Source organism: Hibiscus syriacus, unplaced genomic scaffold, assembly GCF_006381635.1.
Source record: "Hibiscus syriacus cultivar Baekdansim isolate YM2019G1 unplaced genomic scaffold, ASM638163v2 tig00009023_pilon, whole genome shotgun sequence".
NCBI lineage: Eukaryota > Viridiplantae > Streptophyta > Magnoliopsida > Malvales > Malvaceae > Hibiscus > Hibiscus syriacus.
Window position 1 is genome coordinate 725,412 of NW_024062184.1, and position 72,089 is coordinate 797,500.

Genomic DNA, 72,089 nt, shown 5'->3' on the forward strand with positions numbered 1-72,089 from the left:
AAGATGAAATATCTACAAACTATGGGTTCGAATTTAAATATGCATAAACTAGTTTAGGGACCAAAATGTACAAGGGTTAAGAATAAGAAGTTGACTACAAATAGATATAAGTACAGGGGCCAAGTTGCTAATAACCACATGCATGAAAGGATGAAAATGAAAACTATACAAAACTGCCAGTCATAAATATAAAGCACAAAAAATTATCAACTAACATGGAAAGGGATTAAAATGAGCATGAGGAAAACTTGAAAGCTCAAATTTGAAGGCATAAAAATTTAATTTGGGGACTAAAATGAATGCAAACGAGAAACACGAGGACCACTTCCAAGATTTACTCATTCTTTCTTGAAAAACACACAGATCCTAAGTGTATGGGTCGGGTCATACGAGTCAACTTTAATGAGGTATAAAAGTTAAAAATTATAAACACTATTTCATTTCTTTAAATTTTTTGGATCAAACTGATTTCTCTCAAATCCTTTGTATTGTTCTTCATTTTTCTTCATGTAAAATTTCTAGATTTCGATGAGCGACCACCGCATTAAATGCCACTGATCGGCGTCGATCAATGTTACCAGCAGCGATTTTGATGAGAAAAACTCCTCCTTTTATTCTTCTTTTCATCCTTAAACTGAAAATAGCAACCAAACATGCAAAATATGAACGAAAGAACATATATCTAAAGTTAAAGACTCAAAAATAAAAGTAAGTACCTTTTTCTCAGATCGAAATATTACAAGGGCTTAGGATTACAAAGCTTCACTTGTTTTCTCTCTTCTCACGTTTTCTTTCTTGATTTTAGTGCAAAAAAGCTTCTCATTTTTCTTCGATTTTTACAGATTATATAGCCATTTCGAGGCTTGTTGATGACGATTTTGGTCACATCCAACTCCCCAATAGCTCTGATCGGTCGCATCTCATTAAATGAGATGTTATTATTTTCTTTTTCTCATGATTTCAGGTTAAATCATCTAAAATGTTGATAATTTTAGGTGGTGGAGGTGACTACAAATGTTGGCGGCGTCGTGACTTTCGGTGGGGACGCGAGATGAGACTTTATGGGTTGGATCAAGGCCATTGGATCATCTTAGATCCAATGGTGGGAGATTGACGGTGCATGGTATCCCTAGGGCTAAGAAGCCACATCCAGATCGTTGGATCTGATTAGATCTAACGGTGGACAAAAGTGACGGTTAAAGAAACATGAGAAAACCCTAATTTCATTCTTAGGTTTTTGTTGTTGGGCTTTCCTGAATGAGCTTCTTCATTTTTGGGTTGTAGAATAGGTTGGACTTGAGTCCTCTTGTAATAGAGGGTTGAAATAAAATTAATAAAGTTAGTATTTATTTTACCTTTCATATCTTAAAACTACTACTAATAATAATAACAATTAAAATAACAAAGCATATTTTAATATAATAATTAAAATAACAAAGCATAATTTAATATAATAATAACTAAAATAGCAATGCACATATAAGAAACTAAGAAGAAAATCAGTGTCTACAACTGTCCCTCTTTGCTCGTTATCGTGTAACGAGAATAGGCAAAGATAAAAAGATACATTTTCGTCCGATATACCAATCTGAATATAGAAATTGAATGAGGGTCCTCAATGACTGAGGCTTGGGATTACGCTCGATTTCCTCTATGGATGAGGGTTCGTCTACTAATGATGTGTCCTCTATGACTGAGGTTTTGAGTTGCGTTTAACTTCCTCCATTGCTGAGGGTTCATATACTAATGGGGTGTCTTCCATGACTGAGACTCAGGGTTGCGTTCATCTTCCTCCATAGCTGAGGGTTCTCCTACTAATGAGCTATCCTCTATGGTTGAGGCTCGAGGTTATGTTCAACTTCCTCTATGGTTAAGGGTTCACCTACTAACGAGTTGTCATCTATGACTAAGGCTTGTGATTTTCTTCTTGATTAAATTATGCAATTACATGATGATGTGTCCCTATTTCATGAATCTAGGGATGAATGCATGAATATGAGTGTAATTCTATGTGAATGGTTTGTTGGTAAACAATTTGGCTTCTGATGCAATTATTCGATCTTCCTCTTCAGGCATACCAAACTATCATTTATGCCTTTTGTTACTCGTGAATTTCGCATCAAAAAACTTTAAGTAATATTTTGCATAGGTTTTCCCTGGGGATTATCTGATCATACCATCTTTCGTCTTTTCTAAGTCTTTGACAACGCTTGAAGAATTATAACATTGATTATTTTTAAGATATATCTCAGTTATTTCATTTTGACCCATTTTGATGTGATCCCTGAATATCAATAGTACACGTTTTTTGATTCAGGCCATAATTTGTTCTAAACTTGATTTGTGTTCTTGAATATGTGAGATTCCTTGTGAAACATCAAATCCTCCTAGAGAGATGCCAAATCCATACCTACGCTTCGCCTGATTCGAGCTGGCCTTTTCGGGCTTTCAACACAAAGCCCCCATTTTGATTTCAAAACGTTCTTTTTGAGTTTTCATCTTAAACCCACATTTTTCATTTTTTATATTCTTCTTTTTCTATATATATATTTTTACTTTTTTTCCTTTTTTTCCTTTTTTTCATTCTGAAGAACCATTTTCGGGTTTTCACCTCATTTTTCCTTCTTCCTTCATGCATAATATTTTTTAACTGAATTAGAATTTAGAGTGTTAGGAAGCACATCTCCATCCATTTCAGTCAGAATTAATGCTCCTCCGGAGATTGCCTTTTTCACGACATATGGACATTCCCAATTCGGTATCCATTTCCCTTGAAAATCCTTTTATATAGGTAGGATCTTCTTCAACACCAAATTACCTTTATGAAATTCTCTAGGATGAACTTTCTTATCATGTTCTCGCATCATTCATTTTTGATACATCTGATCATGGCTAATTGCTTTGAGCCTCTTCTCTTCAATTAAATTTAGCTGGTTATATCTGGTTTGTATCCAAACAACTTCTTCCAATTCTATTTCCATCAAGACCCTCAGTGACAGAATCTCAACTTCAAGACATAAGACTGCCTCCATGCCGTAGACTAAGGAATATGGTTTTTCTCCATTCGACATTCGCATTGAAGTTCGATAAGCCAATAGTGCGAAAGGTAATTTATCATGCTAATCCTTATAGGTTTAAATCATTTTCCCCACAATATTCTTGATGTTCTTGTTAGTAGCTTCGACTGCTCCATTCATCTTTGGCCTATAGGTTACCAAATTATGATTCTTCACTGACTACAAACCACGTCTATAATATTTTATTCAAGTTTATAGCATTGTCGAAAATAATCCTTTTTGAAAACCATATCTGCATATGATTTCCTTCTTTAAAAACTTCCAGACTATTAACCTAGTGACATTTGTATATGATACAGCTTCCACCCACTTGGTGAAGTAATCGATGACCACGAAAATAAAGCGATGCCCATTTGATGCCTTCAGGAAGATGGGTCTGATGACATCTATTCCCCACATAAAAAAAGGCCATGGTGACATAATGACATGTAAATGTAATGACAGAGTATCTAATTTGTCTCCATAGATCTGTCATTTATGGCATTTCCTGGCATAATCAATTCAATCACTTTCCATTTTGTCTAGTAATATCCATATCTAATTATTTGCCTGGCCATGGTAAAATCATTGGAATGTGCTCCACATGTGCCCTCGTGCAGCTCTTCAAGGATTTTCTTAGCCAAGTTGGCATGTACACATTTTAAGAGGACTTGATCTCTTCCCTTCTTATATAAAATTTCTCCATCAAGGATATATCCTTATGTTAATCTCCTCATGGTCATTTTGTCATTTTTTGTAGCTTGTTTTGGGTATCTTTGATAGTTTATGTATTGTACTATGTCATAATAACACGGTTTTGCATCTTCTCCTTCCTCAATGGTGTACCAATGAGAAGGCATTTCAAATACATGTATCTTGATTGGGGCCATATCGGTTGATTGATTTAGTTTGAACATAGAGGCCAAAGTTGCCAAAGCATTCGCTATCTATTTATCTTTTCTCAGGAGATAGTGAAATGTGATCTCATCAAATTCACTGATCATTTCCAAGATTAGCTTGCAATACTCGATTAATTTATAGTCTTTCATTTCCCATAATGCATACCTCATATTCAGCCACATTATTAGTGCATTCAAACTCTATCTGACTTGTGAATGGATAATGATCCCCTTTATGAGAGACCAATACCCCAATCCAGTGACCAATAGTATTTGAAGCCCCATCAAAATTCAGCTTCCAAACTTCCTTTTCCATGGTATTCTCTTCACTAGTTGAAATACACATCAAGTCTTCATCAAGAAAGTTAAATGTCAAAGGCTCATAATCATTGGTAGGTCTACTGGCCAAGAGATATGCTACCATGCTTGCTTTTATAGCTCCCTGTCTTACATATTCTATATCAAACTCTGATAATGACATTTTTCATCTAGACATTCTACCGACAATGCTGATGATTCCATTAAATAGTTCAAATGATCTAATTTTGAGATTAGACATGTGGTGTGGTATAACATGTATTGTCTTAATCTTTGTGTGGTCTATATTAAGGCACAACATAACTTTTCCATAATGGAGTATCTCATTTCACAATCTGTGAATTTTTTGCTAAGATAACAAATTACACTTTCTTTTCTTTCTGTTTCATCTCTTTGCCCCAGTACACATCACATGGAATTATCAAACATTGCCAAATACATGATCAAAGGTTTGCCTGGTATTGGTAACATAAGGATTTGAGCATTTGATAAGTACTTCTTTATTTTTTTTCAAGAGTTTCTTGGCATTCATCTTCCTATACTCCTGGGTTGTTCTTCCTTAATAGACAAAAAATTGGATCACATTTCTCAGTTATTTGTGAGATAAATCGAGCAATATAAATTAACCTTCTTAGAAACCCTTGAACTTCCTTTTGCGTACGAGGTGTAGGTAGTTCTTCATAGCCTTAACTTTGTATGGATCAATCTCAATGCCTCTTATACTAACCACAAACCCTAGTAGTTTCCCGATATGGCTCCAAAGGTACACTTATAGGAGTTTAGCTTTAATTGAAACATTTTTAACATTTGAAAGAGTTTCTTTAAATTTTGGATATGCTCTTCTTCAAAGTTAGATTTGGTGATCATATCATCCATGCAAACTTCAATTTTTTTGTGCATCATGTTATGTAACAATGTCACCATGGTTCTTTGATATATTACCCCTACGTTCTTTAGTCCAAACGACATTACCTTATAACAAAACATGCCTCACATAGTCATAAAAGTAGTTTTTCAATATCTTTTGGACACATCTTGATCTGATTATACACAAAAAATCCATCCATGAAGGAGCATAAGAAAAATCCCGCTATTGTATCCATCAAAGTATCAATGTGTGGAAAATGGAAATTATCTTCTCGGCTTGACCTGTTGAGATCTTGATAATCGACACATATTCGAACTTTCCTATCTTTCTTTGGTACTGACACAATGTTTTCTACCCATTCCGGGTATTTAGCTACACATAAGAACCCAACATCAAATTGTTTATTGACTTCTTCTTTGATCTTTAAAAGTCTCAAGCCTCATTCTGCAGAGCTTCTATTGAACCAACTTGCATTCTACTTGAATGGGAAGCTTGTGGACCATGATATCATTACTTAGCCCTGACATGTCTTGATAAGACCATGCAAACACATCTTTAAACTCTGACAGTAGTTCGATAAGATCTCGTATTGTATTAGCAGAAATGAAAGTGTCAATCTTGACCTCTTTTTTCTCTTCTTCACTTCTCAGATTTACTGTTTCCAACGATTCTTTATGCGTGAGTATACATGTCTCTTCACTTTCCACCATTCTTAATAAATCTTTAGGTAAGTCACATTTTTCATCACCTTCATAGTCTTTGAAATCTCCAAAACACAAGTCATGTTCAAAATCAATTTCTAGACCAGAATCGTCATTACTTGCACTATTGATATTCGCGGACTTGTAGATGAACAAAAAGAAGATATATATATATATGTGTACATGTGTATGTGAGTATAATAATGAATATATGTATATGAAGAATAATGTTTGCGTAAAAGGACTTAAAATATGTCTTTTCATTGAAATAAACATGGATAACATGATTACCTTTACAAAACATCTCCATTGCTTTCGGGAAAAAGCAACAAAGTTAGTTGTGTGCATTACTCTGTAGGGATTTTAAAAACAACATGAAGATCTCTAACAGTCCAGTTGCTTAGCACCTCTCTTGGTAGGCATGGACGAATCATCAATAATACTTCGAGCCCCCAGGGTTGTCATCAATAACATTAATACTCAGATCCTTGAAAATATTCTCAGTAAGCATTATCAATCCTTCCTCTTCATCTAGTTCCTTGAATATCACCCATCTAGATACGAAACTCTTAGCTAAAGGTGGGAACGAAATTGGTTCCCAATTGTAATCATTCCCTTGCGTTTTGGCCTTCATTTTTTCTTGATTTTTCAAGAGTTTTATCCTTTTATCCTCCCTGCTTGGCTTATAGCCTAGTCCAAAATATCTCATTTATGTGATATGCTCACAGGTCCAGGTTCCCCTTGCAAACATTTTCCAGATTTTGCCTCGTTTTCTATCAACAATTGCAGTCCCATTTTGGTAGTCTTCGACAGCTTTGGTTTGGAGACCTTTTTTCCTTCTGCAAGGAAGGTAGCGTTCACAAACTCCAATGATCTAAATGAGCATTCTTCTGAATCTCGATCAATATCAATATAAGAAGCTTCAGTGGATACATATGCTATGATATCTTATTTGGCCCTAATGCTAATTAATTGTCCATCAGTGATCAACTTCAGTTTTTGATGAAGAATCGGAGGCACAAGTCCAGCCAAGTGGATCCATGATCTCCCAAGTAAACAACTATATGAAGGTTTAATGTCCATAACCAAGAAATCAACCGCATACGTGTTTGGCCCTATTAGTAGTGAAATTTCAATCTTCCCTAAAGCCTTTCGCCTAGTTCCATCGAAAGCCCTAACCATGTTTTGGCATGTCTTCATATGAGAATTTTCCACCTGTAAATGATTCAATGTGGTTAGTGGCATGACATTAAGAGCTGACCCCCCATCAATCAATACTCTAGGAAGGATATGATCCTTGCAGTGAGTCATGATATGTAAAGCTTTTGTGGACCCATGGTCGTCTTCCAAGATCTCACCGTCATTGAAATGAATAAAATTATCCACAATAATGTTATTGTCCAACCTGTCTTTTTCTTTCCACGGAGACATCATTAGGCATAAATGTTTGATTTAGCAGTTTAAGGAGTGCATTCCTGTGTAGCTCTGAACTCAATAACAGTGTGAGTATCGAAATACGAGCAAGTTGTTTGTGCAATTGCTCAACAGTGTTATACTCACTATGCTTTAAGAACCTCATAAATTCCTAGGCCTCTTTCTTAGTAACTGGTTCGTTGATTACTGGTGAACGATTAGCAAAAAATTTTTGTCACTATTTTGAGATGGAACTTTTTCTTTTCCTTTTCCACGGTTTTGGAATTACTATGAGAATAACATCTTCCACTTCTAGTAAAACTTCCAACCTCGTTTGTGCTAACCTCCTCTTTTGTGGCAACCATCACATGACATGAGTAATTTCATGGAACTCAACTATTATTTTTGTAAGTGAACGGATTTGGAGCATTGATTATTATCTTTGGAATTATTTTCTCTATGCTTTCTTTTTTCTTTGCAATTATAATCAATGATCAATTTGTTCTGTATATGGAAGATGACTCTTCGAAAGCATATACTTCATGCCCTCCGGTTCCTTCTGTCTTCTTAAAAAATTCCATTTCTTTACTGTCCATCTTGGCTTAAATGAGAGCCTTGAATTCAAAACAGTCCTGAATTTTATGCCCTTCTTCCCTGTGAAATTCACAGAAATTCTCTTGACTATCTTCATGATTGTTTGTGTTATGTTCAATAAAGACCTCTTTCACCATTTCTCTCCATATCATTTCAAGGAGATCAGTGCCACGTCTATTTTCACTCCACCTCCTTGATGATGTGGTAATGGATTTGTAGTCACTACTGAGGCTTCGACAACTTTGAAACCTAGGACTCCAGCATTGATCATCTTCTAAATAGTTTTCTTAATGAAAGACATTTCTCTATCGAGTGACCTGGGCGTTGACATGATATTCACATTGTGCATTAACGTCATTCCATTTGGAAAATGGAGGCTGCATTCTTGAAATATAAAATGATGCTACTACTTCATTCATGCGTAGTTCTCGATAGAGATCTGCGTAGGGGACTAGTATTGGCGTGAAGTTCAATATTTCTCTTTAAGGTTTATCTTGCTTAAGTGACATCATCGGACTTGTCGATGTGGGTTTGGCGGGAGAGACTGTCACTGCCTTGTTGTAGTTTTGGTTATAAACCCTTGTCGCGTTTACTTCATTTTCTTTCTTTTTATACATGGGCTTCCTTGAACTTGATCCTTCCCCTCCATCAATCTTGCCACTTTTTATAGCATTCTCAATGAGCTCTGTAATACCTCAAATATCAGGTCGGTGACCATAGTGAAAGGATTTAAAATTTGGTGGGTTAAATTGAGTAAATTGAAAACTATATGGAATGATTTAGGAAATTGTGTTTAAGACTAATTATTAAGAATGGAATATGGAAGGGCATTATGGTCCTTAGAGGGAATGTATTTAATATTTAATTAATTAAGGATATTTATTAAGGGTTGAAAATGTTGAATAAGTTAAGTTGGAAAAACTTGGTTGTCTTCTCCTTCTTCTTCATCCCGTCGTCCTCGTACTCAGGGGTGTAAATGAGCCGAGTCGAGCTTGAGTATTGTTGAGCTCGACTCGAACTCGAATACATTTATAGTAAGCTCAACTCGACTCGAAAACTCGCGAGCTAAAAATTATCAAGCTCGACTCGAACTCGAAATATAATATTAAAACTCGACTCGAACTCGAAAATGCTCGAACTCAAAAAAATTTCAAGAGCTCAATTAAAGCTCAAGACTCAAACTCGATTCAAGCTCGATTTTAAGCTCGAATCAAGCTTGAATCTTAGCCAAAAGGCCGAGAAAAGTATGTTTTGAACTGCACAAGCACGCTTGTTTTATATGTAGCTTATCCTGTCATCTTATAGAATCTCGACTACGTGGGATATGAAACACAAAAGGAAACACTCCCAAATTTCTGCAAAAACCTAAATCAAGCATAAGAACCCTCTCGTCTTTCTTCTCAGCCCCTGCAAAATATGAAACACTTTTAAATTTCTGCAAAAAAGAACCCACATCAGATCAAAAAAAACCTACCTCTTATTATCCACTCAAAATTAATCAAAAAACCCCATATATTATTATACAAGAATTGAAGGTGAAAACCTTCTTTGACTTCTAGTTTTGATCCCACTTCAACTGCCTGCTGAAACAAAACATGCTTTATCATTGTTGTTTTTCTTGGCATTGAAAGTAGTGAAGATAACTAGTGGATTGAAAATTTTTCACGGGGTAGTACTGGGATTGCATTTAGTTCGAGTGCAGTTGAACCTTGTTCAATTTCTAGGTGCAACAATGTCTGGTCTGAGGCAGCCTCTTCTGAATCTGTTGAAATGCTATTAAAATCTATCAGACATGACGAAAGTATTCTCAATCAAACTATCAAGAAGGGAATTTCATAAATGTTAGTCTGTCTGGTCTTAACGACAAGCTTGGGGGGGTAACAATACGAATCAATGAATAATGTCCTGGCTTATGCCCCATGGCTATTTATTCTTTCGACTCCACTAACTTGATTTCCTCTGTGCAAAACATCTGTGCAAGTAGTGTTTTTTTAAGGTGCCAAGATACCACATATTTGAAAAATTATACTGTTGATGAAAATGTTGACAGTTTAGCAGGGAAAATGTTGATTTGAGCCAAGAAATTCACTTTGATGGTGAGAACTTGACTGAAAATGCAGTTGCAAGTGTTACCTCAGATGTGCAGAAGCATTCAGTTTCAAACATGCAATATAGGGAAGATGGACGTTTTGCTGGAAATATTACACCTACTGTGGGGGAGCCTTCTTATAGGACATTGAAAGAGAATTCTAACCTCCAGACGGTGGAAGAGTGCAATGAGGGCTTGCCTGTAGAAAGTCCTCGGCCGACTAAGGGTAGCCCGTGTTTAAGAAATTGAGTATTAGCATTTTAGGACCTGTTATATTTGTAATTTTCTGATTTCGTCATTAATAAAGATTTACGTTTTTATGATTTGGGTTGTTAATTTATTTTTATTTTATGTTTTGATCATCGTTTGTTTTGATAATGGACCTATTGATTGATTTGACCAAGTGTGATTTATTAGTTTATTTACATATAATTTCATTTTGCATAATTTGTATGTTACCTTCATATGCATAACTTAACCCCTATCGCATAATCATATTAAGGGTTTAGGGCTTAGGTCTTTAGTTTTAGGGTTTATAGTTTAAGGTTTAGGATTTAAGGTTTATGGCTTATAGTTTATAATTTAGAGTTTAGGGTTTAGAATTTAGGGTATAATCTAACGTATGTTTAATTAAATGGGCTTTTATTTTTCTTTTAGTACCTTATCATATAATCGGATTAAGGATTTAGGGTTTAATACTTAGGGTTTATGGTATAGGGTTTGGATTTAAGGTTTAGTGTTTAGGGTTTAATCTAACATGTGCTTAATTAAATGGGCTTTTATTTTTCTTTTAGTAATATACAATGTAACAATTGGACTTGGGTTGCTTAATTAAAAAAAATAAAAATTGAGGGTAGTTGTATTATAGAATTTTTAATATATTTTTGAAATTTTATAATTATCAATAATGTATTTTTAATAAATTTTTTAGAATGTAATTTTAAAAAATCTAAAATTATAATATAACATCTTTTCGAGCTGCTCACGAGCTTTTCGAGTCGAATATCGAGTAGCTCGTTTCGGCTCGTTAAGAACTCGAGTCGAGCTCGAGCTTGAGTCGAGACCATTCGATCTGAGTATTTATCGAGCCTTGATCGAGTTGATCTCGAGTAGCTCGCGATCTGTCTCGTCTCATTTACAGCCCTACTCGTACTCCTCATAGCAAAGGTAAGGTTTCTTCAAGTTGGTTTTTCCTTTTGTTTATGGGTTGGTTTTAAAGCCTTAAGTGGTATAGAAGCTTAAGGGATGCTTAAGGGTGAATAAAACTAAGAGATTTGTGATTTATTTGAGATTTAAGAAAAATGGGTTTTAAATGATTTGATGAAATATGGTCAATTATTGAAGTTTAAAAGTATATTTGACTTGCCAAATAAGTAAATAAGAGATTTGGAGCCTTAAAAGTGATTAAAAACATGTTTGAAAAATTAGTGTGATTCATTTTTTGAGTGTTCTTTGGAGATTTTAGATGTTATAAGAAGATTTATGCAGGTAAGTTAGTTGGGTTAAGTGATGATGAGTTTAATGGTATGGTTGGAGATAAAGTAAGAGATTTAAGTGAAAATTGGATAAAAATCGAAGTGAAATAACTAAAATCTAGGTAATGGCATCGGTACTGGAAGAACAGTACCGATACTATAGGGTTAAATTTTACAACAGAGGATGAACATGATGAACAATATCGATACTGATGCAAGTAGTATCGATACTGATGTGGGGGTATCGATACCAAGAGGAAGGTATCGATATTGTAATTGAAAAATGGATTCCATAATGCAAAAATGATATAGATACTGAAGGGAGTATCGGTTCCATAGTGTAGAAGTATCGATACCATACGAAGGGTACCAATACCATTCATTCAAAAATTTTAAGTTAGGATGAAATTTTAATAGAATTCCAAAATAATAGTACTTTTAAGTATTTTTGTTTTGTATAAATGTTAGACATTATACTAACATTTGTAATATATGTGTGACTATGGATGCTTGTGTATATCGTAACCAAACTCCTGAGTCAAGCAAGCAAAAAGGCAAGGATAAAGTAGCTGATTAGTCGGTCTACAATTAAGGTATAATAGTGAGGCATACCAGGTGAATGCATTTATCGTACTTATATGAGATGAGGATGACTTGCGATGAGTCAACCTCAAATGTTTTGATAAAAGTATGTTTTACAGTATTTCGATATGTTTTCATAATGTTTATGGAAATGATATTGAGAATAATTTTAGAGTATGAACTAATCTAAAATGAATAAATGAATTTTTATGTTGTTTTAATGGTTATCGATGTTTCAAAAATAAATGTTTAATCTGCAAATTTGACTTAAAAGCCCTTTGTATGTGCATTAAGAGTCATAGGTGCATTTCGACATAAATTGTATATGATGGTTATCGATCGATTTTGTGTAATGCATAATGTTGCATTTTCGTATCATTACTATGTGTACTTTCGGCACTAGATGTGCAACCATGATATTAATAATGAGTTTATGAATTACCATTTCGAGATACAATTGTAACACCCCCAACCCGTATCCGACCCGGATACGAGTCCGAAGTGTCACATTGACTTTTCAAACCTTGACTCTTAAGAAAAATCCCGGGAAATTTAAAACTTTATTTAAAACAAAATACAGACTTTATCAGAGTGCTCGTACTTAATGACTTATTACATGCCAACACTTTATACATAACCGAAAACATACTTTGTCAAATATTTCTGATCTGATCTTTTGGTAAGGAAAACTGACCTGTCTTGCTCCGCAACACTCCTTACCCTTCTCGAAACCTACGTATGAAACAATCACACGCTAAGTCGAAGACTTAGTGAGGCATAACAACTTAATGCACTTTAAAACCTATATTGATACATGCATGTTCTGTTCTATCATGTTACAGCAACTTCATGCATTTTTCATATCGTATAAAATCATATCAGATTAATTGCAGTAAAGACATGCATACACATAGTTCATCATTAACAGTTTATCATATAATCACATACTATTTCAATCAAACACTATACATACAACATCATATCATTTCTATAGCATTTATCATACCACTAACTTATATTTGTTCATATTTCTGGATTAGCCCATGTACATATGTGAGAACTATCGATATGTGAGTCTATAGAGGTTGTGCACTATGCTGTCACCACAGCTCGTATAAATGCACCGAAGTGCCCCGTAGAATTGCACCGAAGTGCCCGTAGAATTGCACCGTAGTGCCCGTAGAATGATGTCCATAAGGACCACGTAGAATTCCTTAAGAATCATATACATATACTATGGATCAAGTATGTGTCTTTCAAGACTTCACACAGGTTCCAAAGGATATACATATGTCCTAAAGAACCGAATAAACCCTCGACTCTTGGCATGCCAACTATACCCCTAGCTCTCATGACACATAACATGGGCGTTATCATTTATTTCATTTCAAATATACACATAAACTTGTAATTCACTTTCACATATCACGTATCACATAGCTTCTTTTCATATGATCACATAGTCACGTAGTTCACTTACCCGTAGATCATTTCCATATAATTCACATGTCACATATGTCTGTTTTCATATAATTTCTATCATTTCTCACCCAATCACCTTTATTCATATAGACATACTTATCATATCTTGTTCACATAAGATCATATACTTCATATAATATATCGAAACACCTAGAACACTTTCACGTAGCTTATAGTCATAAGTTTTGTCTCGTATCCTATACTTGTTTTCACATATATATTTCCTATCAATTCTTATACCATCACATAATTCCTTTAACATACATAACATATCATGTAACATTATAATAGAAATATTTATAAGTCATATCACTTAAAGCACATATACTTATAGTCACATTGCTTATATCTTAATCGTATGCCTTCTCTTAAACATATATATTCACATGTTCAGGTAATTCACCATTTCATCACATAATTGGGTATTCATATAACTCATTTCATTTCATATCTATCTATATATATATATCCTCAAGATTATCCTAATATAAATCATATAGCACTCTTATATTTCGTATTCATCTAGGGCAGACTTATAAACATATCTCACTTCTATTATTTCTATATATAATCTAATATGTTACTTAATTCAATTTCTTATAGCTCTTATAATCTTCTCATATAACTTCACAAATTTCTATCATTCAACCCATGTGTTATAGTTTTATTTAAACCTATGACTCTTTCCCATCTAGCTTATCTTATACGTTCATCTTATCATTTATGTTCAAATCCCCTAGTTGGTGTACTATTTTCACTTCATCCTATAGATCAATATTATCCAGTTTATTTCACTTATCATATAAAAATATAATTATATTTTACTATGATCACATAGTTTATATCTTATACTTTGCTTTCTCATGTTCACCTATATCATGTCATATGGCTCATATCTTTCTCATGCAGTCACATAGTTCAGTTTCACATATGTATATATATATACCTTATATAGCACATACTTCTCATAACATTACATTCAAAAGCATGTCAACACATATATTCATGCATACATACAATTCATGTCATTCATATACGTATAATCATATATTCATGCATTCTAACATAGGAAATAGACTTGTCGCAAGTCTTGTTTCCATTTAGCACCATCAACTAACTAATATGCACTCACCTGGCCTCACTAGCCAAATCCAATCTCTTATCTTTCCCTTGATCGATCTTACTTGCTAAACATTCCAGAATTGCTTTATGCGTAGAATCTACATAAATGTACATTTCGAGACCATCATTAGATACCTACACCTTGTAATTGGATACTATCAATTTAAACGAACTTATTAAATCCATATCCCCAATTTTCCTTTAGGGGGAATCGGTTCCCCCCCCCCCATGGGGGTATCGGTTCCCCTATGACATACTGGAAATTCTTGTTCGTTTGAAGGGGTATCGGTTCCCCTTGAATGGGTACCGATTCCCCTTGCCCAGAAATCATATTTTCAACCCGAAAATTACTTCATTTCCTCTCAAACACTTCATATATCATCCCCTTTTCATCCTTAACTCTAGTACACATACTTAAACCAATCTATATTCATTTATTTCATCTTAAACCTCAAAATTCTATCTTCCATATAAGATTCAAAAATCATACCAAATTTCCAATGTGTTCTAATTCCAATTCTAACACTTCCTACCTCTTAATTTAATCCTTGACAAGTCAAATTCAACTTCACAATCTATTAACTCCTTCCATATCAAAAATTCACTTAAAAACTCATTTTTCTTAATTTCTCATAACTTGTTAATCTTTGAGGTTTAAGCCCCCTAAAGCTTTCCTTAATCTTTCTTAATATCCCAAGAATCAAAACAAGCTTTAAAACGAAAGAATTAACCAACTAAAGACTCACTTACCTTATCCCAAGCTTCACGGTGGAGAGGAGGAAGAAGAAGACTGAAGAATGCTCTGGACTCTTCTTCATACGTGCTTATTACCCTTAAAAAAAATTATAAAAAATCTTTCTGGTCAAATGACCATAATACCCTTAATTTCCTTTAATAATTACCAAATAACCTTCAATATATATTCAAATAATCATTGAATTCTTTCATTCTTCTACTTTAGTCACCAAATTCTAAAACTTTACAATTTGGTCACTAACCCGATATTGCGGATGTTACAACAATTGTGTATAAAAGTTATCGATCGATTTTGTTTAATGTATATGTTGCATTTTCGTATCAGTACTATATGTACTTTCGGCTCTATGTGTGCATCCATGGAATTCATAATGAATTTGTGAATTTCTATTTCGGCACTTAGGTGCAACGCATGTACCTTGAATTCTTATTTGACATAATTGGGCAAATAAAGGATAAATTGGAAAAATATTGATTGATAGGTATGATGGGCATAGTAAATATAGTTTTGCAAGTTATTTAATGAACCTTGGGTTACCAAGCCAATTTAAGTATTAATATGATTTATACGATTTAAATTTGTAGTTTGATATTTCATGATATACTTATATTTAGGTTACACCTCATTTGTATTATTATGTCTCAATAAGTAAATACTTAGCATGTGTTATTTTCACGCGTAGGTAATAGCAATACTAGCAGAGTAAGGAGTGCAGCGGACATCATCAATAAAAGGTTGCCTCATCAGTAACTATATGAAAAATAGTTTACTTTGATAATTAGATGGCATGTAATAGACTTATGAAAATGCTCTGAAATGTATTTGACTTATGATTACTGTAATATGTTATAACTTTAAGATTATTTTAACTACTGAAAGTTAACAAACGTTTATTTTATATATTAAAATGTTTTATTTTTAGAAACAAAATTGTGTGGGTTTACAAATAAGGAAATGTTTTAAAAGTCATGTGACACTTGTGACTTGTGTACGGAAACGTATACGAGAAATGAGTGTTACATTTATAGGTATCAAAGCTATAGATTTAGTCGATTCTCGACCAAAATCGGGTATATTTTACTTTAAAAATGGTTTACATGCCACTAAGATGTCAAGTTTACTGATATGGTGTAATTAGAATATGATTGATTTCATTTCTTACTAACTTGGGTGTTACAAACTCTCCAGAGATAATCAAATCAGAAAAATTCTTCGTTGCGTTCCCCAGTAAATATCCTAAGTACGTAGCTTTCAAAGTGTTGACAAAAATTATAGTATACTATTTTTCGAGCAACGGGGGTTGGACCTATGCGGCTACATCACACCACCTTTGGGCATACCGTCGAAAAGTCGCATTACTTTTCTTTTCCATATTTTAAAAGTCCAACGATCAGGAACCATATCTGTGACATGGCGATACTGTTTTATAAATGTTTTTTCCAAGTCTCTCAATGATTTGATATGAGCCCTTGTCAAATGGTTGTACCATTTGGCGTCAAGTCTTGTTATGTTGTCATGAATATAATGGATTAATAGTTTTTCATATTTCACATGTCCAGCCATCTTTCTGCAAAACATATTGAGATGGGACAAAGGACAAGTAGTCTAATCATACTTCTCGAATTTTGGGGCTTAAACTTTGGTGGTATAATCAAATTAGGGACCAGACTTAATTCTTTAGCATCAAACTCATTAAATGGTTCGACGACTTTTACGGATTTTACCCTCTCTTCAATTGTTAAGTGATCTCCTCTTTAGGCTTCTCATTATCAACTATTTCATTTAAATCTGGGGCAGTATTATCAGCACCAAATCTCCTGGTTTTACCCTAGATGCAGCAGGATGGTTAACATGAAACGAAGTTCCAGCTTGGTATAGTTGCAGATTTTCAACAGTAAAGAAAACTTAAGGGCGTGCTTCTTGGTGTACTAGAGTACGGATAGGGATGCGAGTGGGTGTGAAACTGGAGGGGATATAACGGTTCCTAATTAGTCCACACGGGGTCCTTGAGAGGGTTTTTCTCCACATGCCTTCTCAATAGCTCTTTCATTTTTTTGACATATCCATTTATGAGTTTATAATATCAGCTTCAATCTTTGTCAATTTGTTTCTAGCTTCTTCTTGAATTTCCTTCTGGTCCTGCTCAATGCGGTTCAACCTTTCTTTCATCTTCTTACTTATTTTCATAGTACCGTAAGGGTGTTTTGTTTCTTTGTCGTTAACGTGGGCTTGCGTAGCTGTGATTGCAAATCGGTCGCATTATATGGGTATCATTATTTAATGAATGAATGTTATGATGTATGAAAAATATGCTTGTGTGAACATATATGACAAATAAATAAATGAATGCAAAAGGCATCATTATTCTGATAACAAAAGTAGAGCTTCATTGATCATGGAGTTCGAGTAACATCACTATTCATCAATTAAAGTTCTAATACAAAAGAGACTAGTACAAATCAGTCTTCAGTTTTCGTAGACTCTATCATCCTCTTATTGTATCCATAGAAAGCTCTCACTTGCTTGTACTGATCTTCAGCTTCCTCAAGGAAAATCAGTAATCGCTGCCTGAATCTTCCTGTTGGGATAAAGTCTCTCCAAAACGCTTTTTCCTCCTCCACCATCTTTCTGGACTTGACGAGTGCCTTGCATACTTGGGTCGCAAGATGCTCAACGTACATCTGCCTTTCGAGACATGTCGTACTATTCAAACTCTGTAAATTGTTCCATTTCCATTTTTCTTCATCCCACTCTCTCAAAATATGGTGGATATGTTCCTTATGTCCCTGAAGTTATACTTTTAAATCGCCTACTTTCTTACAGAGCATCTCTGTTTCCCCTTAGCTCTTTCATTAATCAGCTTGACTTGTAACTCTTCATTCAATTTTCAAGTCTTGAAAAGATTCGAGAATACTTCTGAGCATTTCTCTTTCTAGGCGTGCTTTTCTTCATAAAGTTGAGTTGCATTTTCCTTACGTTTTGTAGCTTATTTGCGCCAATGTTTAATTCTCCTCTCAGTTCTTCTAGATCCCTCTTTCGTTCTGTTAGGGTCTTCGAGATGCTAGCGTACTTTATATTGGCTAACAATCCTTTGTTTTCTTGATGTAACTCTTTGATATCCTTTAAGATGATATCCTTTAAGATGATCTCCCGCTCAGTTTCCATTTTTCTTATTTCTTTCTGGTAGTCTTCCGTCTGATACTTTTCAACGGTGAGTCTTCTCACAGCTTTAAGATTTCCTTATTCATTATACACCTTTTTACCTCGAAGTCTTGCTTTTCTATTTCCATCTTGGGTACCGAGATACCAAGCTTCGAATTGCTTGGTTGACTTGTAGGGACATCAAATTTTAATCCACTGCTCTTACTTGCCATCCATTCCAAATATTCGGGTGTAACATCAACTGAATACATGGTCAACTCCATCTTGAAAGTTTGCTTCCAATCATTGCTAAATTCAAGACTTGTTTCATATATCCAGCTTCTTCAGAATTGATATCATGCTGAAAGAGGTCGTGAGTAACCGAGACAAACTGTCGGGATCTGTATTGACGTTGTACTAGCAATGGCGCGTAAGTGATGGCTCCCCACAAACTAATAAGTGGGATCCAACTCAATTCTCCACACTTATATAGTATATGCATAGGGTACATCCAATGGGCTCTTCAAGTCACATTATTTTTTGTCAGATACTAGAAAAAAATTTCCCATTACTCAGTACTTTCACCTTTTGACCAACCTTTCTTGAAAATTCTTCAATCGGGACCAACATAATTCAAAGAGCTAAATGAATAAATCAATCGTTGCAACATCCATGTGCCTTTAGATTTTTGGGAAAATGATCAATCCATAAACAGAAAGCAAAAAGGTCCAGGGCTCTCAGGTGATCTTTATTCTTTGTAATTTGGGAACGTAGGAAGTCCCATGAAAAACAAGGGTTCTTATTCTTCTGGATGATATATTTGTCAATTTCTTCAGCCTTCCATCCCAAAATATTGGCCAATTTTCCCTTAAATCCCGAATTCTTCTCTTTCCAGCAAACCTTATCCGGATTTGGCAAATCTTGGCTCAACAAAACATATTCCTCGATGGTGGGAGTGAGGTCTTCTTGATTGAAAGTAAAACATCTATAGGCTGAATCTCAATATCTGATGGCAACTTAAATCATGTTCTCATCCACTTCTAGTTGAAAAGAGTAAGGCAAGGTCTCCATATTTCTCAAAAAAACTCGTTCTTTCTTTGACTCCCAAAAAGGCAAGGTCTTCATATTTCTCGAAAAGGCTCGTTCTTTCTTTGACTCCCAAACTCTTCCATATTTCTGCTAACCCCGATATATTGTTCAGATGCAGGTCCAAGTGTACTCGCCCAGGAAGGTCCAACACTGATTCTGACTTTAAAGAATCCCCGATCTCTGACTGAAGCTTTGCTGACTCTTTTCTAACTTCCAGGTTTGTTTGGTGCACTCTACAGCTTGATGAAGCTACTCGATAGTTCATTATCAATGTCCTATTTTTTCTTAGAATATCGACACTCCTGTAAGAATGATGCAGCACATGCAATGTACAAAGAAAACAATGTGTTAATACATAATAAAGTAATACCAACAATATGCATGAACTTATTTATGGGAACATTAAAGGGCGGACAAGAATTGGTATTACTACATGTACGGTTTAGTTCTAGTGCATAGGGTACTCGATTTGTCCTTTTCGATGCCCCTTGGACTACCTGACTCTCAATTCTCTCCCATTGTAGGCTTACAAATCGAGTTCAATTCAAGGGGATGCATTTTCCTATACCCTTACAGAGGTTTACTCATGAAGGTATAGGTACTTTGCACCCCATAAATGGTTTATTAGCCCATACAGAGGTTTACTCACGAAGACATAGCAACTGATCTCCCACTTAATTTGGACGAAGCTCGGTTAGAGAGTTTATGTTACACACGTGCATTATGTATGCCAAAAATAAAATATGCAAAAATTGAATACACATAGATCATAAATAATAAATGATTGCATGAAAAACAAACAAATGCAAATCAATTATCTAAGACGAAAATATTCATGATCAAGTAAAAATCGTTCCCATAAGAAAATATTTAATTTAAAAAAAATCACAGCGGAATCGCCGAGTTGTAAGCACCAGTTTTTACCTGTATGAATAAAAAATAGGTTTATATACTCTTTTTAAAAAAAAAATATTGGGAGTCCACCAATCAGTTTAGGAGTGATTGGGTCACCAAAATATTTTAGGTATGCGAAAACTAAAATTGGGTTCGGGGGCACAGTTACGTGTAAGGAAGGGTTAGCACCCTCACACACCCGTAAAAACGGGGCTTACTTGATCACAAAAAAATTATTTAGAATCATGAATGCAATGAGTGTGTTATTTAGGTTAGAATTTAAAAATTCTTAAATAATCTCAGATTCCCTAACAGCTAAGAGAACCCGAAATTACGACCAAGAACCTAATTTTTTTTGTATTAATCTACACTAAAATCTTGAGGTGAAATCTATTATGGGCATCTCCGAATATTTTTCAACGTCTAAAAAGATATCAAAAGTTCATCTAAATCATGATTATGCCTTGTTTGAAAATATGATAAAGAGATAAAAATATGTACCAAGCTTTTATTTTTAAATACAAGAATGGTAGATAAACTAAACGAGTTCACTAACTATTATAGAGTTCTGAGCCCTAATATTCTTTAATCTTAAAGTTGAATACTAAATTTCCTAACTGAGGCTCCTAGGTGATTGTAAATAAATGAAATAAACAAAAATTAATGAAAAGGATTTTTTTTAAAAAAATATTAATTCAAAAGACTTCAATTTGATCAACATCTAGATCAATAAGGATTCTCATCAAAAAAAATATTTTATTTTAAAAGAGAGAAAAATAAATATTAATGTTAAATGACTTAAAATAAAAAAAATAGAATAAATTTGAAAGATTTCAATTAACCTAATGTCTAAGACAACTGAATTCTCCTCGAAAAAAGAATAAAGTTTGATATTTAATGTAAAACGATGATAAAAATCGAATAAATTCAATTTGCCTAACATCTAAGACAAGAGAAATTTTCCTCGATTTATTTCTATTTCGTATTTAAATATAAATGTGTGTGTACAAAAACAAATATATGGAAAAAAATTGACACATATATATGTGTGTGTAAGCTACATGCGTACAAAAAAATATATGAATATAAAGGAAATGTACAATATATACTTACACCATGAAAGCAAAATGATGTCTAATAAATGGAAATAATCCTTGAAGGTTTCAGTCATTTTCCCCCAAATATTCTTGATGTTCTTGTTAGAAGCTTCGACCGCTCCATTCATCTTTGGCCTATAGGTTACCGAATTATGATGCTTAATTTTAAACTAACTACAAACCTTGCCCATCATCTTCTTATTCAATTTTAGAGCATTGTCGGAAATAATCCTTTCTAGCAAACCATATCTACATATGATTTCCTTCTTTTAAAACATGCATACTATTGACCTAGTGACATTTGCATATGATGTTGCTTCCACCCACTTGGTGAAGTAATCAATGACCACGAAAATAAAGCGATGCCCATTTTATGCTTTCAGAAAGATGGGTCCGATGACATCCATTCCCCATATAAAAAAAGGCCATGGTGACGTCATGACATGTAAAGGTAATAGAAGAGTATGTAATTTGTCTCCATAGATCTGGCATTTATGGCATTTCCTGGCATAATCAATGCAATCCCTTTCCATTTTGTCTAATAATATCCATATCTAATTATTTGTCTGGCCATAGTAAAATCATTGGAATGTGCTCCACATGTGCCCTCGTGCACCTCTTCAAGGATTTTCTTAGCCAAGTAGGCATCTACACATCTTAAGAGGACTTGATCTCCTCCCTTCTTATATAAAATTTCTCCATCAAGGATATATCCTTATGCTAATCTCCTTATGATCCTTTTGTCATTTTTTAGTAACTTGTTTTGGGTATCTTTAATAATTTATGTATTGTACTATGTCATAATAATGCAGTTTTCCATCATATTCTTCCTCAATGTTGTAGCAATGAGAAGGCATTTCAAGCACTTGCATCAAGATTGGGGCCATACCGGCTGATCGATTTGCTTTGAACATAGAGGTCAAGGTTGCCAAAGCATCAACCATCTGGTTATCTTTTCTCGAGATATAATGAAATGTGATCTCATCAAATTTTTTTATCATTTTCAAGATTAGCTTGTGATACTCAATCAATTTAGAGTCTTTCATTTCCCATAACGCATACCTCATATTTAGCCACATTATTAGTGCATTCAAACTCTATCCAACTTGTGAATGGATAATGATCCCCTTTAGGAGAGACCAATATTGCTCTAATCTCGTAACCAGTAGCATTTGAAGCTCCATCGAAATTCAACTTCCAAATTTCCTTTTCTATGGTATTCTCTTCACAAGTTGAAATAAACATCAAGTATTCATTAGGAAAGTCAAATGTCAAAGGCTCATAATCATCGGTAGCTCTACAAGCCAAGAGATCAACTACCACACTTCTTTTTATTGCTTTTTGGCCTACATATTCTATACCAAACTCTGAAAACAACATTTTTCATCTAGCCATTCTACCTGACAATGCTGATGATGCCATTAAATACTTGAAATGATCTAATTTTGAGATTAGACATGTGGTGTGGTATAGCATGTATTGTCTTAATCTATGAATTTTTTGCTAATATAATATATTGCTCTTTATTTTCTTTTTGTTTCATCTCTTTTCCCAGCACACATCAAATGGAATTCTCAAACACCACCAAATACATGATCAAAGGTTTGCTTGGTATTAATGACATAAGGATTGGATCACATACTCCTTTATTTTGTCATGTACTTCTTTATTTTGTCAAGAGTTTCTCAGCATTCATCTTCCCAAACTCCTGGGTTGTTCTTCCTCAATATACGAAATATTGGATCACATTTCTCAGTTAGTTGTGAGATAAACTAAGTAATATAATTTAACATTCCCAGAAATGCTTGAACTTCCTTTTCTGTACAAGGTCGATGTAGTTCTTGCATGTCCTTAACTTTTTCTGGATCAATCTCAATGCCTTTTTTACTAACCACAAACCCTAGCAGTTTTCCCGATATGACTCCAAAGGTACGTTTAGTGGGGTTTAACTTTAAGTGAAACTTTATTAACCTTTGAAAGACTTTCTTCAAATTTTGGATATGCTCTTCTTCAAAGCGAGATTTGGCAATCATATCATCCACGTAAATTTCAATTTCTTTGTGCATCATGTCATGGAACAAGGTCATCATGGTTCTTTTATATGTTCTCACTATGTTCTTTAGTCTAATTGACATTACCGTATAACAGAACATGCTCCACATAGTCACAAAAGTAGTTTTTTCATATCTTTCGGACACATCTTGATCTGATTACACCCCAAAAATCCATCCATGAAGGAGCATAAGAAAAACTTTTAATCCATTTGTAACACCCCAAAATTTAATTAAATGAAAATTGAAGACCAAATTACAAATTTTAGAAGTTTACAATTCGGTTTTGGAACCTGTGGGAAGTTTAAGGAATTAACCCTGAATTAACCTATTTTTTATTAGTGAAAAATAAATCCCCCAGTTCGGGAATCAACTCCAAAAATTCCCTAATTTCCCCCCCAAATAAGCAACCCCATCGTCGCCTCTCTACATAGCTCCTCCGACCAGCGGTGTTGTGCACTACCGCTATCAGCAGCTCCGGCGTCCTCCCGCGACCCAAGCCTATCCATTGGCTCATCGAAATCGACCACCATTTTGTCGAATCGAGAGAGAAAAGTTGTTTGACTTGCCCCCTCGCTCCATTCTTCATTATTTTGTCAATCAGCTGCCAGTTAGTGTCACCGCCACCTCCAGTTGAAGCACCGCGACCGTCAGACCAAAACCCCTAAGGTCGATCGTCAAAAGTAGTCGTGTTTCATCATAGGAGAGCTCACCAAAGTCTTTCAAATCCCTAGCCTCAGCGCCACCATAGTTAAACTCCTCATCGCCGTCTGACCAAAACCTGACCTGATTCATCGTTCAAATCTGTCTCGTTACCGATCGACATTTTGGGTAAGCTCCGGTTATATTTCGGATATTTTGGCATGATTTTGGTTGATGTTTGGATTGATTTTGGCTAAATTCAAATGTGTAGTTAATCAGGAAGAGTACGGTCGTTCAAAACAGCCCCCATCGCTGCCGCCCTGCGCCGGCAGTGCATGTGGGATTCGTTTGTCTGTCCAGGAGCCTTCTGGAACCGGTCTTGAACCGAGTCAACCCGACCTGACCCGTTAACTTTGACTTGACCTGTTGACTTTGCCCCGAACCATTGACTTTGACCTAACCCGTTGACCGTTGACCGGTCTGGTCGTTGACTTTGACTGGTCTGACTGTTGACATCGACTTTGACCAAAAAAGTCTAAATTTCTGAAATGTCATATTTTATGTTTTTTAACGTCCTAAGTTCGATTCTAAAGTCTGTTTTTCCAAATTCGCACTCGGTAAGCTATTTTTCAGGGTTTTATCTTCGGATTTAATTTGTTTTTTCGATTAAGTTCAGTTTCTGACGTAAATTCGTTTGTTATGTATCCGAGATATTATGGGAAGTGAAATTAAAGTTTGAGGGCAATCGAATGGAGTTTAAATCAAGGTAATACATTACTACCTATGTATGCTTTATGGGACATGCTGGTATTGGTTAATGCATAGATGAATAAGTTTGGTTACATGTGTGAAATAAATATATTTTTAAACTCGTTCCAAATGCGAAGAAAAATAATTAAACTTAATAAGACTCATATTACACGTATAAGACATTGGAATACTGATAAAAAATAATTTCAGGTTTAATGATTAACTGATAAAGCAATCAACCTCAGAATTATTAAATTCTAATTATTTTGTTAAAAGGTTTAATACCAAAATAACCTTATTATAAAATTACAAAGTTGCCTCTATGAGGTAAAAATGGCCCGAACTGACCTAAGAGCAAAAGTACCTTGAGAATTTTTATTTTTAATTCGATAAATCACTGTTTCATATGTTAAATTCCCTATATGCTTAGATGGTCACTGATAATCGGATCCTAACATTAGATAAGGTACAAGACCTATAATTGTTGATTATCAGCAAGCACCTAAAGACTAAAATATTTGAAGTACTATTCATGTTTGAATTATTTAAAAAGATTGAATTAAATGGAAAGTCTGGATTGAAGGAAATAACCAAAATGCCCCTAAAGTGTAAAATGACCCAAAATACCTCTAAGCCCCGTAATGACTAAATACCCTCAAGCTTCAAAATGAATAAATCAACCTCGAATACCAAAATAACCTGGAATTTTTATTTCCCGAGTTAACACCCAGACTAAATTACCAAAGGTACCTTAGACGTCTGAATTTCTCATAATAACTATATTATATGACCAAGTTGAACTGAATTGAAGTATTATATGTATCCGAATTATGGAAATGACCAAATTACTCTAGAAACTCTGAAGTGATCGGAATAAACTTGACTACTAAATGACCTAAGTACTCTCAATGACCTGGAATTAAGCGAGTGACTTGGATAAGTCTAGAAACGCTGATGAACTTACATGTTGTACTATCCAGTTTTAAACCACAAATCAAGCACGCAGACTTTTCTTGATACCGTTGTAATACATAAATGAAATAAATACCATTGGAATACATGTTCGTCTCCCTATGATCCACTCAATGATGATTCTAAAGACGATCAGTTTTACTAGTGATGTCAGTATTAAAGTGTGAATATTTATATCTTTGAAGTACATCGATTTGACTGATTGAAAGATATCATAGTGATGGGATTTATTCAGTTCGAGTTGACTCGATATCCTGATAAATCGACATGAATCTTAAATACCATGAATCATTGATTTACCCTTATTGAGTTAAATTACTGGGAATTCTCCAAGAACCAAAATATCTGAAATACCCATGTTTGTTTGAATAATGGAATCGGTCCTAGCATACCTGAAATCTCAAGTAACTTTGATATAATAGATTCTGAATACCTTCCTGATTATTTAGTACTTCCAAAAAATATATGAATACTATATATCTTGATAAATTACTCCCTGAATGACTGGTGACTCTGTTAGCTATCAAATCCCTTTTATATAGATCTTGATTCTGAAATCCTATTAAATTACAAAAGTTTCATGGTCCTCTCTACCTGATAAATATCAAGTACCTTTGAAGAATGTTTGGATCCTCTAGTGTGTTCTTTATGTGACATGTAAATGTTTTACCTATTTTAAAACGTGATTTTCTGAAATTTCAGATATAATGATGTTTTGATTCAATGTTAAATGAACTATGGCTACCTGGTATATTTTCTACGGTTACCTGTTTTCACTTAAAAATATAATCATTCATGATTTATGGATCATGAAATCTACTATTTATTGTATGAACCGATTACTAGGGTATCATTCGAGTAAGTTGGAGTATGGTGGTTCAACTCTGATCAAGCTGGTAATTCCTTACGGACTTAAGGTCACCTTGGGTAGGCTTTAAGGCCCCAAGGCATTCCCTTGGGTAAATCATGGGACTGCATATGGTGTACGGATATAGGGTAGTTATGTGGTTTATTTCATGGTCACTCTTACGAGATTTTACTGATCACGATCATGATATTAATGTTTACTATTAAATCTGATTTCTACTAGATACTATATGGGTAGGATTTTGGAGTGTGTAGGTTATGCTCCGATCAAGTTGGTAATTCCTTACGGACCTAATGAGACCCTTGGGTAGGCCATAGGCCCCAATGTATTCCCTTAGGGTGACTCTTTTTTTGTGTGCTTAGGGTAAGTCCTTATGGATGCATTTATGGGGAATTGCATATTGGTGTTCGATTGGAGGGTTTTATTATGGTTTTAAAAATATGTTTTAAATTATTTCTGTTTTAAAAAGATCTATACCTTGCCACTGGTTTTGTGGGAACACATTAGACATCTTATTCTGATCTTGAACCTGGTCTTTTGAACATTTCCTTTGAACTGTAAGTTTCATATCTTTTACTCAAAGAAATATCAGTGGAACCACAACTCATCTCAAAAACATATAGACGTATGAATCAATAAGGAAAATTTATTCTTTTCTATTTATATGCAAGTATTTTAGTATCACTTGGTAGTTTTGTATTACTGAGCTTCCGAAAGCTCACTCTTTTACTCTCCATTTTAGGTTAAAAGAATCGATCCAGTATAGCTATCAACTTCAGTATTAGGAGTTTTATTCAGTTTTGCTTGTATAGTACAATATAATATGTAATTAGGGGGCATGTAGGTCACATTTGACTTATTTTATACTGAATATGGAACTTATATGTATTTATAAATTATTTTACTATTTTACACGTTTTAACAAAAATTTTAAATTTTTTCTAAATTTTTATTGTGGGTCGCTCTGGTTGCCCTAATGTGACACCTCAGATCAGATCAAATCACCCTTATCGGTATCTGGGTGTTACATTTAGTGGTATCAAAGCTTAAGTTGAGTCGATTCTTCTGGTAGATCGACTGTCATAGGATGCCTGGTTTATACATGCCCCTAGATTATTATTGTATTCTCTGAGCCAAAACTTTGATGTTAAGAAATCATTCTTAATAAGTATACCAAAGAATTTTATATGTTATGACTCAATATGTGCAAAAAGGGAATAATGTCAGCATTCATCCCAATCTTGGATATTACCTCGCCAGTAACATGGGAGATTATTCGTTCGATAATTTTGACTTGACTTCTTACGTGAATTTGAGTTTTGTTACTCCCCAAATGTTCTGTGATGATAAACTCGTATCCAAACTTTATAAGTAATGTTTCGATATTAAGAACTTATACCCAAGTGGATTAAAGGGCATGATTTTGGTCCAAGTTGTGATAAGGTGTTCTTCCCCTAAAGTTCTGCACTGATGTATTAGATTGAATAATTTTTGAAAACGTTCTTATTCCAATTTTATGAGTTTGAAACCCATTAGGCGCCAAGCCATGTGCCTCAATGATTTGACATGTATGAGATTAAAGTAAATGTTCGAATACTTGATAAAAGTGTAAATCATGAGGTGATGCTGCTCGTATAAAATAAAATAATTATGTCAGCATGTTGTACTGAAAGTAAGCAAGTGTTATTATGATTAAGGATTGGTAATTACGGTATGTTTAATACTACGAGGAGAATTCTGTTCAAATTATGGAATTTTGATAAGGAAAAGTTTTGCCTAGAACTCTTATTTAACTGGTTAAGGTCTAGTAGAAGAATCATATACATGTAAAGGATACCTAAGAGAATGAAGACTAGATAGAAGCTCGGTTTCTACATTTCTATGACTTGAGTAAATTTCGAGGACGAAATTTCTTTTAAGGAGGGAAGAATTGTAACACCCCAAAATTTAATTAAATAAAAATTGAGGATCAAATTGCAAATTTTTAAAAGTTTATAGCTAGGTTTTAGAATATATGGTAAGTTTAGGGACTTAACCCTGAATTAACATATTTTTTGTTAGTGAAAAATAAACCCCGTTTGGGAATTAACCCCAAAGTTCCCTAATTTCCCCCAATTAAACAATCCCCATCGTCGCCTCTCTACATAGCTCTTCCAACAGACGGTGGCATGAACCCCCGCCACCAACAATACCAGTGTCTTCTCGCAACCCAAACCCATCTTTTGGCTCACCAAAATCGGCCACCTTTTTTCTGAATCGAGAGAGAGAAGTTGTTTGACTTGCCCTGCCGCTCCATTCGCCTTTTTTTCAATTGATCGTTGGTAAGTGTCACCACCACCTCTAGTTGAAGCATCGGGACCGTCCAACCAAAACCTTTAAGGTTGGTTGTCAAAAGCCGTCACCGTTCATCAGTGGAGAGCTCGCCAAAGTTCGTCAAATCCCTAGCACCGCTGCCATATTTTTCTCAATTTCGGTCGATTGAGACTTCAGCTTGCCTCACTGTCACCGTAGTTAAACTCCTCATCGTCGTCCAACCAAAACCTGACCATGTTCATCGTTCGAATCTGTCTCATCATCGATCGATGTTTTAGGTAAGCTCCGAATATATTGGCATGATTTTGGTTAATGTTTGGATTGATTTTGGCTAAATTCAAATGTGTAGTTGATAGGGTAGAGTTCGACCGTTCAAAATAGCCCCTATTGTTTCTGCACGAGCTGACAGTGCGCGTGGGATTCGTTCGTCGGTCCAGGAGCCTCCTAGAACTGGTTCAGTCAGACCGAATCAATCCAGTCAAACCAGTCTTGCACCAAGTCAACCGGACCCATTGACTTTGACCTGACCCGTTGACTTTTGATCGGTCTAACTGTTGACTTTGACCGGTCTGACCGTTGACTGTTAACTTTGACCAAAAAAGTCAAATATTTTGAAAAGTTATATTTTATGTTTTCGACATCCTGAGTCCGATTATGAAGTTTGTTTTGTCAAATTCACACGCGATAATCTATTTTTCAGTGTTTTATTTTCATATTTAATTTAGTTTTTCGATTAAGTTCAATTTCTGACGTAAATTCATTTGCTATGTATCCGAGACATTATGGGACGTGGAATTAAAGTTTGAGGGAAATCGAATGGAGTTTGAATGATCGATCCTCTAGTGTGTTCCTTATGTGACAAGTAAATGTTTTACCTATTTTAAAATGTGATTTTCTAAAATTTTGGATTTATTGATGTTTTGATTCAATGTTAAATGAACTATGGCTACATGATATGTGTTCTCTGGTTACCTGTTTTCACTCAAAACTATAATCGTTCATGATTTATAGATTATGGAATCTACTGAGTACCTCCAAAGAATGTTTGGATCCTCTAATGTGTTCCTTATTTGACATGTAAATTTTTACCTATTTTAAAACGTGATTTTTTCAAAATTTTGGATTTACTGATGTTTTGATTCAATGTTAAATGAACTATGGCAGCATGGTATGTGTTCTCTGGTTACCTATTTTCACTGAAAATATAATCGTTCATGATTTATGGATCATCGAATCTATTGTTTATTGTATGAATCTATTATTGGGTATTATTTGGGTAGGCTAGAGTATGGAGGTTTAGCTCTGATCAAGCTGGTAATTCCTTACGGACCTAAGGTCACATTGGGTAGGCTTTAAGGCCCCCAAGGCATTCCCTTGGGTAAATCATGGGACTGCATATGGTGTGCACATGGAATGTAGTTATGTGGTTTATATAAGGTCACTCTTATGACATTTTACTAGATCACGATCCTGATATTACTGTTTACTGTTAAATTTGATTTCTACTGGATATTGTATGGGTAGGATTCTAGAGTATGGAGGTTCGGCTCTGATCAAGCTGGTAATTCCTTACGGACCTAAGGAGACCCATAGGTAGGCCCATAGGCCCCAATGTATTCCTTTAGGGTGGCTCTTTTGTTGTGTGCTTAAGGTAAGTCCTTATGGATGCAGTTATGGGGAACTGCATATTGGTGTTTGGTTGCAGGGTTTTATTATGGTTTTAAAAATATGTTTTAAACTGTTACTATTTTAAAAATATATGTACTTTGTCACTGGTTTTGTGGGAACACACTAGACACCCTATTATGATCTCATGAACCTGGTCCTCCGAACGTTTCATCTGAACTATAAGCTTCCTATCTTTCACTCGAAGAAATATCAGTGGAACCACAACTCATCCCAAAAACCTGTAGACGTCTGAATCAACAAGGGAACTTTATACTTTTCCATTTATCTGCATGTCCTTCAGCATCACTTGGCAGTTTTGTATTAATGAGCTTCCCAAAGCTCACTCTTTTACTCTCCATTTTAGGTTAAAATAATCGATCCAGTGTAACTATCAACTTCAATATTAGGAGTTTCATTCGACTTTTCTTGCAGAGTACAATACAATATGTAATTAGGGGGCTTGTAGGTCATATTTGACTTATTTTATATTGAGTCTGGAACTTGTATGTATTTATAAATTGTTTTATGATTTTACATGTTTTAATAAAAAATTTAATTTTTTCCGGACTTTTATTGTAGGTCGCTCCGATAGCCCTAATGTGACACCTCGGATTAGATCTGGTCACCCTAATCGGTCTGTAGGTGTTACACCTCTATATTGTTCTTTATTGTACTTCATGTTCATTTTTAATCTTTAAAATTTTTGGATCAAACCGATTTATCTCAAATCCTCTATATTATTCTTCATTGTTCTTTATGTTCATCTGAATTTAGAGAAAATTTCCAGATTCTGATGAGCGACAACCGTGTCGACCGCCATTGATCGGCGTCGACTATCGTTACCTGCAATGGTTTTGAATAGAAACCAAACATGCAAAATTTGAACGAAAGAGCGTAGATTTAAAGTTAAAGACTCGAAAATAAAAGTAAGTACCTTTTTATTTTATTTTTTGAGATCGAAATGTTACAAGGGCTTATAATTACAAATATTCACTTTTTTTCTCGCTTCTTACTTTTTCTTTCTTTCTTTTTAGTTTGAAAAATATTCCTATTTTTTCTTCTATTTTTACATATTATATAGTCATTTCGAGGCTTATTGATGATAGTTTTGGTCACGTCCACTGCCCCACTAGCTCTGATCGATCGCATCTCATTAGATGAGATGCTATTATTTTCCTTTTCTCATGATTTCAGGTTAAATCATCTAAAAATATGATAATTTGATGAGGTGGAGGCAACTACAAATGTTGGCGGCGGCGTGGCTTTCAACAGTGGCTTGAGCTAAGACTCTCTGGGCTTGATCTAGACCGTTGGATCATCTTAGATCCAATAGTGGTAGATTGACGGTGCAGGGTATCCTTAGGGTTAAGAAGAAAACCCTAAAGAAGTATCCTCATAGCTAAAAAGGAAACCCTAAAGTGATAACTAAAAAATATAAAGAAACCCTAATTTCTTTCTTGGGTTGTTATTGTTGGGCTTTCATGAATGGGTTTCTCCATTGATGGGTTGTAGCATAGGTTGGACTTGATTCCTCTTGTAATAGTGGGTTGAAATAAAATTAATAAAAGTTAATATTTATATTTATATTTATCTTTCATATCTTAATATTTATTTAATATAATAATACTTATTAATAAAATAAAAAAGTAACTAATACTAATATTAATATTATTACCTATAATAATAATTACTTAAATAATAATTAATACTAATAAGAGCAATTACATGATAATTAATACTAATAAAGCTAATTAAATAGTAGTTAATACAACTATTAATATTACTGCTACTAATAATATAATAAAAATTAAAATAAAAAATCATATTTTAATATAATAATAATTAAAATAACAAAGCATATTTCAATATAATAAAAACTAAAATAACAAAGGATATTTTTAAAAAAAACTTTGAAAATAGGTGTCTACATACATCAAATATAAAATATCATGCATAGTATCAAAATTAGCCCCCAATATATTATTTAATTGATCATGTACGTCCCTATTCTTTTTGTTATAGTATTTTTGCCATAACGTTTCATTTTAGGATAAAAATCTCATAATATTTGACCAAATAATCACTTTTGGTCTTTATTCTTTTTTCTGGAACATTTGGTATTGAATATTTCATTTTAGTTTTAAAGCCCCTATTTTGGAGCATTAACTATTTCTTAACTAATGGTTTACATTCATATAGGGGTCGTTTTGCCCAAAAGGAAACATTGGGGGGCAAAATGCTCTAAAAAAAATAGGGACTGGTGTAACTATTTAGTCAAACGTTAGAGACATTTTTTGACATTATGCCAAAACATAAAGAAATATTATGAAACACTCAATTACTCACGCAAAACAAGCATGTCCTCTTTTAATAGAGTCGTGGTTTGATTACAGTCGTCCTCATCTTATCAATAAAAAATAGGGTTAATTACCTCATTCATACATGAACTACGTCTGATTCTCAGTTTCATACATAAAGTTTAAAAATTCTCGATTAACTACATAATGTTTTCTGCCATTAACGGATTCACCCATTTCTGTCATGGAAGATGATGTGGAACCCTTTGACCCATAACAAAATGACATGTGGCACCTAAAAAACATGTTTTTATTTTTTAGGTAAATTACATCATTCATCATTCAACTATCTTCTCATTCTTATTTTATTCACTAAAGTTTAATTTTTTAATTTAATTATTAAACTATATAATCACTGCACCCAACAACGCCGCCACTAAAGCTGGAAGTGCCGCCTTAGCCAGCGTGGAAGGGGATACATTGGCCGCCTTCTCCAACAAGCTGAGCAGCCCCAGCTCCTCGGCTTTAGAAAAAACGTCGAGTTTCTCTATCGACGAAAGGGTGAGTCCAAGCTCCTCCGCCTTGGATAACAGCCCCGCCTTCTCAATGTTGCTCAGAACCTTTCACTTCCCAAGCTTCTTAAACACGTCCACTTCTACTTCTTCGCTTCCTTCGAAGAAGATCCCTGCTCCAAACCATTGCTTTTCCTACCCGGAATCATACTTATTTGATGATTATACCTTTTTTTTGGGGGGGGGGGCTGTTTACGATTGTTAATGGTTTTTTTGATGGGGAAAAGGTGAAAACTCAAACGTCGAAATCAATCAAAAGTTTGAAAATTTAATGAAGGAGCAAGGTGGAAATTGTATTTACAGGGTTCGGGAGCAGCTGGTTCGGCCTGCTTGTTCTTGTTGAAGAAGAAGGTTGTGGTAGAGAAGCGCTTAGAGGATCTTGATGAGGTGAAGAAAGAAGTTGAGATGTTGAGGCCATGGAACCGAGAAGGCTTTGAATAAGAAAATTTTGAACCTAAAACCCTGTGAGATTGGGGAGGTGAGCTGCAATGTTCAGCTAACTTGACAGAGGACATTAGTTTTAGAGAGGTAGACTGTGCCATTGACAGGGGCGGACCCAGGACAAAAATTCAGGGGTTGCCCGGACTATCCCTGGCTACCCCGGGTCCGCCCTTGGAGACAGGGCCAGGTGCACTCACCATTTTCGATGGTGAGTTTGCAGGAGACGAACCCAAAGTAGAAGGGCTAGGACATACGGCTGGGCCTTTGGATGACGGTTTAACCAACACATCGACTTTCTGGCCGGCTTGACAGTGTCCTGGGACACCGCAAAGGAAATAAAAATGGCCGGATCTTTTGAGAGTATTTTTATTTCTCACAATTTGAGGGGTTGCCCGGGCAACCCTGGCTACCCCCTAGGTCCGCCCCTGGGCCCATTGACGGTGTTGGAAAGTTGGTGAAGACGAAGAAGACAACTGAATCCCAGGACTGGGAAGATGTTTTTTTTGGGTGATAGTTTATGATCACTAAATTAATCACAACTTCGATAAAAATACAAATAAATACAAGTGTCGGACCTCGAAATTATATTTTATACACTAATCTACATGTGAATCATGTAAAATATTTAGAATACAAAACTCAAAATTCTGGTCTATTTTCGAAGAATAATGATGGTTAAAAATGAGATGAACGAGTGTGATCAATCCATTGAAAAATGGCCCCTGATTAGTTTTATTCAACGATATTTTCTCAAAATTTTCCAATAATTTTACTCTATTTAAAAAAAGTATTTTATCAAAATCATCATTATATATAAACGAATTTGAGTTATCAAAATAATAATAAAATAAATTTGAGTTATTAATAAAATATTAATAAAATAAACTTGAGTTATTAATAAAATAAATCTGAGTTATTAATAGATTCCATGTCATAAAAAATAAATTTGAGTTATTAAAATAAGAGTAATTCTATAGTTTAATAATTAAATTAAAAAAATTTAAACTTTAGTGACTAAAATAAGAGTGATAAGATAGTTGAGTGATAAATAGTGTAATTTACCTAAAAAATTAAAAAAACATGTTTTTTAATGTGTCATATGTCATGGTTATAGGGTTTTGCGTCACTTCCCGTGATGGAAGTGAGTGAATCCGTTAACGGAAGAAAACATTATGTAGTTAATCGAGAATTTTTAAATTTTATGTATGAAACTGAGAATCAGATATAGTTCATGTATGAATAGGGTAATTAACTCTAAAGAATAATTAGTTGAAATTTAAAAAAAAATTAAAATACCAAATCAATATCACCGTTAATTTTCTAACGATGGATAATAAAAAATAAATATAATGTTACGTATGATTTTAAAAAATAATAATTGAATGACCAAAATAAAAAATAAAATAATAAATAAATGACTAAATAGATAATTTTTTAATTATATGTCAATTTCTCAATATTGGGCCCTGGCAAGTTCGTCTCCTACCCAACCTTAGCCAAGACACTGCACGTCACATAAGACATATTACGAAAAACGCTTTTGATAGGACAGATCTTCTTCCTACACGATAAAAAGTGATATCTTCATAAATAATATTTGAGGAGTGCTATAATCATAAATTAAAAATGATATATTTCAATAATAAAACCACATTAATGATAATTTAAATATAATAGAAAATATTAAATATATTAGATATTAAATATTAAATATGAATATAATATATTAAACTTTTATTTAACAAAAAATAAATATTATTTTATATTAATTAAATATATATTCCGTGCAAATCCAATTTTCTCTCTAACTTAGATGAACCGTGGAGAATAAGTAGAGGATACTAAAACCAAAGAGAAAAGACAATAATGGTAACACTAACATAAACTTGTACCGGCAGGAATAAAAAGTACAATAAGCATCAATAATATATTTTTAGGTGGCGTTTGGTTCGCTGGAATGTTTCTGAGGGAATTAAAATCTGTGAAGGAATTGAAATCTGTCAGGAATTAGAATCCAATTTCATATTCTGTTTGGTTGGCAATTGGAATCCAATTCTATATTCTGTTTAGTTCGCAGACATGTCAGATAAATTTGATTTCAGTAATGTAAAATGACAGGATTGCCCTTCTTATTTTTTTGCTTAATTTTAGTTTGTTTTATAAATTACATATAGCAATATATTATAAAATTTTAAAAAATATGAAAATTTAATTTTATTGATTGATTATTCATTTCAATAAATTATAAAAATCATGTTAATAAACATCATAAGTTAAAATCATCCCAATTAGGGATGTACATAGGTCGGGTTTTTGGTCCACCCGACCCGACTCGAGAACAAGGGAACCTCCATCCGAGACCCGATCTGACCAAAATAAAGTTTCACCCGACCTGACCTGAATATATGAATTAGAAACCCGACCCGACCCGAAATAATAAAAAAATTATTTTTATTCAATAAAAACAATGACTTAATTGAAAAAAATATATATAGAGGGATATTATTGTAATTATTTCTAAATATATAAATATATAAGGTAAAATTATATATTTTTTGGTTTGGTTTGGGTTGGGTCGGGTATTTTTCACCCTAAACCCGAACCCGACCCGACTATCACACTTCAAAAAAACCAACCCGACTCGACCAAAATAAAGTTTCACCCGACCCTTCCCGACCCGAATATATGAAATTGAAACCCGACCAAACCCGACCCGAAATAATAAAAAAATTATTTTTATTCAATAAAAACAGTGACTTAATTGAAAAAAATTATATATAGAGGGGTATTATTGTAATTATTCCTAAATATATAAGGTAAAATTATATATTTTTTGGGTCTGGTCGGGTCGAGTATTTTTCACCCTAAACCTGAACCCGACCCGACTCAAATATCACACTTAAAAAAAAACCGACCCGCCCCGACCAAATTAAAGTTTCACCCGACCCGACCCGAAATAATAAAAAAATATTTTTATTCAATAAAAACAGTGACTTAATTGAAAAAAATTATATATAGAGAGGTATTATTGTAATTATTCCTAAATATATAAGGTAAAGTTATATATATTTTCGGGTCGGGTCGGGTATTTTTCACCCTAAACCCGAACTTGACCCGACCCGAATATCACACTTAAAAAAACTGACTCAACCTGACCAAAATAAAGTTTCACCCGACCCGAATATATGAATTAGAAACCCGACCCGAAATAATAATAAAATATTTTTATTCAATATATGAATAAGTTACCAAAAGATTGATGAGAGTAATATGATCAAATTTCAATTCCATCCAACAAAGGAATTGAATTCCATTATAGAATGGATGGAATTAACTTTCTCTCATTTATAGAAAGTTAAATTCATGAGGAATTCCAATTCCCTTTGAAAACTTGAACCAAACATGGGAAAGTAATGAAATTGGATTCCAATTCCCCCTAATTCTAAGAGATTCATGCGAGCCAAACGTCACCTTAGATTAATTTGACATTACTTAATTGAGGTTCAAAAAAATGTGTTTAAAAGTAGGATAAAATATATAAAACGGTCATTTAAAATTTGTTACGATTGGTTAACAAGTTATCAATTGATACTTTCTCTCTCGGTTGTGAATTCAATACATTTTAAGAGTAAAATTTTCTTTCATCCTCACCCTCACTCTATCCCAAACTAAAAATTGTTAAAAAATTGTCACGATTGATTCAATTTCTTGAATATTTATTTAATAATATTTTCATAATGATCAAATTTTAATTTTCGCTTATTATTTTATTTAGTCTTATTCAATTAAGAAATATATTTTTTTAGATATTATTATATTTTCGAGATGTAACTTCACTTCTTGTAATACAACTCTTCGTTATACTAGTAAAATTACTTCCAGAAGGATTCACCATAAGGCAAAAGTCCTCGACAAGAGCTTTGATAAGATTTTTGATAAATTTGAATGATTTGTTCCGATCAAATCTGTTAACTGATGATTGCATTTACATATATCATATCAACGTACATATAATAATTTTGACTCTAGATCTGACACAATGATATAAAGAAAATCATAATAGTCAATATATAAACTCTAATAACATACAAGAAGACGGACTTTGACTATTATCTTCTTCCCCTCGAGATTAATTTCTCAAATCTCAAATACCTTATTTTTAGAAAATGAACCAGGAATTTATTAAGGCTGAAGTTAAAGTATTTTTTATTTTTTATAAATACAAATTTTATTTTAATTGAGGGATTCTGATAAAATTTTTTTTTATTTATTTTTTAAATATATATATTTTAATATTAATTCATACTTAAAAAAATTGACGGGATCAAGAGGAAGTTCCGCCCATGCTTGCATCTACATCCAAAGTCGACAATATCTACATTACTGGTCGACCATTGATTATGGCTCTCCGTCAATAGAAGAAGAAAATCACTCTCACAATCAACATAATCCTTATTGTTTCATCAACAAATATATAGATAATAATTTTTTAAAATTCTCATGTGTATATTTTAATTTATAGACTTCAAAAATTGATGATAAATTAATACATCGAAATAAATCATATACATGACAATTTTTTAACTCTTAATTTGTTTTATTTCATTTATAGAGTTAAAAAAATATCATTAATGTATCAAATAATAATATTACGTATATATGATTTAAAAATGTAAACTGCTTTGTGTTGAAATTGAAAAATATTGTAAAAAATTAAGAGAGGGAGAGGGGGAGAGGTTCTCATAATTGAAAGTGAAACTTAGGTCTGTTTATTTAGGGGAAAATCAATTACAGAATTGATTTCCCCGAATTTCCGGTATTTAATTTCCGTAAAAGCATTTGGTCAATGTAAAACCATAAAAGAAGCTCCTTCATTCCCGTAAAACAACTTACCATGGAAAAAACGGAAATTCATTTTACGAGCCAACTGTTTGCCCTTCTTTACCTTTTATCTTTTTCATTCTCCGATCAACTATCACCATCTTCTTCTCACCCACAACAATTACTCAGCCCACAACAAAATCAGCAGATTTTGTACCAGCAAAATCAAGTGAGGAGCTCTACGATTCCAAGGTAATATTTTGAATCCCTAATGCTCTTCCTCCTCTTTCTAATACTACATCACAGAATCAACTCATCGAGCATTTTAAATTTACCCTTTTTTTCCTTATGCTGGTGTTCATTCACATTCAAATTAATTTTTGTTGCAGTCGTGAGTTTACTCATCGTGTAAAGTCTGTATCGGTGTCAAAATTCACTTCACATGAAGTTGAAGCTCTTCAGAGTGGTGGTAATCAGGTTTGAAAATTTGTTACTTTTCTTTTTATCTATGGCAAGATTGCAACACTTAATTTGTCTTTTAAAATAATAAAAAAAAAATTGACTTCTTTTTTTCCCTTGTTTAGACCCTTGAGATTATGTAGGTATTCTGGTTTTTTCTAGCTTCATGTCGAAAGCAATCCAGGTTATAGCAGTAGAATAATACGTGATTTGGGCATAGACCCATTTTCAGTAGAAAACAGACATGAACTTCCCATTAATGGCTTTGTGGTTCTGCTTTTGCTTCAGAATTTGTTCTAGTTATGACTTTGGTTTATTAGTTTACTAGCAACTGAATTAACAAGCTACACAAAGGTGACCATATCTGATTTTGGCTGAAAAGTACGACACTAGCTAAGCCCTTTGTCTGGCTGAGCATTGAGAGTACCAGCTTCAGGCTTGTAGAAGTTCAAGAGAAATTCTGATGCCGAAGGACCTCCATGTTTTTAAATTATACTAGTACCATATAGAGTTTTTTTTATGTTTATCTAGCTTATGGGTCGATGTCATAGAAATTGATTCTTGAGACTTAAAATTTTAGTTAGGCTTTTCTAAGCGTGCTGTTAACAAGGCTTGGTTTGATCATTTGTTGATTTTCTCCTTCGGCCGAGAGTCCATTCTCTTTGATCTGATCATTTGTTGCCACGGTTAACAAGGCTTGGTTTGTTGCTTTTGTCTTAATTCCTACCCAAGACCAAGCCAAGGCCATGAAGTGATAGAATGAGTTGATGGCAACAAAAAAAAATTAGTGTCTTGTGATGACTTAGCCATTGCCAAGTGGCTTTCACAATTCACACTTACCAATTCAATTTTGTTCATTTGCTTTGATGTTCATCTTTTAGCCTGAATTTTGCCAAACTTACACTCTCAAAGCCTCCCTTTGTGCTTGCCAAATGCTTATAATCCCAAAACGGTCACATGAACAATGCTGAGATTACAAAAAAGATAAAGACTACATTTTAACAATGCTATTTTGCCTATAAAATAACTCAATTTCCCCCCTTCATCTCCGCACCGCATAGCTTTTCTTACACCACTTGAGGCATTCATGGCTTTTTCTTTCCATCATTTCCTTATCATTTTCTTCTTTCTACCTTTTATCAGAATCTCTAACGATTCTAAAGACGAATAGGTTTGTTTTACCGGTGCAAAGAGATCAAAAGACCAACCTTTATGTGGCCAACATATACAAGCGAACTTGTTGAGTTAATCGATCGATGGAATCGGCCAAGAGGGGGTGAATTGACAATTAAAATTTTGGTGGAAGCTTTTGTAGAAAATTGAAAGTAATTGCACAGTGATTTAGAGTGGTTCGACTTTCTCAATCAAAGTCTACGTTCATTACCTTAGCTATCCACACTAAGGATTTTCCAACAAATTCACTAATTTGTTCTTTCTTTTGAGGCCAAAGAGATAACCTTGCAACTCTCTCAAGAATATATCCCAATTCTTGAGAACACTATTTCTCAAAGAGAAGATTACAAATTTGCAAACTTACAAGGAAATCCTCACAAGTAAGATTGTTTGCACAATTCTAGAACAAAGAAAAGAACACTAAAAAATGAATACAATTGAGTACAAGTAGCGTTCTTAAAAGTAGGGGTGTATTCGGTTCGGTTCGGTTCGGTTTTTTACCAAAAATTGAACCGAACCGAAATAAACGGTTTTTCAATATTTAAATCGAAACTGAAACCGAATAGTTAAAAAACCGAAAAAATCGAAACCGGTTTTTTCGGTTCGGTTCGGGTTTTTTAACGGTTTAGGTTTTTCGGTTCGGTTCGGTTCGGTTTTTCGGTTTTTCAATGAAAAAATCACTTGAAACTATAGTTTTTTTTACAAAAATTGCCTATTCAGTTCAATATGGAACAAATGGGTTCCATATGAAAAACCCGAACCGAACCGAATCAAAAAAATGAAGCCTTTAAACCGAACCGAAAACTGAACCGTTTAAAGCCAAACCGAACCGAACCGAACCGTTTTACTCGGTTCGTGTCGGTTTTTCGTTTTTCTCGATTTCGTTGCTCACCCCTACTTAAAAGCAAAATGAATATTGAATGAAAAATAGGCTTGAAATGCTCAAACTTGAGGTTTGATGCTTTCTTTTTGATTCTCTCTTGATTCTTGTTGATTGTTGTTGATTATTGTTTCTTGTTATTGATCAATGGCTTCTAAGCTTGTTTAAATAAACCTTCAAATGATTCTGAACATTGGGATGCTTAGTGGAGTCAATAGAGTCGCTTAAGTGTGAAAACAATTAATTAAAGCAATTGGGAGCATCAGTGCATCGATGCATACCCATGGTGCATCAGTGCATCAGTGTAAAATTCAAATATTTTGACCGTTGGACCCTTAGTGCATCGGTTCACTAAGAGTGCATCGATGCATCAAGTGCATTCGATGTTTCAAAATAGCCAGAGTGCATCGATGCATGACTGGTGCATCGATGCATCAAATGCATTCGATGTTTTCATAAAATCCTCAGTGCGTCGATGCATGGTATGCGCATCGATGCATGAAATGCATTCGATGTTCAATTTAATTCATGGTGCTTCGATGCATGCATCGGTGCATCACTTTGATAAATTGATTTTAGGCTTGATTTTGATTCAAAATACTTTATGAAAATTGTTTCAAAAATAGTTTAAGTATAAAACACAATTTTACACATTTAGTAAGATTTGAATTTGATTTTGAAGACTTGGATTAATAATTTTATATTCGATTAATTAAATCGAATATACTTAAAAATCATTTGTAAAATCTTAAAATTCATTTAAACTTAATTTGTTATATCGAAACACAAAATGTTTTCAACAATCTCCCATTTTTTGTTAAATCAAAAAGACATTAAAATGTTTTAAACAAGGTTTTGAAAAGCATAGTCAATTGATTTTAAATATATATATAGCTTAAGCTGTTAAGATCACAATCAAAAGAGAGATTACCCATTAGTTCCATAACCAATATTCATAAACAAATGTGAAATGGCATAATTGGTCATATATATCTAATGATGCAAAATTAAGAAAATTCAACCAAACCAAATATATATATATTAAGTTCAAAATCTAATCATCCAAACCATAACAAATTCAAGCATTTAACAATCCAAAACAAACAATCTAGAAACATCAAAAACAATCCAAGTTTGAAATATTAAGAAAGCATGGAGAAAAAGTCTAATCCATCAGAGGGTCGGGAGGAGGAGGATAATGAGCTCGAACTTCAAGAGTGAGCGCGTCCATACGTTCGCACATCTCCCGCTGAAACTCAGTAATCTGAGACTCCATGGAGGAAAACCTCAGATCAAACGACTCCAAGAAGGATCGAAAATATGGTGGCATTTGATCTTCTTGCCGTGCCGGTTCCGGTACAGGCTCATCGTCTGGAACGTGATCGTCGATATCTTGCATAAGTTGTTGAAACTCAGGATCAACGTCAGCAACGGGTGCCGGAGGAGGAGGAGGAGCACGAGAAGAGCTAGGAGCAGCTCGTGAAGAGCTAGCTCCCGGAGTTTGCTTACCGGGTCGAAATACCCAAAGACTGGTTTCCTCGTCTTGTTTCCAATCCGCTTTCTTCAAGGAAGTAAGATTGATTTGATTTTGGAGTGGGATAGGATTGCCGAGAGAGACGTTTAGACCGAGTTTGATAAAGAGGTTACTCAGAAGACATCCATAAATCAATGTTTCAACATGTTTTGAAGGAACAATGTTTATGATATCCACTAGTTGACTAAAAATAATATGGGGTAGATTTATTTTGATATTATTTTTAATACAGTGCATCCACCATAAATCCCTAGCACGAAGAGTGGAGTATCTACCTCCGGATGGTCTAAACCACCAAGAGATCACCAAATGAAGAAAACGATCGTGATGAGATCGTAGAGTACTAACACTAGAATTTGGAACATAGGGATATTCCACATTTTCATTCTCATTATATAACCCATCATCATCTAACCCAAAATAAAAAGCTATAGTCTCGAGGTCATTATAAATATGTTGGCCTAAAAGATAGGATCTAATGGCTATAGTCCCACATTGAGTTTCGTTTTGAATACATACCACATTGGAATAGAAAATGCGGACTAATTGTTGATAAACGATAGGTTTGAGCTGAAACATTTTATCAAACTTCCAAGCTTTAAGAATCGAAAGGTATTCAAAGTCGATATCTATCATAGCTTGAAGAGAAAGAATACACTATTCCCGGATTTTATAAGATTGAAAAGAATTTCTGTACCTAGAGTACAATTCGTCTCTACGACGCCCAGGCATGTTAAAACAAGATTCTAATAGAGATGTAGGTGGAGGAGGAACATGATTAGGAGGTTGGTTTGAACGAGAACGACTCGATGAAGTCTTAGGGCGTTTGAGATTTGACATGTTTTAAAGATTCAAAAAAAGAAAAGTAACCTGCAATTTGAAACACATGTATGCACAATAATCAATCCCAAAACTCAATTGAGTCATCAATAATTCAAGGTTCTCTAAACCGAATCCTAATGGGCAAGGTTTTGAAAACTATTTGAAAACAATTTTTGTAAAATCATAATATGTATAGTTTTTATGAAAACAACATAATTAAATCAAAAACATCAAATTTAAAAATTAAATTCAAATTTTTGATTTTTTTTTTATTTCGAAAATTTAAAAATTTCTTTGAAAATTTGTGAGTTTTTGATGAAATTGGTTGTAAAATCTAGTTTGTAATCATCAAACAATCAATTCCCGATAAAATGTTCATCTTATAACTAATTAAAACTAGTCCTAAGATTATAATATGATAAAATAGAGGCTTTTAGAAAAATACCTTGAAAATTTCGGATTTGAGAGGAATGAGATGTTGTGTTGCACGATTTAATGATAGTAGCAGGATATAGAGATGAAAAGCTCGAAGATTCTGACACATTTTTTGATGATTTTGAGCAAAAGGAGATTTAGAGAAAGAGAGGCGGCAAGGGAGTGTTTTTGAGGGTTTTGAAACACAGAAGAGAATCAAGGTTTTTAACCAAAACCCGATAGATGCATCGATGCATGGCCTTGTGCATCGATGCACATACAAGGCGTGCATCGGTGCACCTTCATGGTGTATCGATGCACATTCAAAGATGCATCGATGCACTGTTAGGTGTATCGATGCATGAAGCACAAAAATGTCAAAAATATGTTTTAAACACTCAAAATGCTAAATTAATTGGATCTAGTGGTATTGACAACTCATATATTGAAAATTAATCATGTTCAATCAATCAAATTAATCCTTAAACTACTTTTGAACATAAAATTAATTTTCATCAAGCAACATAAACTCCCCCTAACTAATAGCAAAGAATGCAATCAAAAATTATTATTATAAGCATTTTTCATTTATACTTAAAAGTGATAAAATTATTTTAAACACTAAGTGAAGATAGGTCAGTTAAACCTAATTCTCTCCTAAGTGTCCAAAATCTTTCCTTGTCTAAAGGTTTTGTAAATATATCCGATAATTGGTGCAAAGTATCAACAAATTCTAGAACTACATCTTCCTTAGCGACATGCTCTCTAATGAAGTGATGTCTAATTTCAATATGTTTAGTTCTAAAGTGTTGGATGAGATTTTTAGTGAGACAAATAATACTAATATTGTCACACTTGATAGGAATGATACCTACTTCAATTCCATAATAAAAAAGTTGTTGTTTCATCCATAAAACTTGTGCACAACAACTACCGACTGAAATGTATTCCGCTTCAGTGATAGATAATGCAACACAATTTTGTTTCTTTAAAAACCAAGAAATCAGCATATTTCCAAGGAATTGGCAAGTACCGGAGGTGCTTTTCCTATCTAATTTGCATCCTCCATAATCCGCATCAGAGAATGCATGCAAGCTAAAGCTAGAGTCTCTAGGATACCAAAGTCCTAAACTAAGAGTGTCCTTAAGGTATCTAAAGATCCTCTTAACAGCTAGTAAATGTGATTCCTTAGGGTATGATTAAAATCTAGCACATAAGCAAAAACTAAACATAATGTCCGGTCTACTTGCAGTTAGATAAAGCAAAGAACCAATCATTGATCTATATAATTTAACATCTACACATTTACCTCCTTCCTTCATCTATGTCAAGCTTTGTCGATGAGCTCATTGGAGTATTATGTGGCTTTCCATTTTCCAGTCCAAACTTCTTGAGCATATCTTTGATGTACTTAGCTTGATTGATGAAGATGTCATCTTTTCTTTGCTTGATTTGGAGTCCCAAGAAAAATGAGAGCTCCCCCATCATGCTCATCTCGAATTCACTTTGCATTAGCTTAGAAAATTCTTGGCAAAGAACATCATTAGTAGAACCAAATATATCATCAACATAATTTGAACTACTAATAAATCTTACTTTTATGCTTTAAAAACAATGTAGTGTCAACCTTCCCTTTGGAAAAACCTTTCTCAATTAAAAAGTTTGACAATCTTTCATATCAAGCTATAGGAGCTTGTTTTAAACCATAAGTGTTTTTGTCAACTTAAGAACATGATTTGGAAATTTTAAATCTTCAAAACCAGGAGGTTATTCCATATACACTTCTTCCTTAAAACCATTTAAAAATGCACTTTTAACATCCATTTGATATAATTTAAATTCATGAAAACATATAAATGCTAATAACATTCTAATTGCTTCCATCCTAGCTACGGGAGCGTATGTTTCATCATAATCTATGCCTTCTTCTTGAGTATAGCCTTGAGCAACAAGTCTAGCTTGTTTCTCACTATATTACCACTCTCATCAAGTTTATTCCTAAGTATCATCTAGTACTACAGTAGATTTATTAGGCCTTTCAACTAATGTCCATACTTCTCAAATTAATTTAACTCTTCTTGCATAGCCATAATCCAATGTTCATCTTTAATGCTTCTTTAATATTCTTAGGCTCTATGCATGAGATAAATGCAAACATAATTACAAATATTTTAAGAGAAGATCGAGTTGTTACCCCTTTGGATGGATCACCTATAATCTCACCATCCTTGACATAGTTGTACTCTCTTGGATAAGATACTTCCATTTCTTCAATGGTTTGATTCTCGAGAAGATCTTGAGTTTCCTCATCTTTCGTTTCTTCCTTTGATGATAGTTCTCTAACGTCATGTTCAACGTCATTTATATTTATAATACATACATCATCATTCAAGCAAGAATCCTTCCTCGGAAGGAGATTATCATCGAAAACATGTATAGACTATTCTACAACTAAAGTTTTTTTATTAAATACTCGATAAGCTTTAGAATTTAAGGAATAACCCAAAAAAATTCCGTCATCACTTTTAGCATCAAATTTACAAAGATTGTCTTTACCGTTGTTTAAAACAAAACATTACATCCAAAAGAATGAAATAGTTAATGTTAGGCTTTTTATTTTGAAAATTTCATATGGAGTTTTCTTTAAGATTGACCTAATCATTACTCGATTTACAACGTAACAAGCGGTATTTGTGGCTTCTGCTCAAAAATATTTTGGCAAATTGTTTTCATAAAGCATGGTTCTAGCCATTTCTTCTAAAGTTCGATTTTTTCTCTCAACAACTCCATTTTGTTTAGGGGTTTTAGGTGCTGAAAAATTATGGCTAATACCATTAGAATTACAAAAATCAGTAAATCCAAGATTTTCAAATTCAGTTCCATGATCACTCTTAACACTAGTTATGGAGTAACCTTTTTCGTTTTGGATTACTTTTGAAAACGTGATGAATATTTCTAATGCTTTATCTTTAGTACTTAAGAATAGAACCCAAGTATATCTAGAATAGTCATCTACCAAGACAAATGCATATGTTTTCCACCCAAGCTAGTAGTCCTAGTTGGCCAAAAAAATATCTATATGGATCAATTGTATTACTCTACTAGTGATACATCATTAATTGATTTAAAAGAAATTCACTTTTGTTTTCCTTTAGCACAAGCATCACAGATTTTATCATTATCAAATTTAAGCTTAGGAAACCCTCGAACTAAATTTCCTTGAATTAGACATTGTAAAACACTCATACTAGCGTGTCCTAGTCTCTTAGCTATAACCAACTATCATGCTCATCCTTAGCAACTAGACATAAATTAGTCATATCAATAGAGTCTAAATGCACCATGTATATGTTTCATATTCTATGACCAACAAGCATAATCCGATTAGATGCATGTTAATAACTTTACAACCATTAGTTTCAAACATGACATTGAATCCTTTATCACATAATTGACTATTACTTGAGAGATTATGCTTTAATCATTCACATATAAAACATTTTAATTTGTATGGAAGAGGTATTACCTATGGTACTATACCTCGATGTGACCTTTGAATTATCACCCAAAGTCACTTCTCCTCTATTTTTGGCGTTAAGTTTTGAACGGCTTTTGTCTCCGGTCATGTGTCTTGAGCATCCACTATCAAGGTACTATGAGTTTGAATTTGTTTCTCGTGCCTGTGTAGCAATGCTCATTTCCTACAAACATTGATTAATTTCCAATTTTGGTACCCAAACTCTTTTGGGTATATTCATTAGTTTCCAAAATCCTAGTCCCCTTAGGTATTCATTGTATGATATCTTTATCTTTAGTAGTAATGAGTCCTTTAGGAATCCATATACTTCTAATGATTTTTCCATTAGAGGTTCTTCGGGGACCTCTATGATTGTAGTTTTTAAAACTTTTTCTAACAAAGTTGGATTTTGAATTTTCTCTATTTTCAAAACGTTTTGTTCCAACTTTATTAAAAGAAGCTTTAAGATCATCAATTTACTTTTGATGATCATCACTGACTTTTGAAAGTAAATTTTGCAATCACTGACTTTTGAAAGTAAATTTTGCAAATCCGAATTTTTCTTTTCAACTCTTCTAATTTGATTTGCAAATCTTTGATTTTACTTTCAAAATCATTGTTGGTCTTGGATATGAGCTTATTTTCATTTTTCATTTTTGAGACATCATTTTTATATTTTAAAACAATTTCTCATAATCCGAAGTCAACCCATTTATTCTTCTAATAACTCATCATAAGATAAATCATCTAATTCAGATGAGTTAGAGGGTTACCTTAGAATCTTCCCCGAATGCCATCAAGCACAAGTTTGCTACTTCTTGTTCCTCTTCATCGGAACCCTCTTCATCGCTCCATGTAGCCACATGAGTGCTTATTCTTTGATTGACCATTTCTTTTCATTGTGGGCAATCATATTTGACATGTCCCGGCTTTTTGCATTCATAGCAAATGATAGGGTCCTTCTCTTTTGGTTCATTTTTTAGACCTTCATTTCGTTTGAATTTTCTTCCTCGGTAAGATCTCATCATTTTTCTGAACCGTTTGGCAAACAATGTCATTTCCTCGTCATCGTCATATCATCTAAATCGCTCTCATCTTTGTGGATTTGAGAGCAACTCCAATGTTTTTCGTATTCTCCTATCCTTTGGTGTCTCATCAATCTTATCGAGGTCCATCTCATCTTCAAGCATCATTTTATGAGGGAGGGAACCAATTAGCTCTTCAAGAGTTAAGGATTTTAGGTTTTTAGCCTCAATAATTGTCGTCTTCTTGGATTGCCACGATTTGGAGTGAGTAAATTAACTTCCTCACAAGCTTTTGTTTGGAATGATCTCTCCATATGATTTGAGACCATTGACAATCGTTGAGAATCTATCTGTCATAGCTTTGATATCTTCATTTGGTTTCATCATGAAATTTTCATAGCTATGTGTTTGAAGACTAATTTTAGATCTTTTACCTCGTCGGTACCTTCATGAGTGACTTGTATTTATCCCATATTTCTTTGGCAGTTGTACAAGATGAAACTCTTTCATATTCATCTGGTCCAAGAACACAAAATATGATATGGATTCTTTGGAGTTAAGCTGGAACATTCTTGTCTCTCCTTCACTCTACAATCTTGGATGAGTGAGAGGCTTGATATATCCGTCTTCTACAACATTTCACTCTCCCATGTCATTTGCTTGAATGAAATACATCATCCTATTCTTCCAATATGCATAGCTAGTTCCATTGAAGAAAGGAGGCTTGTTGACGGGCATCGAATCGAGACTGGAGTGACATTTGAAGTAGAGGCCATTGATGACTTGATAATCGATGTAACTCTTCCCGAATCGACTCAAGAGATGATTAAACCTTCAATGAGTGGGCTCTGATACCAATTATTGAGTTAATCGATCAACAGAATCGTCCAATAGGGGGGTTATGGCAATTAAATTTGGTGGAAGCTTTTGCAGAAAATTGAAAGTAATTGCATAGCGATTTAGAGTGGTTCGACTTTCTCAATCAAAGTCTACGTCCACTACCTTAGTTATCCACACTAAGGATTTCCAACAAATTCAGTAATTTGTTCTTTCTTTTGAGGCCAAAGAGATAACCTTACAACTCCCTCAAGAATATACCCAATTCTTGAGAAAACTCTTTCTCAAAGAGAAGATTACAAATTTGCAAACTTACAAGGAAATCCTCACAAGGTAGATTATTTGCACAATTCTATAACAAAGAAAAGAACACTAAAAAATGAATACAATTGAGTACAAGTAGTTTTCTTGAAAGCAAAATGAATATTGAATGAAAAATAGGCTTGAAATGCTCAACTTGAGGTTCGATGCTTCTCTTTGATTCTCTTTGATTCTTGTTGATTGTTGTTTGTTATTGATCAATGGCTTAAGCTTGTTTAAATACACCTTCAAATGATTCTGAACGTTGGGATGCTTAGTTGAGTCAATAGAGCCGTTTAAGTGTGAAAACAATTAATTAAAGCAGTTGGGAGCGTCAGTGCATCGATGCATACCCATGAGCATCGGTGCATCAATGTAAAATTCAAAATATTTTGACGCAAGAGTGCACGATGCATCAAGTGCATTCGATGCTTCAAATAGCCAGAGTGCATCGATGCATGACTGGTGCATCGATGCATCAAATGCATTCGAGATTTTCATAAATCCTCAGTGCATCGATGGCATGGTATGTGCATCGAGCATGAAATGCATTCGATTTTCAATTTAATTCATGGTACGTTGCATGGATTGGTGCATCGGTGCATCACTTTGATAAATTGATTTTAGACTTGATTTTGGTTCAAAATTTTTGAAAATTGTTTCAAAAATAGTTTAAGTATAGAACACAATTTTACAATATAAGGTTTGAATTTGAACTTGAAAGACTTGGAGTAATAATTTGATATTCGATTAATTAAATCGAATATACTTAGAAAATCATTTGTAAAATCTTAAAATTCATTTAAACTTAATTTGTTATATTGAAAAAAAAAATGTTTTCAACAGAACTCCTTCATTTAAAGTCCAATTTGTTGTGGACTGAATGGAAGGTTACTATGGGCTTGTGACAAAAGTTATCTTTCATCGTTCAATGTGCTCGAGCCGACGGTCACTATTGCACATGTTCAACCAAGCCTCATTTTTAGTTTAGTTTCACGTAAGGATTAGATTTTCCCAGGAGATATTCTTTTTAAGCTTCATTGCCCTCACAACTTTCACATCTAGAATTCCAATAGCTTCATTTAGGAAAACTTCATTTTGATATTTAGGACATCTCAGTGTAAATTGAAGACACTATATCATGCTACAAGCAATGTTCTATCTACCAATGAGTATTAAGACTATTGTACCTCTCTTGGTTGATTATGCACTTCTCAGTCAAATACCAGATTCTAATGCAAATTTTAAAGGAACCATGCAATAGTTGAGGGTTAACCGTGTGTGCCTTGTAATGCAAATTTATGGCATAAATTCGTTCAATGATTAAAAATACTTTCCTAGGCCACAACATAAAAATTCAGAGTTAAAATTTAGTAGTATCGATACCACTTCATGGTATCAGTACCATTTGAGGCTCTGTTTTCATGGTATCGGTATTGCCTTAGCAGTATCGTACTACTAGTTAAAAATGAGTTTTTGACTCGATTAAAGTTCGAAACCTTTAGTAAAAATTATTTCAAAAATATTTCAGTATAGATCTCAATTTTTCATTGAGTAAGGAGTAAAAATTGACGTTTTAAACTTTAAGTAATAAATATATATTCGAATAATTGAATTGAATATAATCTTAAAATTTTTAAAAATTAATTAACAAATTTGTTTGGTATATCAAAATGTTTCAACAATTGTGTTGTTAATGTACACTACTTTATGTATTTAACATTTAGGAGACTATTTTATTGTACTATGTTATTATTAAAATTTTAATTGTAGGGGCATGTAATTACATAAACATTTGCTGTGATTCATGTTTCTATTATAGTTAATGCTTTATAAAATATACTGCTTATTTTTTACCCTGAAAACCATATTTATGAGTTTGCACTAACCTAGATCGAAGAAGATTCATATGAGCTTTCATTTTTTAGCAAGTTTCTTCCTTGTAATTTGCTTATTTGTTCCTTCGATCTGATTGCACAAGTAGTTTTCCGTTTATTTCCTTGATTTTGATCATACAACACATTCCTCGCTTCCTTTTAGCGTTTGATCTATATTTTCCATTTGATTCGTAATACAAGGAGAGACACCTCACAATCCATAAATTGAGTTGCATTTTCCCCAATGCGATTAACTCTCCCCACTGTTCAGCAAATTTTTTAAAAGTAGTATGGTTCCAACAGTGTAATGGAATCCCAATGGCTTGAATCCAGGTTATTCTCTCTGTTGGATGAAAGACTCTGACCATGGCTCAATTTCGTGTAAACTTTCTTTGAGATGCCCAATTTTGCTCTTTCACAACCTCTAGCAAATCCAGATCTTTTTGATCAAGAATCTCCTTCCTCCATGCTTTTGATACGAATATCCCCAAACCTCAAGCATGTAGTCCTCTTCCTCCACGTGACCCTTGATCCTTATTGGATTTACCTAACGTTGATTGATGTGTCCCTCTGTTTTGTAACAATAATTTTGATTTGTCTTGACTGAAACTATTTTTCTGAATCTTATTAGTGTAATATTCTGACAGGTTCGAGATATGCCCAATTTGCTCTTTCACAACCTCTAGCAAATCCAGATCTTTGGTTTTGATCAAGAATCTCCTTCCTCCCATGCTTTTGATACGAATATCCCCAAACCTCAAGCATGTAGTACCTCTTCTCACGTGACCCTTGATCCTTATTGGATTTACCTAACGTTGATTGATGGTGTCCCTCTGTTTGTAACAAAATAATTTTGATTTGTCTTGACTGAAACTATTTTTCTGAATCTATTAGTTGTAATATTCTGACAGGTTCTTACTGGAGTCCACTTGCACATTTGGTTGAAATTTTCCAATATGAGGATCGACCATTGAACCTGACATATCTTTGATCAAAAAGGGAAATGAGGTACGTTTTTCAAATATATGATATATGACATAAATTCTTAATAGTATATCGACAAATTACATCCACTTTAGCTTAGGTAAAAGCTTAAACGTAATATGAACTTTAGCTTTAGGTAAAAGTTTAAATGTAATATGAAACTTTAGCTTTAGGTAAAAGCTTAAATTTATATGAATCTAGTTTCTTATAATATATTTTTGGTAGGTATAAATAAAGGATCAAATCCATATGATTATGGCATAAATTATCAATACTTCATATGAAACTTATCATAATATTGAGATATAGTAGACCTGACCCAAAATGAGATAAACAAAGAAAGAACACTTAACTTTCAACAAGATTGAACATAATTCTATTCATAAAACAATAGCGTTATAATTATTATAAAGTTCAAAATTCATAAATATTGACGTCTAATTTCATTGTAGATGAAACGTAATTATCATAAAACAATAGTGGGAGTAGCTGCTTCAACATTGGCTTTTGGGGCTATTTGGATCACAGACTAAAATCTAGAAAGCAAATAACTCATGGACGTCATGTGAATCGAGATTGTGAAAGAGAAAACTACATAAATAGTATTTTATATAGAGGTGACCAAAATTGTATCGACATAATACGGATGGACCAGTTGCGTTTTTTACATCCTACTAGGAACAAAAGTTACAGTCGACATGAGCGATGAATGTTAAAGAGCAAGTTATCATATTTACATATAATTGGTCATAATATAAGATTTCGAGTGATTGGATCAATATTATAGATCAACTGAAATAATTCACCGTTACTTTAGGATTGTGTTGAGAGCTATTTTGAAATTATATCAATTAGCCATTAGATTACCGATGAGTCAAACTCCTCTTGAGATAAGAAATAATTCTAGGTGTTACCCATATTTTAAAGATTGTGTTGGAGCATTAGATGGAACTCATATTCGTGACATCTGTTCCACCTAACATCAAGGAAGATTTTGTATTCATAAAGAGTGAACGACACAGAATGTATTGGCTTCTATTACTTTTGATTTGAAATTTACTTATGTTCTAGCTGGTTGGGAAGGTAGTGCGCATGATTCTCGTGTTTTAACTGATGCACTTACATGCCGAAGAGGATTTAGTATTCCAGAAGGTAATACTTAGCTTTAAAATAAAATAATAAAATAAATTATAATTATTAATAATATAAACATTTTGTCAAATTGTAGGTAAATATTATCTTGTTGATGCTGGATATGACATCCGAAATGGAATTATTTCTCCATATGTGGGTGTTAGATATCATTTAAAAGAGTTCAAACAATCATCGTCCATAAATGCAAAGGAATGTTTAATCTTCATCATTCATCATTGCGAACCACTGTTGAGCGAGTATTTGGAATTTTAAAGAAATGTTTTCGTGTGTTGAATGCTTAACCATTTTGGGATTTTCAAACACAAGTAGATGTAGTGTTGGCTTGTACTATCATCCATAATCATATAATGGAGTTGATCCTAATGATTTAATTAACGAAGAATATATGAGGAACCGAGCCTTCGATAACATCAACTCTACACAACGAGAAGAGATGGAAGAAGCTAGAGAATGGGCTACTAAGAGAGATGAAATTGCAACAAGCTATGTGTGGATACACATAGAAACATTTAATTTTATTAGATTTGTTAGTATTCTATGTACGTATGTTGGATATTGTTGTTTTTTTAGTTTGTTGGATATTGAAATTGATAATGTTTTTAGATTGTTGGACATTGAATAATTTGTTGGTTGTTGAAATTATTATTTTAAGTTTGTTGGTTTTATAAATGTTATGTTTTATGTTTGTTTGGACATTTACATATGCTTGTGAGTTGAGTGCTTAATGTCTTACATATTAGGTGCTTGGAGTATATTTGAGGGTTGATATTACAAATTGTTACTTAATGTTGGATAAATTATGTTTGTTAGTAGTCTAATGCTTCTTGTTTTATGATTATTAATGTAGAAATGAGCGTATCAAACAATTTAGGTAGACAAAACCAATGGAACATCTTTTCTCGAAATACTTGCAGAGGAGACGCAAAAAAAGTTAATAAGCTATCTAATACATTTAGAGCAGTTTCTATAAATGGAGTTGCTATAGCTATTTCCGAAAAATTTCAAGTCCAATGTGCCACCAAACACGTGGAAAATCATTTGAGGACTATAAAAATACATGGAATACTATATGTACAATTCGTGAAGAAGTTATGTCAATGGAGAAAGAAGGATTTGATGATGACTTTCTTTGTGAGGTGTTCATTTTTTAGCCAAAAATGAGTTGGAGGCCAAAGCTTTCTTGACAAAAAAAAACCCAAAACATAGGAAAATTTTGCTTCAAAAGTTTCCTCAAAGTTAGGATGTGAACTTTTAATGTGGAGTACTACTACTTATGACTTAGACAATATTTAAGCTTTAATGTGTTGTAGTACTAATTATAGACTTTAATCATATGTTGGTTTGATGTGTTGTAGCACTAATGTGGCGGCGGTTTCGTCGCACTGCAACGACTTTTACAACAAAGAATAACGTCAGTAGGCTTTTTTTCTTGAATTTTATATAGTAATTACAAAGTAATATCTATCCATAATCTTTCTTAGTCATTAATAATACACAGATTTTGCAGACACAACTGTTCAAAATAAAAAATCTCTAAGAAGAACGTTTTTTAGATTAGCCCCTTTATCAACAAAAAGCGACAAATAAGCAATTTCCTAGAACTTAAGGTATGTGGTTCTTTGAACAGCTCAATAAAACCAAAGGAGAATTAACACATTTTCATTTTTTAAAAAAAATTAATGATGCTTGCTTAAATAAAATTGTTCAACATTATGAGTAATGACAATTCGATTTATATTGGAAGCTGGAGCGATCTTTGCGCTTCAAACACAAGCATTTAATACCAATGAGAATTTGACTAATAAGTTGGTTTAAGTGTAAATAATTTGATATCGTTTAAGTAAATTTCGAGTTCGAGATTTGTGTATATAAAAATTCCTTATTGAGATAGGTCGATCCGGATTAGTCATGACAAAACTTTGAGAATCGGGAGAGTAAAAAATTAACAATGAGAATTTAATTAAAGAAACTAATTAAGTCTATTAATTTCTATGTTTTGTAGGTTATGAGTTGTAATAATGAGGATCTTTAAAAGAGGCACTGGCTAGTGATTTTTTTATGAATCTATACTTTAGATCTTGACAGATATTTATATATAATTATTTACATATTGATACTGGAATATTTTTAATTTTTGTAAATGAAATTATAAGAATTGTATTTAATTGATATATTAAATATTAAAATTTATAACAATTCTTAATTCTACTTATTCTACTTTCGCCATTTTCACGTCATTTTATTCTCATACGAGCGTTTTAAATTGTTTTTCTTTTCTAGCACTTCATTATAGTTCACCATTCTGATTAGGGGTGCACAAAAAATCCGAATATTCGATTTTACGAAAAAAATATTCGAAACCGGATTTGGGAAAAACCAATTTTTTTTAACCGGATCGGATTTTTTTAAACTGGTTATTTTAACCGGTTTGGAAAAAAAAACCTAGACCGGTTTTTTTACCTGATAAAAAACCGGTTTGAAAAAAATCGGTTAAAAACCGGTTTTTATCCGAAAAAAAACGGTCTGGGTTAAAAAACAGCCGTTAATATAGCCGTTGGGGGGTTTTGTGACTGTTTTTGACCGTTTTTCCTTTAAAAATTTACCATTTTACCATCCTAAACATGTATAAATAGGTTGAGGATGTATTTGGTTGATTACAACTTTCTCAAATCTTATTACACAACACATAAACATCTCTCAAATCTTATTTTTATAATTTTTTGTTCATCATGAGTAACACGGCTGAATATTTCGTCGGGAGAAACCTTGAAGTCGTGAGAGTGATCGAACGTACTCGAAAACAAAGATATTTGGGATCACTACGATTTATGTGAGATGTCAAATGGCTCGAGGAGGGCGCGTTGTAAACTTTGTATTTAAGTATTTCAATTATCGTAAACTTTGTTGCAATTGATGACGATGTAATTTTAATAATATTAAAATCGGTTTTTTTATAACCGGTTTTTTAAAAAAACTGATTTTTTTAAAACCGAAACTGGTTACACCGGTTAGAATATCCGACCCTCCAAACCTGTTAGAAACCGAACCGGTTATTTTATAAACCGGTTTTTTTCTTTGGGAAAAAACCGAATCGGATAAAAACTGATCCGGATCGGATTGAAATCCGACTTCTGTGCAACCCTAATTCTGATCACTTTATTATATAAAGGAATTTTGATAATTTCATGTATAAGTGCATTTTTTTATCATTTTTTTCACATGGGTATTTCAAATATTTTTAGCTTATATTTTTTATTCTTTTAATCATATCATTAATAATTTAATCTTTTAATCTTTAAGGCATTTCAAAACTTTACACCACTTAATCCATTTAACACTTAAGGATAATTTAATAAATCGGCCCCAAAAGGACATTTTGGTAATTTACTCGTTCATAAGTTACCACATTCATTTTTTTTTGAATTAATCACTGGTATCCGATCTATTAACCGACTAATCCAGATCGGGTACTGCAGAGGCAAGAACGATCCTCCCAACCCAGTTTGCTTCATTCACAAACGCCAGGATTCGAACCCTTAACCTTGCTTAAGGGACCTAGTGCCTCATTTTACTAGATCAACTGGTTGTTGGTACTACATTCACTTCTTTAATTATAGGGTTACTTGTGTTATTCCTTACTCATGACAACTTATTCATTTAGGGTCCAAAAAGACAATTCCACCATTTTTAACCCTCATAAGGTTAACTTTTCATAAATGAGAAAGTATACCAGATATTCTACAGCTTATGAGAGATATTCAATCAATTATCTGATTTGTAGAATATTTTTTTGCAATCATTCAACCAATTCTTTGTTTATAAGTTAAGATGACTAAGGGAATTTTGGTCATTTTACTCTGTGAGGGTAATTTAGAATATTATTACAGTATATTTGTAGCATTTTAAGGTAAATGTCAAAATTTGAACCCCACAAGATGAGAAATGAGTATCTTTAGTCACTCAGTCGATCTCCGATTAAAAATATTTTGTAATTATGATTTAATTTAATTTTAAGTTTTAGGGGTGCCTCAAAATATTTATAAAATAAATTATTAAAAATTATAAAAATATATTGGAATTGTCTTATCAAAAGAATTAAAAAATTTATTAAACATTTTTTAGACCTGTAAGTGACTCAACCATATGAAACTCACACTCCAACTTCATTATAATTCAAAATCAGTTGTTGTTATATATTTTTTAGATCTCATTCGTAAATTCTATCGTTACTTCTATTTATCGAGACCTTCATACTTTTTTAAAAGTTTTTAGAGTTCCACATCTTCCGGACAACTACAATCCATGACTTGATCGTTGTCACTCTCATTACAGTTAAATATACTATCTAGCGGCCATGTGTACCTCAGTTAACCTAAAAAATAATAATCATCACCATAGGTCTGACACCAACATTAAGGGATCGTATATGAATCCTATGCAAAACTGAAGAGGTCTCTCTCTTTCTCTCTCCAATTTTGAGATTATTGTTCACATCTTCTTCAACTTACATGTATCACACTTAACAACTACAAGATCTCTTCGTCCCAAATCAGAAGAAATAACAACTACAGAATCAACTCTAAGTTTTCTGCCTAAATAAAAAAGAATGAATCACCAAATAACATCACAATCTCATTTCTCTCATCAACACTATCGTCTATCAGTGATTTTAATATGAGAAAATAGCCTCAGTGACCAAAAATGCCTTATAATATACGATTTTAACCAAATTTTTTTGGATTTGCCAAAATGACCAACTAAATCGCAATGCGATCGATAATTCGCAAACGATCCGGTCGCAAATCAGTTTCCAGATTCGCAACGCGATTCTGACTATCGCATTACGATTTTCCAAATTCGCGTTGCGATTTTCCTAATTCGCAATGCGAATACGTAAATCGCAATGCGAATACGTAAATCGCAATGCGAATACGTAAATCGCAATGCGAATACGTAAATCGCAATGTGAATACGTAAATCGCAACGCGATTCTGACTATCGCAACGAGATTCTGACTATCGCAACGAGATTCTGACTATCGCAACGCGATTCTGACTATCGCAATACTGAATTTCAAATTCGCAACTCGATTCTAAATTCGCACAGGTTTTAGTTTCGCAAAACAAATGTTTTGGGTATTAACTACGCAGCACAACAACAATCAACAAAATCCCTAAATCGCAATCATTCATCTCCATCTATCACTCTCTCCGGCGACATCCGTTCCTATATCCAACGACATCATTCCCCATCCGGCAACAGGTTTTAGTTTCGCATCTCGTTTGTTTAGTAAATTAAGTTACAAAATGAAATCATCTAATGTTGATCATGTTTGGATAGATTTGTGTTTTGGAGGGTCATGGGAGAATGTTCATGGTTGTTTTACATATATGCCTTTACCATGAATCTTCAACTAAAACTGTCATTAAAAAAGTTAACTTATGAAACTCTAATGTTACGTGTTGCAAATAAATTGAATTTAGAGCCCCTAAGTGGATTTAGGCTATCTTATCAGAGAAATGGTAAAGTTTATTTGTTAACCGACAATGAAGATGTTGAACGATTCATTGCTTACATTAGTGTTTCAAGTGATGATGTTACATTGTATGTTTGTTGAACCTAGAAGTAGTGAAGTTGGGTCAATAGCGGGTAGTAATCAACTAAGTTTTTCAACCCCAGTTTATGGTGCTCAAAATTTAATGGTTCCAGCACAATTTCATCACCAAGCAAATATTGTTTCACCACATTTCCAATACCAAACACAATCTCAAAACTCACAACCTTTCCCTAATCCAAATCCCAATCAACTTTTAGCACCAAATTCCGGTTTTTGTATTGACCAGTTAGATGATGATGAGCGAACAGAAAAAATTGACAACGCTGTTAGAAGGTGTTTCCCAGATGCTTTTCATGGACTTTGTGGTGTTCATTTGTATAGAAATCTAAAATCAAGGTCTGCTGGTATAAAAAATCATAAATGGATATACTGGAATGCTGTAAAAGCTTATCGGGAAGTGGATTTTAATAAGCATATAAACTGTTTAAGACGTGTTTTGCCTCAGTGTGCTCAAACACTAGAAGATGTCGGGTTTGAAAGATGGTCAAGAGTACATCAACTTGGAGCAAGATATGGTTTCATGACGTCTAATAGTGCAGAATCAATCAACGCTCTAAGTCGTCATTCCCGGAAATTACCCATTACTATGTTAATGGAGTTTTTTCGAGCCTCTATTTAACAGTGGTACTACAAGAAAAGAAACCATGCAGGTATTATTTCTTTAAATTCGTAACTTATCATATATTTTACTAAGTATTATTTATTTAAATTTATAGGAACATTGGAACATCGTGTTACACCATGGACTGAAAAAAAGATAACGAAACGTGTTGTGAAGTCAACGTCATGGAGAGTTGAACCATGTTCAAACACTTTGTTTGAAGTACTGGATAATAGCTTAAATGGGCTTGTCGATCTAAATGCAAAGACGTGTAGTTGTATGAAATTGCAAACATCTGGTTATTCGTGTGGCCATGTTATAAAAGTTGCTCTTCATCTAAACCAAGATGATTCAAGCGCATACGCTATAGATTGCTACACTACAGAAGTATATCGACAGACTTATGTCGAGATTGTCTACCCTATTCCACATCCTTCTGAGTGGGACATACCAGATGACTTACAAACAGTTTTGCCACCAGCCATGGACAGAAGGCTACCTGGCCGACCAAAAAGTCACGATCGTATACCGTCTAAGGGTGAAGAGAAGAAGAGATCAACATGTAGTCGGTGCAAGGAAAGTGGTCATACAAGGTTGACATGTGGATCATCAGTGCCATCACAATCATCTTTTCCTCTACCAAAATATGGATCCTCATCAAAATCCCAATCACAACCGGCTTCACCTTTTGGGACTGTTAACTTAGGTGATTTTTAAATGCAAACGTTGTATTATGTGTATATTATGTATGAACTTTTAACATTTTCAGTTAGGCATGTATTAGTAACTTGAGTTTGAACATTGTTATGATATGTTCAGTTGTTATCACTTATTAGATATTCATTTGACTATCGCAACATGGAAATCGCAACGCGAATATGACTATCGCAACACGGAAATGACTATCACAACGCGGAAATGACTATCGCAACACGGAAATGACTATTGCAACGAGAGAATCGCAATGCGAAATGAAAATCGCAATGCGAAAATGAAAATCGCAACGCGAATTTAGTTTCGCGTTGCGCTTTTCATTTTCGCATTGCGATTCTCTCGTTGCGATAGTCATTTCCGCGTTGCGATAGTCTATTTTGCATTCAACATAATGCAGATTGAAATCAACAAATCAACTATTACATTTCAATCAATTAAAAAACACAAATAATAATTATGTACACATCAATTAAACAAATCAACATTTACAAATCATCTTTTACAAATCAATTAAACAATCAAAAAATAATAATAAGAATTATTTCCTCATCAATTATTGAATCAACTTTTGCACCCATACATCCATTTCACGCAGCTCACTTCAGGATTAACCTGCAGAAACCAAACATTGAATCAACAACACTTTTTACACATCTAAAACCTACAAACAACAAATTATTGAATTCTAGCTATTTAACCAAACATTTTCAAACCAAAAAGAGTATATATGTTTAACAACACTTGCATTTGACTTACAAATTGTTTATGGACACTTTTATAACGCGGATGCAGTTAGGCAGCGTCTCGCATATATCGTTCTAGCCATAAAATGCCGAAACCACAAGCCTACTGGACCTCTATCTCTATCGGTGGGAGGTAGAAACTGTGTACTTCCTGTCGTCAAACGCTCCAAGCACATGCATACAATAGGACCACAATCCCCTCTGGCTTCCTTCGTTTGTTGTGGCGCGGTCTCATCTCTGATAACTGTAACATTGAACTTCTTTGGCTTCTTGTTTCCAGAATTAGTCCAATAATTAATTGCATCCAAGAATTTAGCCAAATGAGAGCTCCATCCCTTAATAATATCTCTCAAATCAGAAAATGATATGTAATTTATCATGCTGTCATATACTATTATCTTTAGGGATGGGAGCTGAAGCTCGACGAGAAGCCAATGAGTGCGTTCCAAAACAGGGATAAAACATGCATCGAAATGTAATAATTTAAATTGCGCACTTATTTATGAACACCTTTAAAATATTTAAACAAATAAATACTAACTTATCGACCTCCCACCATGCAGGATAAAGTTTAGCTTGTCCATTTGCCAACACATATGATTCCTGTCGTTGATTCTTCAAGTGAACTACGTGAAAAGACGTCGGCATAATTGTATATCGCGTTTTTTTTATATTTTTCTTCAATTTCCTTACAATTAGAAGACGTGTCACCCATGCATCAATATGTTGTTTTACAAAAAAGACATATATTAGTGAATTACATAAATTTAAAAAAATTAATCAAACTGAAATATAAGAAGAAATATAAGACTTACCCCCATCGAAATAGCCGTTGTCTTCAACCCCTAATAATACACCCGACCAAGACCGTTCAATCAACAAATGCATATCATCGTTGAGTTTGTATATGTCAGCGTAACACCCTTGGCTCCGCTCATGTAGATAAAAATCAACTGCAGTCTTAGCCCAAAGGGTATTATCCAGAATTGTTTCCGGTAGTTGTTTCCTCTCCACTTCATCTGCCGGAATGGTACTGGCCGGTAACTTATACGAAAGCTAACAGTCATCCATCATGCCCGGCACGTGAGGGGGCTTCTCAATAATTCGATATACGCCGTGTGAATCGGGCTCTAGAATGTTGGGAGGGACCTCTTCAACGATGACAGTGGCCTCTTGAACGTGGGAGGGACTCTTGAGGGATGATAGGGGCCTCTTGAACGATGACAGGTGAGTCAGGCTTTTTCTTACGGATTCTTCGCACTATTGGGGTGAACGGAGACGTAATGGCACGTGCACGCCGTCTGATGCGTGAACTCCGTCTTGCAAGAAAAACCCGACGTAGAGCATCCACCTTAGCGGGCCGCTAAAATTAAATTAATACATAAATCAGTAAATAAACAAACATGATATTAAACAGTGAAAACAAAGACAAATATATTTCAAACTTGCACGGTATTCACCCAAGTCATTATTATTATATCATTGTTCACAAAATGCATCAGATAACATTCCAAAAGTAAGCACTTATATAAACATTTAAAAGGACAACATATAGGTTTAGTGCAGGTTCAATGACAACATAAAGAGTAGTAGTTTATTCTTGAAACTTAAATTTTCAATACTGTGAAGTTAGTATTTGTCTTTTGGTTGAAGTAATGCAATTCATTCAAGTTTCAATTTGCAGAAGAATAATAGAATCTGAAACTTAAAATCGCAACGCGAAAATGACTATCGCAACGCGAAAATGATTATCGCAATGCGAAAATGACTATCGCAATGCGAATTTGACTATTGCAACGAGAGAATCGCAATGCGATTTTCATTTCGAATTGCGATTCTTTCGTTGCGATAGTCATTTTCGCATTGCGATAGTCATTTTCGCGTTCCGATTTTGTTGTTGCGATTTTCATTTCGCATTGCGATTCTCTCGTTGCGATAGTCATTTTTGCATTGCGATAGTAAACTATTCTTCTTCTGCAAATTGAAACTTGAATGGATTGCATTACTTCAACCAAAAGACAACAAAAAACAAATACTAACTTCACAATGTTAAAGAATAAACAGTTAAATAGTATTGGCAGCAACCGAATGAATTTACTAAGCAATCTAAGTGAAATTACGAGTAAATTTATCATCAAGTTAAATATGAAAAATATTAAACTTACCTCGTTGTGTAGAGTTTGAACCTCGTTCTGCAACGATGCTACAATGTCACGTAGAGCTGCTACCTCACCACGTAAAGTAGACACCTCAACACGCCATGCACCATTGTCATCGCGTAAAGTACCAACCTCCTCACGCAGGGGCATTGACCTCATTACATAACTCCCCTAACTCATCCCGTGGAGGTGGAGGTGGAGAACATGGAGATAAACGTCGTGGCATCTTTGCCGGTCGCATATCATGAGGTGATGGTGGAGAAGAGGCTTGATGATGTGATAGAATAGGTGATGACTCTCGTTGTGGAGGTGTATATTCGGGTCGATCAGGTGATGGCTCTGGGTGAGGTGATGGCTCTCAAAGTGGTGGCTGCTCATCATCCGTGCCATCAAAAAAACGCTTACTAGCTTGCCACCAATCAGTGGCAAGCTCAGCTTCCGTGGGTGTCAGCCTCTGTAATGGAGTGTTGGCCTCCTAACAATATAAAAGCTCAAACAAAGTTAAACGTGTACTAGTAATAACTTGTTTATAAACATATGGTAGTATTTGTGTTAACTTACATTATTTATTGCAGTATACGGTAGTAAATCTTCCCATTGCTGCAAGGACCGTTTCCTCTTCCAGGAAATAGCCCTAGGAATATCATTAGAAGTTTTTAATGCATATGTCTGCATGGCGGGAAAGGCCTCAAATATCCAAATCTACAAACAATATAATAACAAACATTAGTAATTGTTAAAGAATTAATTATAATTTGGAAACATTATACAAAAATTACCTTAAAGGCCCAAATAAAGCCTGACAAAGTGTATTTGGAACCATCGCCACGCAAACTTTTTCGATCATCAAAGGCAGACGACAACTTATTCATGTAGCTTTCCATAGATACGAACCCCACGGAAACAGGTTCCATGCATTTAGGTCCTCTACCAATTTAATTAGATCATTAGGAATAGGTTGTCGGGCTCTCTGGCTAAAAAGCCGGCTTGCAAAAGTATTAGAAGGCATACTCGGACAACATCGACGTCATCCATCCGAGTAAAACCATCTTTCTTATTCAATAATCTCGTCAAGTCTTCCACGTGTAAATTCGGCTTCTCCGTTGATAGCTCAGGAAAAACCTGGGAAAACCATGATAGGCGGGTAATATGTCTAGTGTACCGATCTACATCATCGTGTCCGAAGCGTAGACCGATGATAAGCAAAACTCCTCCCGCCTAAAACACATATACGCCGGTGGAAATAAATCATATCTCTTCATCATGACGTTGTATAGTCTCTGGTAGATCGCTAGTTATGGTTTGAAGAAACAGATGGGTCAATATAGCATCTCCACCCGGATGTTGTACTTTCAGCCATAGACCGAAGCAAGTATCCTCAAATATTTTTCTTTGTGCAGGTGAAAGCTTCGACGCAATTGTTTTGGCCAGGCTTACTTTATTTCTTAAGGTCAATTGAGCCCAATAAAAGTTCTGCAAAAACAATAAACATACCAAGTTAGATATACCAAAAACTACATTGTGAAGATATAACAAGAACAATAAACATAAAGAGTAGTATTTATTCTTCAAACTTAAATTTGCAGCACTGTGAATTTAGTATTTGTCTTTGTTTTTTGGTTGAAGTAATGCAATTCATTCAAGTTTCAATTTGCAGAAGAAGAATAGTTTCTGAAACTTAAAATCGCAACACGAAAATGAAAATCGCAACACGAAAATGACTATCGCAACGCGAATTTGACTATCGCAACGCAAGAATCGCAACGCGAAATGAAAATCGCAACGACAGAATCGCATTGCGATAGTCATTCTCAGTTTCAAATACTAAAATTGAAAGAAACTTGAATGGATTGCATTACTTCAACCAAAAGATAAAACAAAGACAAATACTAACTTCACAGGGTTAAAGACTAAACAGTTTAGCAGTATTGGCAGCAATCGAATGAATTTAATAAGCAATCTAAGTGAAATGGTTAATCTATTATTGAAAACACCAGTAAACTTATCATCAATTTCAATATGAAAAACCTAATAATAATGCAAAAATTTTAAAATAAAATAATTAAAAAAACTAACCTCGGTGGTTGATTTGGTTGATTTTCCATTTCTGACCGTGAATGATTTCGCCGGAGATGGAGACTGATATCGTCGGAGATGGGGACTGATTTCGTCGGAGATGGGGACGGATGTCGCCTTAGAGAGTGAGAGATGGAGATGAGACTGAGTTGTGATTTAGGGTTTTAGGTTATGAGTTGAGATTACGGGATATACTGTGGACGGTTCAGTGTTATGATATATTAATATATTCGTGTTTGGAATTTGAAAAAAAAAATACGCGTTGCGATACGAATGGCGCTATGTAAATCACATTGCAATAGTCAGATTCGCGTTGCGATTTACGTATTCGCATTGCGATTTACGTATTCGTATTGCGATTTACGTATTCGCATTGCGAATTAGGAAAATCGCAACGCGAATTTGAAAATCGCAATGCGATAGTCAGAATCGCGTTGCGAATCTGGAAACTGATTTGCGATACCGGATATCGCGTTACGAATTATCGATCGCATTGTGATTTAGTTGGTCATTTTGGCAAATCAAAAAAAGTTGGTTAAAATAGTATATTATAAGGCATTTTTGGTCACTGAGGTTATTTTCTCTTTTAATATTTAATTTTCTGTCAACCATTAAATTAATTTTCATCTAAACTCTTTCTGAATTTTCAATAATCCAAAAAGCTTTTTTCCCCGATAACCCAAAGGTCCCAAAGAAAACTTTTATATATATATATATATCTAACCTATTAATAGAGATTACTTAAGGCATTCAACACCAGCTTACCCTAATTTTGGGAAACAAATTATCTATTATTTCTCCATAAACGCGTTTTTCTTAATCTATTAATTTTAATCACACTTTTTCAACGCATAACAACAAAATCAAAATTTGATAATAAAAAAACAACAAAATCTAATACACATAAAAAAGTTGAGATTTGCACTTAAAAAATAAGTTGAATGTATGATGAAATGAAACCAATATATTTTTTCAAATTATATTTTAAAGCGAATTATTAAATCACTATTTCCGTAAATTAATTATTGAATGCAATTATTAATTAGATAATATTACAATCAATTTCTCAAAATTAAAAATAAAAAAGTATGATACGAAAAGTAGTAATTTGACTGTGGATTATATAGAAAAATGTTAACTTATATCAATATTTAAAATAATAATAAATATTATATTATTAAGATTCATTAACTTGATTTATTATTTTCAGAGAATGATTAGAAACTACAAAATCTTTGGATGATAAGGATGTAACCGTTTGTCAAATTGCTTTTTTTTTTCCTTTTTTTAAAAAAAATATTTATTAAAACGACTTTAATAATTAATTGTTCATGTTATAAAATCTAAAAAGAAGAGACATTAATTTATTGAGTGGTCTCGATGATAAAATTTTTGTGTTCTAGTCTGAAATAATATTTTATAATTATTTAATTTAAATTTTATATAAAATATGTAAAGATGAAAATACACGTATAATAATAATATTAGTTACTATTTAAAAAACAATATTTTTTTTTCTAATTGAGTTAGTACTGATTAATTCTCATAAAATGAGTTTTACGATCGTATATATAGAGACGTGATTTTGTAAAACATTTTCTAGAATCTAAAAGCTCTATGGACATAAACGACATATTTTTTATTTGAATATTTGGAATAATTAAAAATAAAAATAAAACAACCCGACATTAAAGCAATATAATATTTTTATGATGTTAACAATATTCCATAGGATGAGAATCCAGAGAAAGGAGAGAAACAAGGAAACCCTAGAGAATTGATCTCTTCTTACCTACTTAAAATGTAGGGGCGGACCTATGAGTAGCCTGGGCAACTCCTTAAATTTCTCCGAATAGTATTAATTTTGTTTCTCTTAAAGTTTTGTCCCGACAAAGGGGTAACCCCTAGTTCATTTTGCAACCCCTAGTTCTCTAAACACAATTTGGTTTCATATTATAGTTAAATTCTCATGGAATTTTTTTTGTACAACCCCTAAAATTTTATTCTGGATCCGCCCTGTTAAAATGTTTTTTTTGTTACAATATGCAGTACAATCATAATTAAAAACGCTTAAAAATACCAGTGGTGGTGCAGAAAAAATGAGAGAACCAAGGTTCCTTTTGCGCCCGAGTCCAGCCAGACTATCAGCAAGCTTATTAGCTTCTCGTAGGATATAGTTGATTGTGGTTTTCCATTGGCGGCAGAGAACTCCTCTAATTCTCCTGATGAGCGAAGGTTCATTGATTTGGGGTTCCGAATTAAGGCATGTATCAGCTTTCTGGTTGTCAAGCTCCACGTTTAGAACACGAACGCCTATATTCCAAACTATTTCAAGGCCTTCCATAACAACCCATAAATCAGCTTGGAAAGATGTACAACGGCCTAGACTTCTGCCAAAACCAACAACCCAAGCCCCGGTGTGGTCACGAATAACTCCTCCACACGTTGCCTCCATAGTCCCAGTGTGCATAGCTCCATCGGTGTTGAGTTTAAAACATCCATGCATCAATTTTGTCCACTTCGAAAGTCTGTAATTTCCTCGACTGTAATTGGTTATCTTATTATGGTTATTCTTATATTTGTAGCCCAAGCTTTTGACAAATGGATTATATCCATTACCGTCCAGATTGAACCATTGAGACCACATTGTTTCGATGCTTCCAGATACTCCAAATAAGGATTCCAAAGAGATGCTTCCACTTGTACTCTGTGTTATCCAACCGTGCACTATTATTTAAATTCAAATGCATCCAATCCAGCAGAGGATAAGAGAAAAATACGTAGCATGTTGCCATGAAATCAATTGAGACCAATCATACAAGCATGGGAACAATATATAAGAATATGGATTATATTTTCTTCTATCGCGTTGCAAAGAGAACATTTATCATCCGCCGTAATTCCACGGTGTTTTCGCTCAGCATTAGTCATAAGTCGACGTCGAAGGACTGTCCAAATAAAATGTCTTATTCTCTGCGACCCTTCATAGTTCCAAGTTAACTGCCATTTGGAATCACTCGAGTCCCAACCATCCATTTGAATAAGGAAGTAGGTTGTTTTCACTGAACAAGAACCAGAGTTATCCCATGTCCACATGGTTAAATCTTCTCCCACGTCGTCACAAGGAGGGGGAGTAGCCGTGACCCATTGAACCATCTAGTTGGGTAGCACCTGGTTAAGAAGACAGATATTCCACTGCCCATCATCCGTGTTGAAGTGCCAAACCATCGCATTACTTATAACGATTTCATTATCATTGATATAATCCACTAAAAGATATCGCCCGCTAATCCACGAATCAAACCATAAACTGGTGTTCTGGACATTGCCCATTGACTAGCACATGTTCTCACGAATGTAGTGCCATATCCGGTTTAGAGACTTCCAAACAAAGAAACCATTCTTCAGATCGATGTGCGTAGGCACCACCTCTGTTACCTTATATTTCACTCTCACGATTTTAACCTAGAGAGCATCAGGTCTCATTAGCATATTAAAACCCAGTTTAATCAGAAAAGCTTAATTTTGAGCATGGAGAGACCTTAACCCTACCCCTAAATTAGCCGTAGGTTGGCAACAGTCAGTCCACTTGACCATAGCCATTTTACTTTAGGTTTATCATTTGTGCACCAAAATGAAGCGCTTCGCAATTTGTTCCAGTTGATCACAAACTCCTTTAGGGATCACTACAGTTTGCATAAAATAGTTGGGGATTGCCAATAAAGTGGATTTAGCTAAAATAATTTGACCTGCCATAGAGAGATTAGAAGCAGCCCATCCAGTCAGCTTATTTTGCACTTTCTCGATGTGGAACTAAATAGTGCTCTTCCTTACCCATCTGTGGAAGAGAGGCATTCTGATATACTTGCCAAGGTTAGTCGACAATTGGAACCCAAGCGAATTGCATAAGTTATCTGCCAAATCCTACTCCACATTAGCTAAGAAGAAAACTCTAGTTTTGTTATAGTTAACTCTATGTCCTGAAAAGTGACTGAACTGGTTAAGAATCACTTTTAAAATACCGACCTGATCCTGATTAGCTCTACAAAATAGGACTAAGTCATCAACAAAGAAGAGATGAGATAGAGAGGGACCACCACGAGAGAGTATCATAAGCTCTCGGAGCCCTACGTCCATGGCATACTGAATGCTTTGGCCTAGTCATTCCATGCAAAGGACGCAGAGGTAAGGGGACAAAAGGAACCCCTAGTGAATGCTTCTGGAGGTCTAAATTCTTCCGTAAGGGAGCCATTCCAAAGGATTTGCATTGAGGACGAACTGACCACTTCCATTATGATACGACAAATATTGCCAGGGAATCCCATATCTTCAAGTGAATTTGAAAGAAAATCCCAACCAACATGATCGTATGCCTTCTCAAGGTCAACTTTGATCATCATCCACTTAGTTTTACCTTTTTTACGTCTCATAGAGTGGATTACTTCTTGAGCCACCAATACATTATCCGTGATATTCCTTCCTACAATAAAAATCGTTTGATTCAGAGCGGTAATCTTAAGAAAGATTACCCTGAATCTATTAGCAATAATCTTCATAATCAATTTATAGAGAACAATGCATAAGCTAGTAGGTCGAAAATCAGTAAATGATTCAGGATTACTAATTTTAGGGATAAGCACAAGAATAGTTTGATTGAGCTTGGAGTCAATGGGATTACCATTGAAAATTCCTTTTACCCAAAAACAGAACGACCTACCGTGTCCCACTGGCTCTGAAAGAATAGGGCATGGAAGCCATGTTTACGTGGAGCTTTGAGAGGGCCCATATCGAAAAGAGCTTGCTTAATTTCTAAATCTGTAATAGTGGCATCCAACTTTTGGATATCAGCACTTGAGAGCTCGGGAAAGGAGTTCCTGATGGGGAATTTACTTGATCGTCGGCATTCATCCTTGTAAAATTTAACAGAAAAATAATATTGCTTATAAACATAAATCATTCTCATCAAAGAACCGATCTCCATTCATGAGCTTGAGAGCCTGAATACGGTTGGACTTTCTTCAAATAAGAGCCCAACTCTTAAAGTACTTGGTATTCTGATCACCTTCAGTAATCCATTGACAACTAGACTTTTGATACCAAAGAGGTTCCTCATGATTAAGCGCATCCTCTAGATTAGAGAGAATATCCATTTTAATGGCAATAAGTTGATCATTCCCATTACGATCTAAATCAGCTTGAATGGTAGCAAGCGATCGCTTGAGTTTATTTTTCTCCTGAATAATGTGAGCATATACCTCACTGTTCCACAAATTATTCAAAGACTTAGTGATATTACTTCGGTGGCGCCACTTGTCCCAGATAAGTTGAGAGAATTGTGGATGTCTAGTGACTTTAGTCCAATCAGCCAAGAAACGAAAAGGACGAGGATCGTGCGGCAGCGGGCTACCACTAGAGAGTAAAAGCAAATACATGTGGTCTGATTTTATGCGAGAGAGATATTTAACCAAGGATTTTGAAGCCATTAGATTCCAACAATCATTTACAATCATACGATATAACCGCTCGAACACTCCGCCACGCATCCAAGTAAACTTAGGACCTTTGAAGCCAAGATCGAAGAGGCCATGGTGATGCATGAAATTCTGAAACAGTTTACAACCCACACCTCTTCTAGTGTATCCTCTTTTCTCATCACTGGAGAGGATAGCATTAAATTCACCCACTAAAATCCATGGATAAACCCTCGTGAAATGCAGGTTTTTCAAGTCGCTTTACAAGCTCGATATTTTCTTCTTGTCCAAACTGCCATAAACTACCGAATCAAATAACTGCTTAGAAGGATAGTCCCAAGTAATTTTAGCCGTCATATACTAAGGGTGAACTGCCACCGTGTCGACCATTAACGGTTTGTCCCATATGAGCCATAAACCTCTAGGGAAGCCAACCGCTTCCACACGGAAAGATTTATCGAACCTGAACTTGGAAATAACATGATCAACCTTTCCATTACTGATATGAGTCTCAAGAAGATCAATCATGTGAAGTTTATACTCCTATGTGTATTCCTTTAGAACCTTTAAGAACTTGTGCCCACCGCAACCTTTGCAATTCCAAGTTAATAATTTAAAATCCATAAAAGAGATTGGAGGGTACCCGTGAAACAACACTTAAACGTTGGCAGTGCACTCAGCCTCATTTTCGGGAGGCAAATCTTGATCTTGAAGGTTTTGAACCACATCATTTAAGGTATCGTGGACCAGTGAGCTTCA

The 72,089-nt window shown here is 34.1% G+C and overlaps 1 long non-coding RNA gene across 1 annotated transcript; it reads left to right on the forward strand.

The window, feature by feature from the left end:
- Positions 1-38,943: 38,943 nt before the first annotated feature.
- LOC120203072 lies at positions 38,944-54,113 on the forward strand. The gene is made up of 5 exons (XR_005523782.1): positions 38,944-39,224; positions 39,362-39,449; positions 52,722-52,818; positions 53,866-53,946; positions 54,023-54,113. It is a non-coding gene; the product is annotated as an uncharacterized LOC120203072 (long non-coding RNA).
- Positions 54,114-72,089: the final 17,976 nt, after the last annotated feature.